Source organism: Ranitomeya imitator, chromosome 6, assembly GCF_032444005.1.
Source record: "Ranitomeya imitator isolate aRanImi1 chromosome 6, aRanImi1.pri, whole genome shotgun sequence".
Lineage (NCBI taxonomy): Eukaryota > Metazoa > Chordata > Amphibia > Anura > Dendrobatidae > Ranitomeya > Ranitomeya imitator.
The window spans coordinates 76227747-76299835 of record NC_091287.1 but is presented as its reverse complement, the minus strand read 5'-3'; the positions used below and the strand labels follow the sequence as shown (position 1 = coordinate 76299835).

The following is a 72089-nucleotide window of genomic DNA, read 5'->3' as shown; positions in this document are numbered from 1 at the left end:
AACATGGCAGATGTGACAACCTACATGGTGAGCTGCAGCATGTGCTACATGTTCACAGATCGACCAGAAGAAGAATCCAATTTCACCTGTCAGAAGTGTAGACTAGTGGCCCTTTTAGAAGAAAAGGTGCGGGGTCTGGAAGAAAGAATAGCAACTTTGAAACTCATCAAAGAGAATGAAGACTTTCTAGACAGAACAGAAGCATCTCTACTGGTCACAGAAGGTGCAAAAAGTGTCAGAGAACCTCCAAAAGCAGATGAGTGGAAGCATGTGACCAAAAGAAGCAAGAAGACCATGGAGAAATCACCAACCACACAACTGAAGAACCGATATCAAATCTTTGTAGAGGATGAAGATGGCACACCTAAGGATGAAGCAATACCAGCAAGCAAAAAAGAAAAGGGCACACAGCAACAAGTGACAGCAAAAAGTACAGCCAAGAAGCAACGAAGAGTGGAGGTGGTGGGAGACTCACTACTGAGAGGCACAGAAGCAGCCATCTGCAGACCGGACATAACTGCAAGAGAAGTATGCTGTCTTCCAGGTGCGATGATCAAGGATGTGACCGATAGGATACCAAAGCTCTTCAGCTCCAAGGACGTCCACCCATTTCTTCTGATACATGTTGGCACCAATGACACGGCAAGGAAGGACCTACCGACAATCTGCAAGGACTTTGAAGAGTTGGGGAAGAAAGTAAAGGAACTGGATGCACAGGTAGTTTTTTCTTCTATCCTTCCAGTAGATGGGCATGGCACCAGGAGATGGAACAGGATCCTTGATGCAAACAACTGGTTAAGAAGATGGTGCAGACAACAAGGATTTGGATTCCTGGACCACGGTGTGAATTACTGGTATGATGGACTCCTCGCCAGAGACGGACTACACCTCAACAAACCTGGGAAACACACATTCGCCAGAAGACTCGCTACACTCATCAGGAGGGCGTTAAACTAGAAGAAGAGGGGACGGGAAGAAAAACATTAGACTCGAACAAAGACAACCCAGGAAAACATACTCAGAAGGGAGGTAAGAACATTTCTAAAACAATCCACAGTGAGGAGATTGGAACAAAACAAAATCCTCTAAACTGCATGCTCGCAAACGCCAGAAGCCTGACAAACAAGATGGAAGAACTAGAAGCAGAAATATCTACAGGTAACTTTGACATAGTGGGAATAACCGAGACATGGTTAGATGAAAGCTATGACTGGGCAGTTAACTTACAGGGTTACAGTCTGTTTAGAAAGGATCGTAAAAATCGGAGAGGAGGAGGGGTTTGTCTCTATGTAAAGTCTTGTCTAAAGTCCACTTTAAGGGAGGATATTAGCGAAGGGAATGAGGATGTCGAGTCCATATGGGTTGAAATTCATGGAGGGAAAAATGGTAACAAAATTCTCATTGGGGTCTGTTACAAACCCCCAAATATAACAGAAAGCATGGAAAGTCTACTTCTAAAGCAGATAGATGAAGCTGCAACCCATAATGAGGTCCTGGTTATGGGGGACTTTAACTACCCGGATATTAACTGGGAAACAGAAACCTGTGAAACCCATAAAGGCAACAGGTTTCTGCTAATAACCAAGAAAAATTATCTTTCACAATTGGTGCAGAATCCAACCAGAGGAGCAGCACTTTTAGACCTAATACTATCTAATAGACCTGACAGAATAACAAATCTGCAGGTGGTTGGGCATTTAGGAAATAGCGACCACAATATTGTGCAGTTTCACCTGTCTTTCACTAGGGGGACTTGTCAGGGAGTCACAAAAACATTGAACTTTAGGAAGGCAAAGTTTGAACAGCTTAGAGATGCCCTTAATCTGGTAGACTGGGACAATATCCTCAGAAATGAGAATACAGATAATAAATGGGAAATGTTTAAGAACATCCTAAATAGGCAGTGTAAGCGGTTTATACCTTGTGGGAATAAAAGGACTAGAAATAGAAAAAACCCAATGTGGCTAAACAAAGAAGTAAGACAGGCAATTAACAGTTAAAAGAAAGCATTTGCACTACTAAAGCAGGATGGCACCATTGAAGCTCTAAAAAACTATAGGGAGAAAAATACTTTATCTAAAAAACTAATTAAAGCTGCCAAAAAGGAAACAGAGAAGCACATTGCTAAGGAGAGTAAAACTAATCCCAAACTGTTCTTCAACTATATCAATAGTAAAAGAATAAAAACTGAAAATGTAGGCCCCTTAAAAAATAGTGAGGAAAGAATGGTTGTAGATGACGAGGAAAAAGCTAACATATTAAACACCTTCTTCTCCACGGTATTCACGGTGGAAAATGAAATGCTAGGTGAAATCCCAAGAAACAATGAAAACCCTATATTAAGGGTCACCAATCTAACCCAAGAAGAGGTGCGAAACCGGCTAAATAAGATTAAAATAGATAAATCTCCGGGTCCGGATGGCATACACCCACGAGTACTAAGAGAACTAAGTAATGTAATAGATAAACCATTATTTCTTATTTTTAGTGACTCTATAGCGACAGGGTCTGTTCCGCAGGACTGGCGCATAGCAAATGTGGTGCCAATATTCAAAAAGGGCTCTAAAAGTGAACCTGGAAATTATAGGCCAGTAAGTCTAACCTCTATTGTTGGTAAAATATTTGAAGGGTTTCTGAGGGATGTTATTCTGGATTATCTCAATGAGAATAACTGTTTAACTCCATATCAGCATGGGTTTATGAGAAATCGCTCCTGTCAAACCAATCTAATCAGTTTTTATGAAGAGGTAAGCTATAGACTGGACCACGGTGAGTCATTGGACGTGGTATATCTCGATTTTTCCAAAGCGTTTGATACCGTGCCGCACAAGAGGTTGGTACACAAAATGAGAATGCTTGGTCTGGGGGAAAATGTGTGCAAATGGGTTAGTAACTGGCTTAGTGATAGAAAGCAGAGGGTGGTTATAAATGGTATAGTCTCTAACTGGGTCGCTGTGACCAGTGGGGTACCGCAGGGGTCAGTATTGGGACCTGTTCTCTTCAACATATTCATTAATGATCTGGTAGAAGGTTTACACAGTAAAATATCGATATTTGCAGATGATACAAAACTATGTAAAGCAGTTAATACAAGAGAAGATAGTATTCTGCTACAGATGGATCTGGATAAGTTGGAAACTTGGGCTGAAAGGTGGCAGATGAGGTTTAACAATGATAAATGTAAGGTTATACACATGGAAAGAGGGAATCAATATCACCATTACACACTGAACGGGAAACCACTGGGTAAATCTGACAGGGAGAAGGACTTGGGGATCCTAGTTAATGATAAACTTACCTGGAGCAGCCAGTGCCAGGCAGCAGCTGCCAAGGCAAACAGGATCATGGGGTGCATTAAAAGAGGTCTGGATACACATGATGAGAGCATTATACTGCCTCTGTACAAATCCCTAGTTAGATCGCACATGGAGTACTGTGTCCAGTTTTGGGCACCGGTGCTCAGGAAGGATATAATGGAACTAGAGAGAGTACAAAGGAGGGCAACAAAATTAATAAAGGGGATGGGAGAACTACAATACCCAGATAGATTAGCGAAATTAGGATTATTTAGTCTAGAAAAAAGACGACTGAGGGGCGATCTAATAACCATGTATAAGTATATAAGGGGACAATACAAATATCTCGCTGAGGATCTGTTTATACCAAGGAAGGTGACGGGCACAAGGGGGCATTCTTTGCGTCTGGAGGAGAGAAGGTTTTTCCACCAACATAGAAGAGGATTCTTTACTGTTAGGGCAGTGAGAATCTGGAATTGCTTGCCTGAGGAGGTGGTGATGGCGAACTCAGTCGAGGGGTTCAAGAGAGGCCTGGATGTCTTCCTGGAGCAGAACAATATTGTATCATACAATTATTAGGTTCTGTAGCAGGACGTAGATCTGGGTATTTATTATAATGGAATATAGGCTGAACTGGATGGACAAATGTCTTTTTTCGGCCTTACTAACTATGTTACTATGTTACTATGTTACTATTTCCAGACCACATATTACCACCATATAGTGACTGAATACTACAATACTGATCAGTAATTAAAAAAAACAAAACACAATACTATCACCATAACTGCCAGTATTCACAGGAGATCTGTACTTAGTATGCAGTGTCTGTGTAGAGGTAATACAGTGATCACTGGTGACATTGTACACAGGACCTATGTATATAGTATACAGTGTATAGTGTCAGTGTATAAGTAACACTGACTCACCAGTGACGTCTCTAGGTGAAGTCCTTCATCTTTCATCCAGCACAGACCGCCATCATTTCTTCCAGCCAGGACTCGTTTCTGCGGGAAATAACACAGTTATCTCGAGCTCCGCTTGCAGAACACATTACTTAATTTTTCACAACTTCTAAATTACACCACATGAAGAAAAAAAGGCGATATAGTGTCACTCTGCACAGTAACAGGACCGCCCCCCCATTTAAAACAGTACACTCAAAAAATAAAATAAATACATCACTGCAGTAATAATATCCCTTAATTAGCCCCTATGGTAATAATATTCCCCATCCTGGCCCCGTGTGTCTCATTCCTGGCTCCAGCCATATGTTCTCCCATCCTGCACTCATGAGTATCCATTCTACACCATATGATCTCCCCATCCTGCCCCATCTGTCTCCATCATATCCATCCTGCCCCATGATCCAATCCTGCCCCATGTCTTTCATTCTACCCCGTGTCTCCATTCTGTCCATGCCTCCAGTCCTGTCCCCAGTGTGTCCAGCATATTACCCCCAGTGTGTCCAGCATATTACCCCCAGTGTGTCCAGCATATTACCCCCAGTGTGTCCAGCAATCTGCCCCAGTATGTCCAGCATATTGCCCCCAGACAGTGTGTCCAGCAATCTGCCCCAGTGTGTCCAGCATATTACCCCCAGTGTCTCCAGCAATCTGCCCCAGTGTCTCCAGCAATCTGCCCCAGTGTCTCCAGCAATCTGCCCCAGTGTCTCCAGCAATCTGCCCCAGTGTCTCCAGCATTGCCCCCAGTGTGTCCTCCAGCAATCTGCCCTAGTGTCTCCAGCATTGCCCCCCAGTGTGTCCTCCAGCATTGCCCCCCAGTGTGTCCTCCAGCAATCTGCCCCACTGTCTCCAGCATTGCCCCACTGTCTCCAGCATTGCCCCACTGTCTCCAGCATTGCCCCACTGTCTCCAGCAATCTGTCCCAGTGTCTCCAGCAATCTGCCCCAGTGTCTCCAGCATTGCCCCCAGTGTGTCCTCCAGCAATCTGCCCCACTGTCTCCAGCATTGCCCCACTGTCTCCAACAATCTGCCCCAGTGTCTCCAGCATTGCCCCCAGTGTGTCCTCCAGCAATCTGCCCCAGTGTCTCCAGCATTGCCCCAGTGTGTCCTCCAGCAATCTGCCCCACTGTCTCCAGCAATCTGCCCCACTGTCTCCAGCAATCTGCCCCACTGTCTCCAGCATTGCCCTCAGTGTGTCCTCCAGCAATCTGCCCCACTGTCTCCAGCATTGCCCCAGTGTGTCCTCCAGCATTGCCCCACTGTCTCCAGCATTGCCCCACTGTCTCCAGCATTGTCCCACTGTCTCCAGCAATCTGCCCCACTGTCTCCAGCATTGCCCCACTGTCTCCAGCATTGCCCCACTGTCTCCAGCATTGCCCCACTGTCTCCAGCAATCTGCCCCACTGTCTCCAGCATTGCCCCACTGTCTCCAGCATTGCCCTACTGTCTCCAGCAATCTGCCCCACTGTCTTCAGCAATCTGCCCCACTGTCTCCAGCAATCTGCCCCACTGTGTCCAGCATTGCCCAGAGTGTGTCCTCCAGCAATCTGCCCCACTGTCTCCAGCATTGCCCCACTGTCTCCAGCATTGCCCCACTGTCTCCAGCAATCTGCCCCACTGTCTCCAGCAATCTGCCCCACTGTCTCCAGCAATCTGCCCCACTGTCTCCAGCATTGCCCCCAGTGTGTCCTCCAGCAATCTGCCCCACTGTCTCCAGCATTGCCCCACTGTCTGCAGCATTGCCCCACTGTCTCCAGCATTGCCCCACTGTCTCCAACAATCTGCCCCACTGTCTCCAGCATTGCCCCACTGTCTCCAGCATTGCCCCACTGTCTCCAGCAATCTGCCCCAGTGTCTCCAGCAATCTGCCCCAGTGTCTCCAGCATTGCCCCCAGTGTGTCCTCCAGCAATCTGCCACACTGTCTCCAGCATTGCCCCACTGTCTCCAGCATTGCTCCACTGTCTCCAACAATCTGCCCCACTGTCTCCAGCATTACCCCCAGTGTGTCCTCCAGCTATCTGCCCCACTGTCTCCAGCATTGCCCCAGTGTGTCCTCCAGCATTGCCCCCCAGTATGTCCTCCAGCATTGCCCCCCAGTGTGTCCACCGTTAACTGATTAAAAAAAAAACAGTCTCCTCACCAGCGGACTGCGCTCCAGGCGGTGAGCTCCCTTCAGCAGCGCACACTCGCCGGCGACTGACAATGACGTCAGACGCCGGCGACGTGTGCGCTGCGGCCGACTTCAGCTGCCAGCCTCCAATTGGCTGGCAGCTGTTGTTGTTAACTATTGACGCGCCCGCACGTCAATAGGAAAACGCCGCAGCGCCGGAAAGGGCCCGGTGAGCAGATGAGAAGGGGCCCAATGCGGGCCCCCTCTCTCTGCCCACCGGGTCCGGCGGGGCACACAAATGCTGGCGGGCATTCAGACAATTAGCGGAGGGTCAATCTGTGCGGTAGCCCAGGGCCCCCCCAGACCACTGGGCCCTGGGCTACCGCCCATATTGACCCTCTGATAATCCGCCCCTGACTAGTGATGAGCGAGTATACTAGTTGCTCGGGTTTTCCCGAGCACGCTCGGGTGGCCTCTGAGCATTTGTAACTGCTCGGAGATTAAGTTTTCATCACCTCCGCAGCATGATTTGCGGCTACTAGACAGCTTAAACACATATGGGGATTCCCTAGCAACCAGGCAACCCCCACATGTACTCAGGCTGGCTAATAGCTGTAAATCATTCAGCTGCGGCGATGAAAACTTAATCTCCAAACAATAACAAATACTCGGAGGTCACCCAAGCGTGCTCGGGAAAACCCGAACAACGAGTATGCTCGCTCATCACTACTGACAACCCCTATAAATTACTCCTTTCAAATCCATTGTCACGCCCCCATTGCACATCCAGCCTGATTTGCATACGACTTATATGCTACATTTCCCATGACTCTCACATCAGATATCTAACAAAAAGATAATTTATAGGGACAATGGCATATACAGCCATACAGCTAAAGCAAGTCAGACCATAAGTGTCACTTTTCAATACAAGCCATTTCTATTTGCCCTGCGATCGCCATGCAGCATCACTACATTCACATTAAAGGTGGTCTTCATCTTGGGTTGCTGTTGGTCTATCACTCATTTGATCGGGATCTGTGGAAGCGCATGTAGCGTGAAACAGCTGTCATCCCTGGACCATCATGTTCTCCCTGTCCATGTCCTAATAAAGACTTTTACAGCAATGGGTTTAGTGAGTGCAAACTACTTTTTTTCTTCTTTTTTGGATGTCATGCACTCTTTTGGTTATGCACCCCTAGTGCCCATGCAATTGAGTAGGAGGTAAAGGCACTGGTACAGCATTTTACAGCACGCAGATAGGTGATCGCGTAGGCAGCAGTGCGGGTATACCTTTTTCTTCTCAGTGGACAAAATAAATGTGTAGGTTCTCAATGGGAAGAGGGAACCTCTGGTGGCTGTTTATACCCCATAAAAACAAAGGATCAGGCATGTTAAAATTCAACATGTTTGGTCCTTCTTGAGAGTGGCAAAAATCCGATAAGTACATGACAGTTGGCAGAGTCCCACCAAAAGCAGGGGGTCTGGCCAACTTTGCTTTGATCTTATGTAAGCCAATATTCTATGTATCATTTATTTGATTATATAGCACCTCATTATTATACATCTTTATCTAGGAAATTGAGTGACGTCAATATTTTATTAGCAACTATACCAATGTGTAAAGAGTTTTTCTGTTCCCAAATTTATGTATTTTAATATATTTAGTATTTTCTTGTCCTGTAATGTCTCTGCCAAGAGGCAAATATCCATGCCCGATATAACAATTAGTGCCTATATGATAATTAAGTACCTGTCCCTGACAAGATCAATATCAAATTCCAAACGCAGGAACAGGTTGGGTATGTGTAGGCCTGTCTGCTAATGGGTATGATAAACTAGCAAAGCCAGAATCACGAGAACTGACAGTCAAGTTACTGGGGAATGCGTCCATTACGATAATCCACATAACAATGATACTGTATCACCTCCAGGTTACATAACGGCTGCACATAATGGCTCAATATTATCCTGATAAATAAAATCTAAAAACATTGGAAATTACAGAGGGTTGTAAAGAAAAAATCAAAACACTGAATACAAAGAAAGTATTGGAGCGTTTCCCTGTTTCGCCAAATGAAATTGTATACGGTGATAGTTTTATTCCTGGCAGCGCGGATTTCCTGCCTCGGCTGGTGCTACTTTGTGAGAGGGGATCTCAGGTCAAGGAGTTCTGTACAGGGTGTCTCGCTGTCACTGCTCGAAGAACCACGTACATCTCTGACACACGTAAATAAGTCAAATCATTTTCTGTTCTGCAGCACAAAAGAATGTTCAGATGATCAAATCTCTATTGGCAGAGCGTACCAGCCGCTCTCGCTCCGCACGCAGTGTACCGGACGCCTCGGGGAGAAAGGCTGCTCTGTGACATAAGAAATGCTGTTTTCACAATCACGGGTTTTGTAGTTTATTTATGTTCTTGAATAGTCGTGAAATCCTTACAGCGCAATATATAGCAATGTTTAGAAATATATTATATTATTTTCAATGACCTATGATGGGTTTCCACATATATCTGCATTACCAGGTTTTCTTTCCCTTTGTGCCACACACTCATAAGCTACGGACACATGAGCATAGAATCTCTCATGGGAGAGAATCAGATCAATTAGGTTAATGACACTCCAATTAAGCACCGATGCGAGTGTCAGGTTAGTGTGATCCGGATGCGAGAATCAAAGCACACTGTCAGAAGAAGATGAAGAACAACATTTCTCCTTCTCCGTTCTGCGAGTCCGCAAAAATCGGACTGCACTTAGATGTCATCCGCGTGCAGTCCAATGATTTCCATGCACCCATAGACTTTAATGGGTGTGTGCCATCTGATTTGCGCTGCAAATCACACCACGTTGTGATTTTTTTTCTTATGCTGAATTGGTATGGAAAAAAAAACTCTGATCAGAGCTGAATTGTTATGAGAAAAAAAAACTCTGATCAGCACTGCCCCATAGAATAATTACATTTGTCCGAGTGCTATCTGATAAAACATCGAATAGCATTCGTCTGATGTATACGCTCATGTGAGCCCTTAGCAACATATATTTATGGTAACAAAGATGTTGAACCCACATGATGCCCTGGGGCGCAGTGACTACGACCACTCTGTAACAATTGTGAGGGTGGGAGTTTAACCATCTGTGATGCAACTATTAACAGCAATCTTGGTACGGACAGGAATTCCTTTTGCTCCCTTATGGGGTCAACTTGGGACATCGAGGCTGTCCTGAGAAAATATCAGTTAGGCCATATATGAGACATGCCTTTTCCTTTGCATGTTATGTTTGCAACTAGTAACGTTTTGTAAATCGATTTTGCAGTGAATTATAATGAGGAAATCGCAGGCTGGCATTCTAGTCTATAGGTCCATTGCAAAAAATCAGACTACACTAGGATAACATCACACAGACTTTTTTTTCTCCATATCCAAGACAATCAAATCACACTCTGATCAGAGACTGATCACAGTGTTATTATGACATAATCTGACCGGTTTTCTCTGTTAAAGGACGCTTGTCTTCATTAAATTAATTAGTAAGAAAAAAAGTACACTGAAAAAATATGATTATTTTCTTACATATGCCAAATGTATCTAAAAATGTGTCCAAAATAATACTTTAAGATTATATGTCTTGGTAAAATACATTAGCAGATTTTTGTAAAACTTATTTACAGCACAGTGAAAAGCGTAGTCTACGCTATATGGTACCATATAGGCTGCCGTCACACTATCAGTATTTGGTCAGTATTTTACATCAGTATTTGTAAGCCAAAACCAGGAGTGGGTGATAAATGCAGAAGTGGTGCATATGTTTCTATTATACTTTTCCTCTAATTGTTCTACTCCTGGTTTTAGCTTACAAATACTGATGTAAAATACTGACCAAATACTGCTAGTGTGACGGCAGCCATATACAGTTATGTGGGATTGGGGCTATACATCAGCAGTGTATGTCAGGAGACTTTCCTATACTAATGGATGTACACCATAAATATTGTATGACGGGCTTGTTCTTTCCCTCCACCATGCAGACCCGGACGGGGAGATGTCTGTGGGGTCTTGCCCCTGTGACGGGACCACTTAATCACCTAGCTCTCACCTCCCGAGCCAAGTTTGTTTTCTCCGAACGCTGCAATGTTTCTGTGTAAGGCTGCAGTCACACTATTTGTATTTGGTCAGTATTTTACCTCAGTATTTGTAAGCCAAAACCAGGAGTGGGTGATAAATACTGAAGTGGTTGTGACGTGTTTATATTATACTTTTCTCTGATTGTTCCTCACCTGGTTTTGACTTACAAATCCTGAGGTAAAATACTGACCAAATGATGAATGTGTTAATGGGGTGTAAAGCTTGGATAGATGTAATGAATGATGGAGCCCGTTTCTGATCCACGGGCAGCATAAATCGCCTTACAGGTTCCTTTTAAATCCTTTTTTTCTGAGTAAACCAGAATGTCTCTTCCTTGGGCCCCTTTATTCCATGTGGCTTCCGCTGCTTACAACTATACTCCAGAAAGCGTTCAAGCGGCTGACAATTCCTCTTCATGTTCAGGTATTTGAGTTGTCACTAATAATCCCAATTTTACAGCATTGATCCATTCCACCGATATCCTTGTTCCTGTGAATACTTCACTATGTCAAATATGCTTAAATCTACAGACATGCAGACTGGTGGCAGCTGGAGGAGTAGAATATGAATTTGCACCTTTTCCATACTGGGAGAAGTGTGAACAATAAAGCATTGATGTTTTTTTTTATTCATGAAGTGTAATGTAATCTGATGTGTCTCCAGCTTTCCTTCCTGAGGAAGAAGGCTGGGTGTGACATGTAGGTGGTAAGTGGAACACTAGAGTTGATTAGGTCACATTAGCATTTAATGATCTCTCTTGGCTCCTTGCACAATTGATTATATTGTTCTCTTTCTGATGCTAAGGAAAGCTGCAAACCTGAAGCAGGCAGTCCTATCTAGGCGGCAGGAGGATTCTACCTTGCCCAATTACTTTCACACATCGTATTATTTTAGTTGATGGGAAAAGTGTTTTTTTAGATGTTTTAATAGGTGGGAAAACAATATAAAAAGCCATAAACAGTTAGTGCACATTAAAAAATAACAATCACGAATGCAAAACAGCCGTCAATCAGCTATCTGTAATGTAAGTGAGTTGGCAGCTGTTTAAACAGGACAATTACACCTCTGTGTGCACAGGATGATCATTAATAAGATCATTCTGTGTGCAGTTCTCGGCAGCACATCTGTTTACACAGGATGATGTGCTGCCGAGAATGATAATCTTGTTTGCCCACTTAAAAGGACCTTTCACCATATCAAAGGTGGGCGTAACAAACAGGCATCCCTCACATGTGTTCAGGCTGTCTAGCAGCCGCAGAGATTCGACCATAATATGCAAGCACACCCAAAATACTCGGATAACACCCAAGCATACTCCGAAAATACAGTATGCTCATCACTAATTGCCTTTTTGAAAAACGGACCCTCTAAGATTTTGGAGAAATGGCTGAACCACTGGTTCCACAGCCAAATCAATATAACACCAAGCTGTTAGTGTCTCTGGAATGAAGACTAGAGGGGTCTGACTACTGTACAGTATGCCATACCACACCATAATCCTAGGAGTAGTACTGGCGTGATGTTACTTTTTGAAGGCATCTTCGTAGCATTGCCCGTGTGTTCTCCAGACCACTTTCCAGCTATCACTGTGTCCAAGAGAAGAGTGCTACTCATCACTGAATAGGATAGACCTCCAGTGCAGCCGTCTTACTCTGCATCATAATAGCCTTTGAGAGAGCTGGAATGAGGTCAATGGAACACCTACAGCTGAAAATCTGGCTTGTAGCCTGATGTCAGGCAGATGCCTTGTGATGGTTTGTTTAGACAATTCTTGAGGACCTTAAGCTTTGTATGTGGCCTCCAAATTCACTTGCAGTACAGAATGGATCAATCTTGGAACCAGTGGCATGACCATCTCTCTATAGAGTTCCAGAAGTGTTCTTTCAACACACACATGATGTTTGTGCTATTGTTAGCAACCTGCGTGTCCTAAATGTGCTACAATTGCCTGCAGCATCTCCGGACTTGTCTCCCATCAATCGTGACAGCGACATCGAGGAACATCGCAGAGTGAGCTCCCTCTCTGCTTCCATCAACGCAATCGCATGGTGATCCCCGGCTGGAAGATGACCGTGGGGTCTTTCAGGGTCCTGCAGGGAAGGTGATCTGTTAGCGGCTGGTAAGAGCAGGAGCTGACATGCCTCCTCCCCTGGCTATCTGATGCTGCTCTTATGGCCTGCAGAAGCAATGCAGAGTATCAGATGAGTAATCTGTCACTATACAGTGATGTCCCATCCTAGGACAATGTATAAAAAAGTAAGAAAAAAGTTATCAAAAAGTGTACAAATATTTTTTAAAAATCCCCAAATGAAAAAAAAAATGAAAGATTATTAATCCAATAAATAATGAATTTATTTATTTATGTAAAAAAACACATATTTGGTATCGGCGTGTCTGGAATGGCCCAACCTATAAAACTGTTCCACTAGTTAACCCCTACAGTGAACACCATAAACAGGTTGCCATAAAGCTCAGTCAACGGAAAAACACGTCATAGCTCTCAGAATAAAGAGATGCAAAAATATTTTTTTTTCAATAAAATAGTTTTTACTGTGTAAAAGCGCTAAAACATAAAAAAAATTATATAAATGTGGTATTGCTGTAATGGTACTGACTCGAAGAATAAAACTGCTTTATCATTTTTACCACATGTGGAATTGTATAAAAGAAAACAGAAAAAAAATGTCCTGAATTGCTGGTTTTCACTCATTCTGCCTCCCAAAAAACTGAATAGAAAGTGATAAAAATGTGCTTGAAAATTATACCAATAAAATGTCAACTTGTCCCACAAAAAAGAAGCTGTCACACGACCCTGTGGGACAAAAAATTGCCAAATTATAACCGTCTAAATATGGTGATGCAAAAACTAGTTTTTGCTTTAAAAAGCATCTTTTACTGTGACAACTGCCAAACATAAAAGCATGATATAAATCTGGTATTGCTATAATCGCAGCAATAAAGTCGCCTTAATCACTTATACTGCATGAGGACCAGCGTTAAAAATAAATAAATAAAACCAATTCTTCACCTGTGGTTGTTTTGTTCATTCTGCCTCTCAAAGATCATAGTAAGGCTATAAGTAAGGACACTATAGGACTGTGATCCGGCAGTGTCCGTCTTTTTAGGCAACCATAATTGTGCAGTCGACTACAGTTTTGGGTGCTTCTGAAAAGAAGGACACCACTGAACAGAGTCCATCTGTCACGTCACTCTGAGATTTAGATGGAAACCCCAAAGTATATGCTCAACGTAGAGTACAGGATAACTGTCATCCAAAATGTTATGTAAAATGTTCCCAATTAAAGCTTCAACTCAATAATAATTAATAATAATTTTATTTATATAGCGTCAACATATTTCGCAGCGCTTTACAAATTATAGACGGGATTTGTACAGAAAATAGACATTACAGCATAACAAAAATCACAGTTCAAAATAGATACCAATAGGAGTGAGGGCCCTGCTCGCAAGCTTGCAATCTATAGGAAAAACAAAAAGTCCTTATTCAGGTCCGTCATCTGTAAATGGAAATATAAGAGACTTCCACATTAGTACACAGACTCTGTGAAAGCTAAATGGCTCCCTGCTCCCCAAAATATATTAACCCATTACTTGCCAAATTAAAATTTTTACAAGTACGGATTTTTCAGAAAAGGGCGTCCCAATATTCAATTAAAAATGACAATGACATGATTTCCTATTCTGAAAACATTCATTTTACAAACATAAAACAAAAAATTGGACCTAATTATAAAAATGATAAAATCTTAGGTGCTAGAAGCTAAAGATTAGGACATTGGTAGATAATGGGTTAAGCAAATTCTGCGCTCCCAAATGCAAATGCCCCCTCCCTTCTGAGCCCAAGTATGTCTCAACCACATTTAGGCTATGTGCACACGTTGTGGATTAGGCTTAGGAATTTCTGGTGCGGATTCTGCTTCTCTTGGCAGAAAACGCACCTGCGGATTTGTCGCATTTTTTATGCAGTTCCGCAGCGTTTTTTGTGCGTTTTTGCTGTGGTTTTCTTGCAGATTTGCTGGGTTTTTTTACCCCTGTGGTTTTCTTTAATGGAATAGGTACAAAAACGCTGCAGATTCACAAAGAAGAAGTGACATGCTACTTCTTTTAAACCGCAGCGTTTCCGCAGCCGATTTTCCGCAAAGTGTGCACAGCATTTTTTTTTCTCATTGATTTACATTGTACTGTAAATCAATTGCGGATCTGCAGCATTTCTGCACCTCAAAAAACGCTGCGGATCTGCAGAGAATCCGCAACGTGTGCACATACCATTAAGGTACCGTCACACTAGACGATATCGCTAGCGATCCGTGACGTTGCAGCGTCCTCGCTAGCGATATCGTCCAGTGTGACAGGCAGCAGCGATCAGGCCCCTGCTGTGCTGTCGCTGGTCGGGGAAGAAAGTCCAGAACTTTATTTGGTCGCTGGACTCCCCGCAGACATCGCTGAATCGGCGTGTGTGACACCGATTCAGCGATGTCTTCACTGGTAACCAGGGTAAACATCGGGTAACTAAGCGCAGGGCCGCGCTTAGTAACCCGATGTTTACCCTGGTTACCATCCTAAAAGTAAAAAAAAACAAACACTACATACTTACCTACCGCTGTCTGTCCTCCAGCGCTGTGCTCTGCACTCCTCCTGTACTGGTTGTGAGCGTCGGTCAGCCGGAAAGCAGAGCGGTGACGTCACCGCTCTGCTTTCCGGCCGCTGTGCTCACACAGACAGTACAGGAGGAGTGCAGAGCACAGCGCTGGAGGACAGACAGCGGTAGGTAAGTATGTAGTGTTTGTTTTTTTTTTACTTTTAGGATGGTAACCAGGGTAAACATCGGGTTACTAAGCGCGGCCGTGCGCTTAGTTACCCGATGTTTACCCTGGTTACCGGCCTCGTTTGTCGCTGGAGAGCTGTCTGTGTGACAGCTCTCCAGCGACCAAACAGCGACGCTGCAGCGATCCGGATCGTTGTCGGTATCGCTGCAGCGTCGCTAAGTGTGACGGTACCTTTAGAGACCAAATGTTTTGCATTTCTGCAGTGATGAGAGCCCGCCTAATTTATGAGTGGGTGTCTCCAGAAGCATGGGCTGGATTCAATGTACTGGTCACTTCAACATACTGATCACTAAAATGTCAGTTTGCAATTTTCACTCAGCATAATTCACTTTTGTTTGTTTCTGGAAAATACCCATGGAGTGAAAAGCATCACTATACCTGCAGATAAATTACCCAAAGGGGTATAATTTCTAGAATGGGGTCACTTCATGGGGGATTCTACTTTTCTAGCACTTAGGGGCTCTGTATATGAAGTCCGCAAGGACTAGGAAAATCTGTGCTCCAAGAGGCAAATAGTGCTTCGTCCCTCCCTCGTCGTCTGGCTAAGCAGTAGTGTACAGCCACGTATGGGGTATTTCCACATTCAGCAGAAATTGAGGGACAATTTTTTGTGCCATTTTTACCCATTTCCCAGTATGAAAATGTAAAGTCTGGAGCTAACACACAATCTCAGTGATACAAAGGTAAATTATTTTTTCTTCTCTGCCCAATGGTATAAAATTCTGTGACACATCTGTGATGTCAATATGATCAATGCACCCCTAGATGAATTCAATGAGAGGTGTAGTTTGTAAAATGGAGTCACTTATGGGGGGTTCAGCTATTCTGGCACTTCAGGGGCTCTGCCAATGTGACATGGCACGCTCAACCCAGGGCAGTGAAATTTGTACTGTAATATAGCACTCTTTCCCTTCTGAGCTCTGCTCTGTGCTTTAAAAGTAGTTTTTGACCACATATGGGGTATTGATGTACTCAGGAGAAATTGCACAACAAAATTTGTGGTCTATTTTCTCCTGTCACCCTTGCAAAAATGCAAAATTTGGCGCTAAAAAAACATTTTTTGTGGGAAAAAATGTGATTTTTTTTTTCTTATTTTCAAGTCTCAACGTTATAAACTTCTGTGAAGAACCTGGAGTTTCAAGGTGCTCACCACACACCTAGATCAGTTCCCTGAGGGGTCTAGTTTCCAAAATTGTGTCACTTGTGGGGGATTTCCACTGTTTAGGCACATCAGGGGCTTTCCAAACGTGACATGGCATCCACTAATTATTCCAGCAAATTTTCCATTCAAAAAGTCAAAAAGTCTTCCCTTCCAAGCTTTAACGTGCACTCAAACAGTAGTTTTCCTCCACATATTGGGTATCGGCATACTCAGGAGAAGTTACTCAATAAATTGCATTATGCAATTTTTAGTGTTACCCTTGTGAAAGTAAAAAAAAAAATCAGGTCTAAAGGAATATTTTTGTGAAAAAAGTTAAATGTTTATTTTTTCCTTCCCCATTCCATTAATTTCTGTGAAACATCTGAAGGGTTAATAAACTTCTTGAATGTGGTTTTGAGCACCTTGAGGGGTGCAGTTTTTAGAATAGTGTCAATTTTGAGTATTTTCTGTCATATAGGTCCCTCAAAGTCACTTCAAATGTGATATGGCACCTAAAAAAATAGTTTTGTAAATTTTCGCCAAATTTCCGATTTTTTTCACAAATAAACAGAAGTCATATCAAATACATTTTGCCACTATCATGAAGTACAATATGCCACAAAAAAACAATCTGATAATGAGTGGGATCCATTGAAGCATTCCAGAATTATTACCTTATAAAGTGACAGTGGTCAGAACGGAACAAATTGGCCTGGTCAGGAAGGTGAAAACAGGCTTTGGGGTGAAGGGGTTAAAATCCTGTTAAAACAGTAGTCAGTACACAGCTGCCATAAATTACAGTGATTCTGGTTAACACCATACAAAGCTTCACTGTTCTCAGAGGATTTTTCTGCAATTATTTTAGTTGCACTTTGCAGAAAAAGCAATGGTCCATAAACAGCTTTCAACTCAGCAAAGGAATCTCGTTGAAAGTTCATAGCCAGGAGACAGGCACAAGCAATATCCAAGGCAATAGATATATTATGGAACACTATGAAGACGGCCTTAAGAAGTGGTTTAAAGAGGTTGTGCGCTACTTTATCATTGATGACCAATCCATAGCATAGGTCATCAATGTCTGATCAGTCAGGGACTGATACCCAATACCCCCAACAATCAGCTGGTGTCGGCGGCCGCTGACCGGAAATGCTCAATTGTGGAGCTCCTCCGTCTTCTGATCGTGGCCGTGGCTGGGTACTGCACATCTGCCTTCTATTCAAATCAATAGGAAACAGAAGTGCAATATCCTGCAGCAGCCACTATCAGAGGACGGAGGAGCTCGGCAATAGAGCACGTGGCCGGCAACACCTAGAACAGCTAATCAGTGGGGGTGCCTGGAATTGGACCCCGACCGATCAGATATTGATGACCTATCCTTAGGATAAATGACAAAGCACTGGACAACCTCTTTAAAGGGACTCTGTCACCTGAATTTGGAGGGAACAATTTTCAGCCATAGGGGCGGGGTTTTCGGGTGTTTGATTCACCCTTTCCTTACCCGCTGGCTGCATGCTGGCTGCAATATTTGATTGAAGTTCATTCTCTGTCCTCCGTAGTACATGCCTGCACAAGGAAATCTTGCCTTGCGCAGGCGTGTACTATGGAGGACAGAGAATGAACTTCAATCCAATATTGCAGCCAGCATGCAGCCAGCGGGTAAGGAAAGGGTGAATCAAACACCCGAAAACCCCGCCCCTATGGCTGAAAATTGTTCCCTCCAAATTCAGGTGACAGAGTCCCTTTAAATTGAACACAGTTAATTACCTAGGAATGGATGTCCCTCGAAAATTGATGAAAAGGCAAGAAGAAAATGGGTCCAGGAGGTTGCCAGGAGATGTACCGTAACATTAAAGGAGCTGCAGGAATTTCTGGTATGTACTGGTTTTGATTTGCATGTGGAAGCCTTCTCTTACAAAGTCTGCCAAAAGCATGTGGAAAAATGTGTTATGGTCTGATGAGACCAATGTTGAACTTTTTGGCCATAATTACAAAAGGTATATTTGGTGCAAAGCCTACACTGCGCATCAAAAAATTAACATATCCTCAGTGAAGCATACTGGGGGCAGCATTATGCTTTGGGGCTGTTTTTTGGCAGCTGGAATTAGAGCTTTAGACAAGGTGCAGGAAATTACAGTTAGGTCCAAATATATTTGGACAGAGACAACATTTTTCTAATTTTGTTTATAGACATTACCACAATGAATTTTAAACAAAACAATTCAGATGTAGTTGAAGTACAGACTTTCAGCTTTCATTTGATGGTATCCACATTAAAATTGGATGAAGGGTTTAGGAGTTTCAGCTCCTTAACATGTGCCACCCCTGTTTTTAAAGGGACCAAAAGTAATTGGACAGATTCAATAATTTTAAATAAAATTTTCATTTTTAGTACTTGGTTGAAAACCCTTTGTTGGCAATGACTGCCTGAAGTCTTGAACTCATGGACATCACCAGACGCTGTGTTTCCTCCTTTTTGATGCTCTGCCAGGCCTTCACTGTGGTGGTATTCAGTTGCTGTTTGTTTGTGGGCCTTTCTGTCTGAAGTTTAGTCTTTAACAAGTGAAATGCATGCTCAATTGGGTTGAGATCAAATGACTGACTTGGCCATTCCAGAATATTCCACTTCTTTGCTTTAATAAACTCCTGGGTTGCTTTGGCTTTATGTTTTGGGTCATTGTCCATCTGTAGTATGAAATGACGACCAATCAGTTTGGCTGCATTTGGCTGGATCTGAGCACACAGTATGTCTCCGAATACCTCAGAATTAATTTGGCTGCTCCTGTCCTGTGTCACATCATCAATAAACACTAGTGACCCAGTGCCACTGGCAGCCATGCATGCCCAAGCCATCACACTGCCTCCGCCGTGTTTTACAGATGATGTGGTATGCTTTGGATCATGGGCTGTACCACGCCTTCGCCATACTTTTCTCTTTCCATCATTCTGGTAGAGGTTGATCTTGGTTTCATCTGTCCAAAGAATGTTATTCCAGAACTGTGCTGGCTTTTTTAGATGTTTTTTAGCAGAGTCCAGTCTAGCCTTTTTCTTCTTGATGCTTATGAGTGGCTTGCACCGTGCAGTGAACCCTCTGTATTTACTTTCATGCAGTCTTCTCTTTACGGTAGATTTGGATATTGATACGCCGACCTCCTGGAGAGTGTTGTTCACTTGGTTGGCTGTTGTGAAGGGGTTTCTCTTCACCATGGAGATTATTCTGCAATCATCCACCACTGTTGTCTTCCGTGGGCGCCCAGGGCTTTTTGCATTGATGAGTTCACCAGTGCTTTCTTTCTTTCTCAGGATGTACCAAATTGTAGATTTTGCCACTCCTAATATTGTAGCAATTTCTCGGATGGGTTTTTTTCTGTTTTCACAGCTTAAGGATGGCTTGTTTCACCTATACGGAGAGCTCCTTTGACCTCATGTTTACTTCACAGCAAAACCTTCCAAATGCAAGCACCACAACTCAAATCAACTCCAGGCCTTTTATCTGCTAAATTGAGAATGACATAACGAAGGGATTGCCCACACCTGTCCATGAAATAGCCTTGGAGTCAATTGTCCAATTACTTTTGGTCCCTTTAAAAAACAGGGTGGCACATGTTAAGGAGCTGAAACTCCTAAACCCTCCATCCAATTTTAATGTGGATACCCTTAAATGAAAGCTAAAAGTCTCAACTTCAGCTGCATCTGAATTGCTTTGTCTAAAATTCATTGTGGTAATTTCTATAACCAAAATTAGAAAAATGTTGTCTCTGTCCAAATATATATGGACCTAACTGTATGAGTAGTTTCAAAAATCTGTCAATTTTGCAAGAAAACCTTCAGGCCTGTGCTATGAAGATGAAGAGGAATTTCACCTTTCAGCATGATAACAACACTAAGCATACCTCCAAATCATTAAAAGAATGGCTTGAGCAAAAAACGTATGTTTTGGAATGGCCCAGCATGACCCCAGACCTGGTTCTAATTGAAAATCTTTGGGTGACCTTAATAGGGAGCTGCACACAGGAGATGCTCTCACAATCTGACAAATTTTTGAGTGCTATTGCAAGGAAAAGTGGGCAAAGATTGCCAATACTGGATGTGCAATGATGATGGACGGCCACTCAAAAAGATGAGATGTAAGGTACAGCAACAAAGTATTACTTTAAGGGTGTGCATAATTCTGCAATCACATTATCGAAAATATTTTAATCAATGAATTGAGCGACATTAAAGAAGGAAAAAGTTCTGAAATTCTTCTTCTTGGTATGATTTTTGGACATGACAAAAACCTTGTAACAATGTAACAGATGTTTAAACTTTATATATACTGTGTGTGTATATATATATATATATATATATATATATATATATATATATATACACATACACCCGTGTGTGTATATTTATATACAGTATATAGTTATGTGGATATTTTAGATCTATATATCAATATATATTTGTATGTGTACATATATTCTGTATATATCTCACATATAAAGCACCATAGAATAAATGGCGATATAATAATAAATAATAATAATACAGCACTATGCAAAAGTTTTAGGCAGATGTGGAAAAATGCTGCAAAGTAAAAATGCTTTAAACAATTCAGGGGATAATGGTTTATTTTTTCATCAATTAACAAAATGCAAAGTGAATGAACAAAAGAAGAAAATAACCTGAACCAAATACATTTTTGGTGCGACCACCCTTTGCCTTCTAAACAGCAGCAAATCTTTTAGGGTATGTGCACACGTAGAAAGCTCCTCCGCGGATTTTTCCGCAGCGGATTTGATAAATCCGCAGTGCAAAACCGCTGCGGTTTTTCCTGCGAATTTATCGCAGTTTCTATTGCGGATTCCGCTGCGGTTTTACATCTGCAGTTTTCTATTGGAGCAGATGTAAAAACGCCTGCGGATTCCGCACAAAGAATTGACATGCTGCGGAAAATAAAACGTTGCTTTTTCACAGCATGTGCACTGCAGATTTCGTTTCCCATAGGTTTACATTGTACTGTAAACTCATGGGAAACTGCTGCGGAAACGCAGCTGCGGAAACGCAGCAAAATCCGCATCGTGTGCACATACCCTTAGGTACACTTGAACAAAGCCAGTCATTCTGTATGATTATAGTCAGGTCTGAGTAACCAATTCTACCAAACAGGTGACAATAATCATCCTTTTCATATTGAGGTTGAAACACGGCCATTAACTGAAACACAAACATCTGTGTAGGAGGCTTAAAACTGAGGTGAGGTTGTAGAAGACAGTTTCATGTCACAGGTCACACAACCTGGCAAGACTGAGAGCAGCAACGAAACATTTTCAACCTACGTAGAGTGTGTGATGGTGCTGACTTTAACCCTACTGCATTGACATTTACACTGATCTAACTTTTGGTAAAGAGAATAGAACCAAAACATGAACTGTCTCATGGTGTTTGATGCATTTTTTCCTTTTCCTCCTGTTTTATTTTTCTATCTTCAATGATGATTTTTCTTGTATCCCAACAAGGCTCCTCAGACTCCTCGGGGTGATCTTATTGGGTCTGCAAGCTATTAACTATCGCTTTGCCCATAGAGCACTTGTCTAGGCTGCTGATTATAGAGCTGGATTACTACAGACTAGGGTTGAGCGAAACGGATCGTTCATTTTCAAAAGTCGCCGACTTTTGGCAAAGTCGGGTTTCATGAAACCCGACCCGATCCCTGTGTGGGGTCGGCCATGCGGTACGCGACTTTCGCGCCAAAGTCGCGTTTCGTATGACGCGCTTGGCGCCATTTTTTTCAGCCAATGAAGGGGCGTGGGCAGAGTGATGACATAGGTCTTAGGGGCGTGGACGCCTATCGCCATGTTGTCGCTTGTGCGCTGTAGCGATTTGCACTGTGTAACACCAGCTTTTCAGTTCAGGGACGGACGGAGGAGAGAGAGAGAGAGAGAGAGAGAGAGAGAGAGAGAGAGAAATCCCATTGCCTTTGCATTGGGTTTCGTGTTTCGGTCGATCCTCGACTTTTCGCCATAATCGGCCGATTTCACTCGACTCGACTTTTGAGATAGTCGGGTTTCGCGAAACCCGGCTCGACCCTAAAAAAGTCAAGGTCGCTCAACCCTACTACAGACCTAAAATGACATAATGAAAGTTTATCTGAAGAGCGTGCTTGAACATTGTTTCTCTGGGAGATTGAACAGTCTATAGAATATTTACTCGTCATCATCAGTATAGTCTTGTTGCCTGGTGCGGATCCATTTAATTAGTGGATAGATTTCTATGCTCCCATGTCATGTCATGGTAGGATTTCCATAAACTTTGTGAATAGCTGTGTGTTTATTTCGTGCACTTGTTCTGCAGCTGTTCCATGTTCCTCTTTACGGCCATGAATTGTGCAGAACAGCAGAGATTGTCAGGCAGCTGGGCCAAGTGCTGGCCGCTCAATAGCTACCACCATCCAGATGTTCATCACGCAGATGTCTTGCATCACTTGTTTTCTCTGGGGTTATCTAATAAAAAAAATAAAAATAATAAAAAAAGAGCTGTGATTGTCATTTTCTGGTAAAATATTCAGAATAATCCAAACTGCCTCTGTTATATCACATCTCACTAAAAAAAAGGTCAATGTCAGCTATAACAATGGAGTAGATAACACGTATAGATAAAAGTCAATTTATGAGATATTCATTATTGCAATTTTGTAAGCCCATTCGCACAAATTATTTGTGATGGAAAGTTTGGGAAGTAAATGCATAAAAATCTATCAGAAAAAAATGTAAAAATGTATATATGTTTCTGCCAGTCTGATTTACTTCCTTGGCCTCCATCACACCTCGTCCACCATATGTGAGATGATATTGTCTGGCTACGTCCTCTAATGGTCACCATGGATGTCCGCTCTAGTCTCCACAAGCCACAGCAAAACCTTTGAATGATAATATTCTGGTTTCTTGCAGTCACAAGTATCATGGATGCAGATATATTTATTAGTTTAAGCAAACCTGTCCATTCACACAAAACCTGTAGAAAAGCATAGCCTCACTTCCCTTATTCTCAACAAGAAATTAAGTTTGATATTAGTCTATATGCTATGCTATTATATCTAGGGACTAGATTTTGCTCATAATTTGCTATCCAGTCTCCATGAGTGAACTTCTCCCCTTCGTCAATATTCTGCCAGCACTATAGGAGCTGCAACTTCCTTTTGCTCACTTCCCAATTTGCATTATGCCTGCCATTCTTCAATGAATCATCTTATATTGGTGCATTTCTTTTATACTGTTTGCTTCTGTTGGGAGTGAGATTTGGATTATATGATGTTACTGAATGCTGTATTAGCTAGATGAAACTTTGTTGTCCTATTAAATTTTAGTTTTGATCTATGTACTAGTCCAAACGTTCTGTAACTTGCCATCTCCTATTCTTGAGTGAATGGTTCATGTTCATCAAGATTCCGCCAGTACAATAGGAGTTGGAACTTCCTTTGCTTCACTTCCCAGTTTGACTTGTACCTGCCATTCTTCAGTGGATCACCTTATGGTGCTGTATTGCTTTATTCTGTTTGGAAGGGATATTTGATGATACCCTCTGCATTATATGTGTTACTGTTTATTATATAAGCTTGATGAACCTTTGTTCTATATTACATTTTGGCTTTTTTCCAAAAAATGTAATGTTTGATCGCAGTGTTCCGGGGGTTAATGTGCCAGGAGCAGTCCATGCCGGATGTCAGCTGACACTCGGCTGTGCTTCCCCCCCCCCCCGTTTGCACGGCTGATTGCGTTAGACATACTATCCCGTCGGTGGTCATACGGGCCCATACCACCTCAATGGGATAGTACGTCTAATGTCCGAAAAGGGTTAAATCTGCAAGTCACAAATAAGCAACATGTGTATGAGACTTCAGGATTCTCATTCACTTTACTGGCATCAGGAGACCCTTCAGATTTTGTGAGAAATCTGCTCGGAACAAAAAAATGTGAGAAATCTGCAATGTGTGCACAGGCCCTTAGATATTTTTCAAGGCCTGCCCCAAACTGAGCAAGTCTGGCGGTACATGAAATCCCTGCAAAGTCCGGAGACAGAATATATCTAATGTACCAGGACGTGCATGTTAGAATGTTTTTCATTTAAAGGTTTAATTATTTGAATATTTTTGTATTATATTATGAGTTTAACAGACGGCAAAATTAATCCTGAAAATGACACCAAATATATTTGAATGATGCACATAGCATGATAAATTTAGCAAATAATTGGGCAGTTTTACTTTTGTATTATCTAATTGCTGGCATGGACATAGAAGGTTCACTTACAGTTTTTTTTTGCTTTAAAAGTGGATCGCCCCCACGTTAGGGCAGTGGGGGAGCCGGGTCCCTTCGGTTCTCGTCGGGGATGTCATGGTGGCTGACCCGGTCCGCGGCCCTAGGGGAACGTCCGTTGTAAAATGGGGGAAAGGTCTTTAAAGGGATAATGTTCGTGACGCCACCTGTGGTATTCGGTCAGGGTGACCGGCGCTGCTTAGGGGTCCACTGGGGTGATGTTATGGCAGCTAGATGGTATACCTTCCCACAGGTGAAGTATGTCCCCAGGGCTTCCCAGAGTGTAGATGGTGGATGATATAAGGCGCAGGGAATAACGAGGACACAAGGTTGCAGTCTCTTTACCTTTACTGAAGGCTTCAGCATCCACAGTCCAGGGTAGGGACCACAGGGTAGGCAGAGTCCGGCCGGTCTGAAGGCAATTCCAGAGTCCCCTTATCCAGGTGGAATTCAATAGCCTTCCTCTAGCGCCTGAGTGTTGTAGTCCCTCCCTGGTGAGCAACTCGGTAAGGTCCTCACAACTATTGTAGGTGTTAAGTCTCTTCATCTCTGTCCCCCTGATGTATAGGATAGGACAAAATCCGTATGACTGGTGGCCTGAGGCTTTTTATAGGGACCCTAGAGACACTCCGGCCCCCACAAGTTGCCACCGTGCCTCCTGGGTATATGGCCGGGCAGCCAACGGAAGAATCAACTGTCCTGCCAGTCTCTGAAGTAAAGCATAGATATCCTTACTCCCTCGGTGTTCTGGCTACCGGTTAGTGCGCTTCAGAAGGAGGCAGCCTATTTCTAGCTGGTCTCCCCCCTGATGTTCCTCTCCTTTTGCTATGACTTCGTTTCTCACTCACTGCAACACAATTCCTTTCAATGTCTCTTTCTTTGGATGCTGCCGCACGTGGGGCAGGCGCAGCTCTGTGAACCCTCGTTCTCCCACAGACCTCCGTCTGCTCTCCTCTCCTCGTTCTGACTTTCTGTCCAGACTACCAGTTTTACCTAATTGTGAGGAGTGCCCTAATAGATAGAAGCATGGCTCCCCCTGGCGGCCTGGAGTGTGAAGTGTGTTTTGTGGTTGTGAAACCTGGACAGAAGATCTCCTTCATTGCCCACAGACGTAACATCACTCCCCCAGGTGGAAGAATAACATTACTGCAACGACTAGGACTCTGGGGCGCTGCAAAAGTACATTACAATTGTGCATGTAAATGTAAAAACTGCTTCCTTTCCTGTCTCTACATGTATGTATTCTGTTGGACACATAAGTACTGTAGCTAAAATAAAAAAACAAGAATTATGATGATGTCTCTTTTACAGTCATATTTTTATTATTTGCATGGCAACATATAACTCTGTATAATATACTACAGATGTCAAAGATTGTAAGGGGAAATATATCAGACTGATTAAATCTTCCAAAGAGAACGGTTTCTTAGCTCGGCGCGTGGCTTTGTTCTCTTCTATTTCATGTTACCTAAAGGACTTTGATCTTACACTTTGCTGGAAGACGATAGTTGTCCTAGGGTTAATAGGTAACTATAGAAGCTCCTAGTAACAAGTGGTGTCGTGTGCCAAGCTGCTTGGGCAAAGTGGACACCCGTGATTAAAGGACTCTCAGGTGAAAGGCTGCTTCATCTACGTAACAAAGTCACACCGCATTTCTCATAATGTTCACTTGTAGTTTTATAACTATGACCTAAGCATTGGCCAATTATGTCATTCATCTTAAAAAAAATTTTGTAAAATTGTTTTGTTCCAGTATTTGAAATGTCGATATTCTAGCACTTGATCCTGGTACAGGACTGAGCAATGGCAACTATTTATTAAGAAAAAAACAACTAAATGGCATCTATTTTTTTATAGGCATTTAATTGGATCTGTCTTTCCAAACACGTTTCATGCTGGATTATCATTGCACAGTGCAAGCCAAAACCAATTGTGAATTCCTGTGGTTTCATAGAAAGTACAGGTAAGGCACATAAAAACCACAAGCTTCACCTGCACTTTCTGCAATTCATCCCAACACACGGTAAGGCGACCTGCAGCCGTGCGTATTTCTTGTCATTCGAGAAAATCAGAAAAATTACGCAAATGATACTCTGATCTAACGCTGATCAGAGTTTGATCATAGTGTGATCCAATTCTTTTGGATAAGGAGAAGATGGACAAAAAAAACAACTCAATCTTCACCATTCTGTGAGGACGCGGAAATCAGACAGCAATCAGGTCTCATCCGAGTGCAGTCCGATGTTTGCAACGCACTCATTGACTTGCATGGCTGAGTGTGATCCGAATATCAAAACAAATTCGTACATGCATCTATTTTTCCTCATATTCTATAGACTAACAGGTCCAAAAGCGACCTGATGTTTTATCAGATCACACTCGGACCTAAATTACACTTGTCTGCACTTGCCCTGAACCATATTTCTGCAATATGAAATTCCATAAGTTTTAGAGATATATTATTATTATTATTATTATTATTATACATTTTTATAGCGCCATTTATTCCATGGCGCTTTACATGTGAATACGGGGCAAATATAGACAAATACATTAAACATGAGCAGATAACAAGGCACACGAGTACATAAGGAGGGAGGACCCTGCCCGCGAGGGCTCACAGTCTGCAGGGGGTGGGTGAGGATACACTAGGAGAGGGAAGAGCTGGCTGTGCGGCCTGGGAGCTTTCAAGGAAAGTTCCCACGATCTATGAACAGCCAGCAGAGGGCGCCTCACCGCAAATGAAGCTAAATATAGCTCATTGATCTATATTTAGACTCATTCCCCGGGGTTTTGCAGCGAGGAGTAGCATTGCATTAGCAAAGCTCCTGGCTGCAAAATGTTTTAACCCCTTCAGAAGGATTTACATCGTTGGACTTTACAGATCTGTGGAAGGTAAGTATATTGTTGGTTTATTATTTTTTTTTTGTCACAGAACGAGGGTCTTCACTGAGTGGATTGGGCGTTAAATAAAAAATTACAACAACCTTTGTTTTTATTTCATTAAAATAATTTTTAATAATGTGTGTGTGTATTTTTTTAACCCTTTCTTTCAATTGGATTAATAATGGATAGGTGTCATAATTGACGCCTCTCCATTATTAATTAGGCTTAATGTCACCTTACAATTGCAAGGTGGCATTAACCCTTCATTACCCCATATCCCACCGCTACACGGGAATGGGAAGAGAGTGGCCAAGTGCCAGAATAGGCGCATCTTCCAGATGTGCCTTTTCTGGGGTGGCTGGGGGCAGGTGTTTTTAGCCAGGGGGGGGCCAATAACCATGGACCCTCTCCAGGCTATTAATATCTGCCCTCAGTCACTGGCTTTACTACTCTGGCGGAGAAAATTGTGCGGGAGCCCACGCCAATTTTTTCCGCCATTTAACCCTTAAATATAATAGCTAGAACACCCAAATTTTGCATATACACACTACTAACATTAGTAGTGTGGAATATGCAAAAAAAAAGGTGATATGAGATGGTTTACTGTATGTAAACCAGGTCTCATATCATGTCGGGTTTGTGAAGGAGAAAGCAAAAGCCGGTAATTGAATTACCAGCTTTAAAGCTATCTAGCGCTGCACTAAATATAAATATATATATATAGGTGTCTCCCTGACATATATATATGTATATATACCTATTCTATGTGTATATATCTACTCTAATCTAACCTGTCACTGTGATTTTACTGTACTCTGCGCTGAATTACCGGCTTTTCAAAGGAGACCCGTGCGTAAAAATCGGACAGCAATACGGATGTCATACGGATGTTGCGATAAAAAAATCGCATGACACTCGCATGACACTCGCATGGCACTCGCATGGCACTCGCAGACGTTACATCCGTTTTTTCGGTCCGTAAATCGGACCGTTTTTTTCTCACACAAGTGGAAAGTGGCCCTTAGGCTGCCGTCACACTAGCAGTATTTGGTCAGTATTTTACATCAGTATTTGTAAGCCAAAACCAGGAGTGGAACAAATAGAGGAAAAGTATAATAGAAACACGTCACCACTTCTGCATTTATCACCCACTCCTGGTTTTGGCTTACAAATACTGATGTAAAATACTGACAAAATACTGCTAGTGTGACGGCAGCCTTAGGCTAGGTTCCCATTGCGTTAATGGGACCGCGCTAACGGACAGCGTTGCATGGCGAAATTAACGCCGTGCAATGCGTCCGTTAGCGAAACCATTCACAGCAATGGGGACACGCATCACTAGCGCGTGCCATTTTTGGCACGCGCTAGCGATGTGCCGGTGTTTTGTGGCGCGCCGCGGACGCTGCTTGCAGCGTCCGAGGCGCGCCCGAGGTCCGTTCCCCGCTCTCGCAGATCAAAGATCTGCGAGAGCGGGGACGTTTAACGCGACCCCTTTTAAAACATTGCGTTAGCGCAATCCGCTAGCGCTAGGCGCTAAACGGATTGCACTAACGCAATCTGAACCTAGCCTTACGGTTTCTGCTTTGCGTATCATAAATTGTGAGTTTTAATCCTGGCAGAACCTAATTAACTACAAAAGGACAAGAAAACACAAAGTCCTGTGTAATACGGATATCCCACTAAGCAGAGAGCAGCAGGGCCTTCAAGGTCTGATCGGATGGTTACCTATCAGCTTCTTGACTGGTTCCTCCTCCCTGTGTGCTGCTGTAAGTCTGCCCCTGAGTAGGTCACTGTAAGACTATGTGCACACGTTGCGGATTAGGCTTAGGAATTTCTGGTGCGGATTCTGACTCTCCTGGCAGAAAACGCACCTGCGGATTTGTCACGTTTTTTGTGCGGTTCCGCAGCGTTTTTTGTGTGTTTTTGCTGCGGTTTTCTTGCGGATTTGCTGCGTTTTTTATCCCTGTGGTTTTCTATAATGGAATGGGTACAAAAACGCTGCAGATTCACAAAAAAGCGGGGGGCTGTAGTAACGAAGTTGAAACGAAAGCCCCCCATGACTGCGTTGCCAAGGGGAGTGGGGAGCATTGTTTAAAATTAATCAGGGCAGTGGGGATTGGTTCAAGGGGGAGGAGGAAAGGGGTGGTTTTAGGTTGTGGGGTGGGTTTGTAAGGAAAAGTGCGGGAAGGGTCATTACCTGTCACCTCAGCGACGAGAAAAGACGTGCGAGGATGTCATCAGTCGAATCCATCATGGCGCATCTGCGGGAGATGGCGCGGTCTAGACGGGGCGGCTGGCTGGAGGACCAGCTGGCGATGCTGCTTGGCGGTCCGGGAAGCCAGGGTACCAGATCCAGGAGGACCCGTCCCCCGGAGCATCTGTCCACTGAGGCAGGTACACGCAGCAGATGCCGGCCACTGAGCCCCTCCCAGGACCCTGCAGAGGGTGCAGGCCGCAGTGCACCAACCCATCCCGGCCCGCCCTCCGGCAGGAATCCACTGGCTGGCGCTGCTGGCGTCAGTCGGAGGTCTGGAGCAGCGGCGGTGCAGGCCCGATCAGAGGCGCGGGCCACACCGGAAGTGGATGTGGATCCGGGTCAAGGGCCAGGCATGGCGGCGGTGAGGAGGAGTACTACCCGGCGTGGAGCAGCACGGGCTGTGGCGACGGCGAGGAGGCGGAGCCTCCAGGGAGCAGCGGCGGCGGAGCAGGGAAGCAGCGATGGCAACAGCAGTTCAGCGGCGGGTAACCCGGGGTCGGACTCACCGCGGGTGCCTGGCAGGGCCGGCGACGCTAGAGGCAGGGCAGCAGGCAGGCGGATCCCAGCCCCTCAGCCTGGCTCAGTTCGTAGGGGTCACAGTGGAACAGAGGCTGGGGCTCGCGGCAGGGCCCAGCAGGAAGATAGGCGTGGAGAAGGACTGGCAGCCGGCAGGTCCAGGTCGCCCAGCAGGTTAGGTGAGAGGTCCGTTTCTTCGGCTCCAGACCCCCCTGGTGACGAGGAGGCCAGGGGCGCAGGCCACGAGCAACACAGCGGCGCAGAGGACTCAGGATCCGGGAGTGACCCACGCGAATTCGGAGATTGCCACGATTCAGATCGCACAGCTGGCGGGGACACAGCACCTGCGCAGCTTCGTGAGTATGCGTCTAATCCTTATGCGGTGCGGGATAGTGGAGTTCGGTCTGGGGATCTAGGGGATAGCTGGAATGGGGGGGTCGATTTGGCAGGGAGTGGAGGGGCCAGCACTGTGGGGGTCCCAGGTGTAAGGGAGCTTTTGGCGGGTATGTCACAGATTTTGCGGAGACTGGATGGGGGGGCCTTGATAGTGCGCGGTCGTCTCCGGTAGGAGCATGGTTGCCGGTGTCTGGTCAGGGTGCAGGAGGGGCCGTTGGGTCCAACAGAGCGAGCGGTATGGACCAAGTATCAGCGGCGGGGGTGTCGGTGTCGGTCCAAACGGAAAAGGACAAAGGTGATACGATTAAATTGGATGATAGAGCAAAGGGGGAGGTTTATGTGTGTTTTGAAGGGCCTTTAGGGGCTCATTTGAAAAAAGAAATAAAGGAAAAAATTTGGAAGGATGAACACGTGGAGATTTTCTCCCTCCTTCCTTTGGAGAAATTTAATTTAGCTAAGGGGAAGAAGGAGGATAGTAAAAAGGAGGAGGAGGAGAAGAGGCGTTGGCGACTAATACCGCAGACATTTGTGAATTGGCAGCAGGCATTCGCCATTTTGGCGAGTGTTATTGGGGAAAAGTTTCCGGAGAACTGTTCGGGACTTTTTTGTTACTTAGATGCCATTGGGGAAGCATATAGGGCGTACGGGGGCCAGGCGTGGCTTCGGTACGATGAACAGTTTCGGCAAAGGAAGGCGGTCAGGCCCGAGATAAAATGTGATCAAAAGGACATAGGGTTGTGGTTGAAAGTTATAGCTCCAACGTAGTTTGGGCAGTCCTTTCATGGGGGGAGGGAGTAGTGGTCAGCAGTTGGGACAGGGAGGGGTCACATGGGGCTAAGGACAAAACAGGGACGTGTTGGCAGTTTAATGACGGCCAGTGCAAGTACGGCAATACATGTAAGTTCAAGCATGTCTGTTCTCATTGCAGCGGGGCCTCCGCATGGAGCGGCCAAATGTTTCAAAAAGGCAAGGGGTAAACCAGCAATGGGAGGCGGTCAAGGGGGTGACACCAGTGAAGGTTCAAAAGATGGCCCCCTATCTAAATAGGTACCCAGATCAGGAAAAGGCGAGGTTGCTTTGGGAAGGTTTTTCGGATTCCTCATCCTACTCATGCTATCCCATTTTCAAAAAAGAAGTTGAGGTCGGCTAATTTACAGGCAGAGGTAGCTACGGCAAAATTGGCGAAAGAGGTTGAGTTGGGGTGAATGGCGGGCCCGTTTAGTTGTTTACCTGTGGAGGAAGTGGTTGTTTCGCCTTTGGGGGTGGTTCCGAAGAAGGAGCCTAATAAGTTTTGTTTGATTTAACACCTGCCATATCCAAAGGGTCAGTCAGTTAATGACGGCATCACTGAAGAGCTTTGCTCCGTGATATATACTTCTTTTGATGCTGTGGTACAATGGGTGCGTAGGTATGGCGCAGGTGCGGTAATGGCTAAGACAGATGTTGAATCGGCTTTTCGATTGCTTCCGGTTCACCCCAATAGTATCCCGCTGTTGGGATGTTTCTGGATTGGGTTTTTTTATTTGGATAGGTGTTTGCCTATGGGCTGTTCGATTTCGTGCTCGCTGTTTGAGTCCTTTAGCACTTTTCTAGAGTGGGTTGTTCGAGATGTTTCACAGGTTCCGTCTGTAATCCACTACTTGGATGATTTTTTGCTTGTCGGCCCGCCGGATTCTTTGTTGTGTGGAAATTTGCTGGCTGCCATGGAATGGGTGGCGGGACATTTTGGTGTGCCGTTGGCGCAGGATAAGACGGAGGGCCCTTGCACGGTGTTGAGCTTTCTGGGTATTCTTATAGATTCAGAGTAGATGGAGTGTAGGCTGCCTGAGGATAAGTTGTCTTTACAGCAGGAGGTGTTGAGGTGCGAAAAGTTGCGCAAGGTTACATTGAAGGAGTTGCAATCGCTGTTGGGGCGTTTAAATTTTGCATGCCGTATCATGCCTATGGGTAGAATTTTTTGCCGGAGACTATCCAGAGCGACTGGTGGAGTGCGTTCAGCACATCATTTTATTCGTTTGAATAAAGAGCATAGGGAGGATTTGGTTATCTGGCATCATTTTGTGGAAAATTATAATGGCAGGGCTTTGATTCAACAGGAAGATTTGAATGATTTTGACTGCAACATTTTTACGGACGCAGCGTGCAGTGTCGGCTACTGGGCCTATTGCGGAGGAAAATGGAGTGTTGGCGGGTGGCCTGATTGGTGGTGCGAAACCGGTTTAACAATAAATTTGGCGTTGCTTGAGCTGCTTCCAATTGTGGTTTCAGTGTTTATTTGGGGCAATACGTTCAAAGATAGGCGGGTACGTTTACATTGCGATAACTTGTGTGGTGGCAGTGATTAATAGTCTTTCTTCTTCCTCTCCCCGGTAATCAAATTGGTTCGGGAGTTGGTACTGCGTTGCCTGGAATTGAATGCATGGATTTCGGCGGTACATGTTCCTGGCGTACAAAACTCTATAGTGGATGCTTTGTCTCGTTTGCAGTGGGAGCGTTTCCGGGAGTTGGCACCAGACGGGAAGGATGCAGGAACACCATGCCCTTCTCATTTGTGGCGGATTGTTGCGGACGAGGCGGTCGGTTGATACAGGCCTCGGTGTCGGGATGGACGTGGTCGGGTTATGAATCGTCGTGGCATATGTGGGAACGGTGGTTGGAACAGTTGGGTACGGTAGAATCAGATGGTGATAAGGTCATGTCGGTTTTGCTTTTGATAGGGTCGGCGGAGGAATGGGGTTGGTCGGTGTCAAAGTTGAACAAATTTATAGCTGGTTTGGCTTTTGGTTTCAAGCTTCAAGGTTCCATGGATGTTACAAAGGATTTCTTGATTCGGCAGGCATTAAGAGGTTTTCGGAAGGGTTCTTCGACTTGCGATATGCGTAGGCCCATATCCTTTGGGACACTGGAGCGTTTGGGGGAGGCGTTGGGGGGGATTTGTAGTTCTTACTTTGAGGCTGTTTTGTTTCGGTTGGCATTTTCATTGGCTTTTTTCGGGGCTTTGAGACTCGGAGAGCTGGTGTCCCTTAATAAGGTTAAGGCGGGGGGCTTGTTGGCGGAGGATATGGAATTTTGGGCTGGAGGGATCGTCTTTTGGATTAGGCGTTTGAAGACCGATCAGTTGGTAAAAGGAAAACGTGTGGTGTTAGGGAAGGTAGTTGGGGGTTTGATGTGCCCGCATCGGTGTTTGGAGGATTATTGGGGATTGTGGCCTGGTAGGTCTGGCCCACTTTTACGGCACTGACAAGGTGAGTTTTTGTCGCGGTTTCAGTTCACGGCGGTGTTAAAAAAAAAAGTTTAACATTGTTAGGCCTTGATCCAATTTCCTTTGGGTCACACTCATTTAGAATTGGGCCGGCATCTGAGGCTGCTGGTTTGGGTTTGGGGCCGGAGGTTATTCGGCGTATTGGCAGGTGAACGTCTAATTGGTATTTGTCTTGTGTTCGGCGTTGATGGGGGTTACCAGGATGTGGGGGCGGGGACCTTGTTTGGTTGGTATTAATTGTTGTTATATTTTACAGGTCGGACCTCCCTGTTGGCCTGGATATTTGGACACTCTTTTGTTCATTGGGGTATGATTCGTGCCGATGATAGGCAAGATGGTTGGCAACTGGGTTTTAAGAGAGATTCGGTGGTGGTTCGATGGCTGGGATTTCGGGGCATGTTGTGGTGCAGGATATTATCTGAGCCTTCCCGCGCTGCTCGTTGGGATCGTTCCCTGGACATTGTTGTGGTGCATTTGGGCGGGAACAACTTGGGGTCTAAGCCGGTGAGGGAGTTGATTCGGGATACCCGTTTTGACTTTTTGAGATTGTGGGTATCCTTTCCAGGGATGGTGACAGTCTGGTCTGACATTGCGCCGAGCAAAATGTGGAGGGCGGCACGTTCCCATAAGTGGATCAATAGGGCCAGGGTGAAGCTGAACAGGGCCGTGGCAAGTTTTGTCTCCTGGAACGGGGGTGTGGCGGTTCGGCATTTTGAATTGGAGGCTGGCTTGGGAAATTTTAAATGAACACCATCATTCCTCCAAAATGATATTGGTTTGGATTTGTGGACTCTAGCCATACAGGAAGGAATGGAGAGAGCAGTGGCGGTGGTGGGGCACTCGCGAGCCTGAGGTGATCAGGGCTGCTCGTGGTTGGCGGGGGGTGGGGTAAAGAAGGTTTTCGTTTAAAAGTTGGTGTGGGCTTTTGCCTATTGGGTGCCAGATTTATTAGCTCCAAGAACCCTCCCCTCAAGTTTTTTATACTATTGTATAAATGGTGTTATTTATGTTTGTTTTGTTAATCAAAATGGCCGCTGTGGCCAATTGATCCAAAGAAATAGTCGTCATGTTTTAATTCGAATGGTAGGAAGACTAATTTTGGGGAATGTGGTCTGGGGTAGGAACTTTACTGCATCACTAAGGACCAAACTTGGCGATACGCAGTCAAGAAGTGACATGCTACTTCTTTTAAACCGCAGCGCATTTTTCGCAAAGTGTGCTCAGCATTTTTTTTTTTCTCATTGATTTACATTGTACTGTAAATAAATTGCGGATCTGCAGCATTTCTGCACTGCAAAAAACGCTGCAGATCCGCAGAGAATCCGCAACGTGTGCACATACCCTTAAGGATCGTGAACACGGCCATAAAAATTTGATGGATAGCACTCATCCCCATGTTATTGAATTTTCCTCTGAGCAAAAAAATTGCTAACATGCACGATTTATCTCCAATAATCAGAATGCATTCAGCCATTGAAATCTATGGGCTTGATTTTCATGGATAAACTGAAGAAGATGGAAACCTTTTTTTTGTTATTCTCTGTATCCACTCCATATCACACTCTGATCAGAGTGTGGTTAGCATAATCAGAATGATTTTCTCGGATGAGAGACAAACGGTTGTGTGATCCTAGCCTTAGAGTAGGTTCACACAATCAAATTGTTCACATTCGAGAAAAATGATCTGATTATCCTGATCAAACTTTGATCAGAGTGGTAACAGCTTTTCTTGGACATGGAGAGAAAACAAAAAATACATTTTCTACCCCATCTCCATTCTGTCAGTTCATGAAAATCGGACTGCACTTGGATGCCATCTGAATGCACTCCTATTTTTTTTTTTCATGAACCCCAGACTATCTGTGAAAACCACAGAGAGAACTCGTACGAGTTGTGTGCACAAGTCCTTATACAGTTCAGTCTCTGGGAATACACAGATATCACTTCAATACTTTATAACAATGGACAGTATTAATTGTAAAAAAAAAATAATGAAAATGACAGTCCAATAGTTCACATCACCTACTTTCATCTGCTTCGCAGGGTGCAATGTTCATAGGTGAAACACACCTGCGCTATAACATACACAGTCATAAAGAAAATATTATTCAAGCTACAACGAGGCCACATTTCTGTCCGCTCGTCATTTGTCCTTCTCCTTTTCCTCCTGTTTGCATTGGCAGGGAATGGTTTAGTCAGTGCCATACTGTACATTTATACAATTACATCTTTTTTCCACTTTTTCTTTCATATGCTGCATCTGTGTACATGAAAGTATCAAAATTCGAACTGTATTATCAGGGTATGTGTCCACGTTCAGGATTGCATCAGGATTTGGTCAGGATTTTATGTAGGCAAAATCCTGACCAAATCTGCACCTGAGGACACTGGCAGGTCACATGCACTGTCCTTGCGTTGTTTCTGCAATGTAAGGACATGCTGCGTTCTTAAAAGACGCGCCGTATGTGCGTTTTTGCGGGTATGCCGCATGCGTCTTTTAATGCATAGTGGAGACGGGATTTCATGAAATCCCCTCCACTATGCTGTAACATCTGGACGCTGCGTTTTTGACGCTGCGGCTCAACGCAACGTCAAAAACGCAGCGTTTCCTGAACGTGGAAACATACCCTAAGAGTCGGGGTCCAAGAAGCAAAGTCAAAATACAAGTCAACTATATAGCCCAAAGGGGAGAGCGCCGTGGTCTGAATGTGTTAAAAAAAAAGCCTCAAAACTGCTTAAAAAATAATTTTAGTCATTAAAAAACTGTCTAAGGCCGGTTTCACACGTCAGTGTCTCCGGTACGTGAGGTGACAGTTTCCTCACGTACCGGAGACACTGACACACGTAGACACATAAAAATCACTGCATCTGTTCAGATGTCAGTGATTTTTTGCGGACCGTGTCTCCGTGTGCCAAACACGGAGACATGTCAGTGTTCGTGGGAGCGCACGGATTACACGAACCCATTAAAGTCAATACCCATAGGGGTGGAGCCGCATATTCATTACTGTAATTGGCGGCCCCACGTGACCGCATACAGGAGAAGCTGCGGCCAGAACAGGAAGCAGCGACAGCCGAGGGAGCTTGGTGAGTATTTACAGAACAGGGGGGGGGGGGGCACATAGATCTTTATTTTAAACACTATTATTCATATTTTCTCTGTAGCAAACGCTGCTGCAGGGAAGATATGAATCGCGGATTCAGCACGATGCAGGGGACAGCGCTAAACTTTAGCGCTGTCTCCTGCACGGTGCGTGTGGTACCCAGTGGGCACATGGGCGGCACACGTGTGCCACACTGATGTGCCACGTGAGCACACGGACACACGGACATGGATAACTCCAGTACCGATTTTATACGGTACTGGAATTATCTGGACGTGTGAAACCGGCCTAAGGCCACATTCACACGTTCAGTATTTGGTGAGTATTTTACCTCAGTATTTGTAAGCCAAAACCAGGAGTGGAACAATCAGAGGCAAAGTATAGTAGAAACACGTTACCACTTCTGTATTTATCACCCACTCCTGGTTTTGGCTTACAGACACTGAGGTAACATACTGACCAAATACTGACCAAATACTGAATGTGTGAACGTGGCCTAATTCCGATGTCCCTTCATATGTGCATTTTATTTAATATACCACTGGCTTTGGCCGGTTTCAAACGTCAGTGGCTCCGGTACGTGAGGTGACAGTATCCTCACGTACCGGAGCCACTGACACACGTAGACGCATTAAAATCAATGCATCTGTGCAGATGTCATTGATTTTTTGCGGACCGTGTCTCCGTGTGCCAAACACGGAGACATGTCAGTGTTCGTGGGAGCGCACATATTAGACGGACCCATTAAAGTCAATGGGTCTGTGTAAAACATGTACCGCACACGGACGTTGTCCATGTGCAGTCCGTGTGCCGTGCAGGAGACAGCGCTCCAGTAAGCGCTGTCCCCCCCACATGGTGCTGAAGCCGCGATTCATATCTTATGTGCAGCAGCGTTTGCTGTAAAGAAGATATGAATAATCCATTTTTTTGGTGGTTTTTCGTGTATAAAATAAAGGTCCATGTCCCCACCCCCTGTGCGCCCCCCCGCTGTTCTGAAAATACTCACCCAGCTCCCTCGTTGGCTGTCGCTGCTTCCTGTCCTGGCCGCACCTTCTACTGTATGCGGTCACGTGGGGCCGCCGATTACAGTCATGAATATGCGGCTCCACCTCCCATAGGGGTGGAGCCGCATATTCATTACTGTAAATGAGCGGCCCCACGTGACCGCATACAGTAGAAGGTGCGGCCAGGACAGGAAGCAGCGACAGCCAACGAGGGAGCTGGGTGAGTATTTTAAGAACAGCGGGGGGGGGGGGACGCACAGGGGGCGGGAGGGCGGGGTGAAGATAGATCTTTATTTTAACCCCTTCCCGACATGTGACACAGCGTATGCGTCATGAAAGTCGGTGCCAATCCGACCTGTGACGCATATGCTGTGTCACAGAAAGATCGCGTCCCTGCAGATCGGGTGAAAGGGTTAACTCCCATTTCACCCGATCTGCAGGAACAGGGGGAGTGGTAGTTTAGCCCAGGGGGGTGGCTTCACCCCCTCGTGGCTACGATCGCTCTGATTGGCTGTTGAAAGTGAAACTGCCAATCAGAGCGATTTGTAATATTTCACCTAAAAAAATGGTGAAATATTACAATCCAGCCATGGCCGATGCTGCAATATCATCGGCCATGGCTGGAAATACTAATGTGCCCCCACCCCACCCCACCGATCGCCCCCCCAGCCCCCCGATCTGTGGCCCGCTCCCCTCCGTCCTGTGCTCCGCTCCCCCGTCCTCCTGTCCGCTCCCCCCGTGCTCCAATCACACCCCCCCGCACTCCGATCCCCCCCCGTGCTCCGATCCACCCCCCTGCACACCGATCCACCCCCCCTGCACACCGATCCACCCGCCCGCACACCGATCACTCTCCCCCATGCTCCGATCCCTCCCCCCCCGTGCTCCGACGCCCCCCCGTGCCCTGATCTCCCCCCCCTGTGCCCTGATCTCCCCCCCTTATACTTACCGATCCTGGCGGGGTCCGTCCGTCTTCTTCCCCGGGCGCCGCCATGTTCCAAAATGGCGGGCGCATGCGCAGTGCGCCCGCCGAATCTGCCGGCCGGCAGATTCGTTCCAATGTGAATTTTGATCACTGTGATATAATCTATCACAGTGGTCAAAATAAAAAAACAGTAAATGATCCCCCCCATTTGTCCCCCATAGATAGGGACAATAATAAAATAAAGAATTTTTTTTTTTTTTCACTAAGGTTGGAGTTAGAACTAGGGTTAGGGTTAGGGGTAGGGTTAGGGTTAGGGGCAGGGTTAGGGGTAGGGTTAGGGGTAGGGTTAGGGGTAGGGGTAGGGGTAGGGTTAGGGGTAGGGTTAGGGTTAGGGTTAGGGTTTCGGTATGTGCACACGTATTCTGGTCCTCTGTGGATTTTTCCGCAGCGGATTTGATAAATCCGCAGTGCTAAACCGCTGCGGATTTATGGCAGATTTACCGCGGTTTTTCTGCGCATTTCACTGCGGTTTTACAACTGCGATTTTCTATTGGAGCAGTTGTAAAACCGCTGTGGAATCCGCAGAAAGAAGTGACATGCTGCGGAATGTAAACCGCTGCGTTTCCGTGCAGTTTTTCCGCAGCATGTGTACAGCGATTTTTGTTTCCCATAGGTTTACATTGAAATGTAAACTCATGGGAAACTGCTGCGGATCCGCAGCGTTTTCCGAAGCGTGTGCACATACCTTTAGAATTAGGCTATGTGCACACGGTGCAGATTTGGCTGCGGATCCGCAGCGGATTGGCTGCTGCGGATCCGCAGCAGTGTTCCATCAGGTTTACAGTACCATGTAAACCTATGGAAAACCAAATCCGCTGTGCCCATGGTGCGGAAAATACCGCACGGAAACGCTGCGTTGTATTTTCCGCAGCATGTCAATTCTTTGTGCGGATTCCGCAGCGTTTTACACCTATTCCTCAATAGGAATCCGCAGGTGAAATCCGCAGTAAATCCGCAGGTAAAACGCAGTGCCTTTTACCCGCGGATTTTTCAAAAATGGTGCGGAAAAATCTCACACGAATCCGCAACGTGGGTACATAGCCTTAGGGTTAGGGTTGGGTTGGAATTAGGGTTGTGGTTAGGGTTAGGGGTGTGTTGGGGTTAGGGTTGTGGTTAGGGGTGTGTTGCGGTTAGGGTTGTGGTTAGGGTTACGGCTACAGTTGGGATAAGGGTTAGGGGTGTGTTGGCGTTAGAATTGAGGGGTTTCCACTGTTTAGGCACATCAGGGGGTCTCCAAACGCAACATGGCGCCACCATTGATTCCAGCCAATCTTTTATTCAAAAAGTCAAATGGTGCTCCTTCCCTTCCGAGCCCCGACGTGTGCCCAAACAGTGGTTTACCCCCACATATGGGGTATCAGTGTACTCAGGACAAACTGGGCAACAATTACTGGGGTCCAATTTCTCCTGTTACCCTTGAGAAAATAAAAAATTGCTTGCTAAAACATCATTTTTGAGGAAAGAAAAATGATTTTTTATTTTCACGGCTCTGCGTTGTAAACGTCTGTGAAGCACTTGGGGGTTCAAAGTGCTCACCACATATCTAGATAAGTTCCTTGGGGGGTCTAGTTTCCAAAATGGGGTCACTTGTGGGGGGTTTCTACTGTTTAGGCACACCAGGGGCTCTGCAAACGCAACGTGACGCCCGCAGACCATTCCATCAAAGTCTGCATTTCAAAACGTCACTACTTGACTTCCGAGCCCCGACATGTGCCCAAACAGTGGTTTACCCCCACATATGGGGTATCAGCGTACTCAGGACAAACTGGGCAACAATTACTGGGGTCCAATTTCTCCTGTTACCCTTGAGAAAATAATAAATTGCTTGCTAAAACATCATTTTTGAGGAAAGAAAAATGATTTTTTATTTTCACGGCTCTGCGTTGTAAACGTCTGTGAAGCACTTGGGGGTTCAAAGTGCTCACCACATATCTAGATAAGTTCCTTGGGGGGTCTAGTTTCCAAAATGGGGTCACTTGTGGGGGGTTTCTACTGTTTAGGCACACCAGGGGCTCTGCAAACGCAACGTGACGCCCGCAGACCATTCCATCAAAGTCTGCATTTCAAAAGTCACTACTTCCCTTCTGAGCCCCGACGTGTGCCCAAACAGTGGTTTACCCCCACATATGGGGTATCAGCGTACTCAGGAGAAACTGGACAACAACTTTTGGGGTCCAATTTCTCCTGTAACCCTTAAGAAAATAAAAAATTCTGGGCTAAAAAATTATTTTTGAGGAAAGAAAACGTATTTATTATTTTCACTGCTCTGTGTTATAAACTTCTGTGAAGCACTTGGGGGTTCAAAGTGCTCACCTCACATCTAGATAAGTTCCTTTCGGGGTCTAGTTTCTAAAATGGGGTCACTTGTGGGGGGTTTCTACTGTTTAGCCACATCAGGGGCTCTGCAAACGCAACGTAACGCCCGCAGAGCATTCCATCAAAGTCTGCATTTCAAAATGTCACTACTTGACTTCCGAGCCCCGACATGTGCCCAAACTGTGGTTTACCCCCACATATGGGGTATCAGCGTACTCAGGAGAAACTGTACAACAACTTTTGGGGTCAAATTTCTCCTGTTACCCTTGGGAAAATAATAAATTGCAGGCTAAAAAATCATTTTAGAGAAAATAAAATTTTTATTTTATTTTCATGGCTCTGCGTTATAAACTTCTGTGAAGCACTTGATGGTTCAAAGTCCTCACCACACATCTAGATTAGTTCCTTTGGGGGTCTAGTTTCCAAAATGGGGTCATATGTGGGGGATCTCCAATGTTTAGGCACACAGGGGCTCTCCAAACGTGACATGGTGTCCGCTAATGATTGGAGCTAATTTTCCATTTAAAAAGCCAATTGGCGTGCCTTCCCTTCCGAGCCCTGCCGTGCGCCCAAACAGTGGTTTACCCCCACATATGGGGTATCAGCGTACTCAGAACAAACTGGACAACAACATTTGCGGTCCAATTTCTCCTATTACCCTTGGCAAAATAGGAAATTCCAGGCTAAAAATCATTTTTGAGGAAAGAAAAATTATTTTTTATTTTCATGGCTCTGCATTATAAACTTCTGTGAAGCACCTGGGGGTTTAAAGTGCTCAATATGCATCTAGATAAGTTCCTTGGGGGGTCTAGTTTCCAAAATGGGGTCACTTGTGGGGGAGCTCCAATGCATAGGCACACAGGGGCTCTCTAAACGCGACATGGTGTCCGCTAACAATTGGAGCTAATTTTCCATTCAAAAAGTCAAATGGCGCGCCTTCCCTTCCGAGCCCTGCCGTGTGCCCAAACAGTGGTTTACCCCCACATATGAGGTATCGGCGTACTCGGGAGAAATTGCCCAACAAATTTTAGGATTCATTTTATCATATTGCCCATGTGAAAATGAAAAACTGAGGCAAAAAGAATTTTTTTGTGAAAAAAAAAAGTACTTTTTCATTTTTACAGATCAATTTGTGAAGCACCTGAGGGTTTAAAGTGCTCAATATGCATCTAGATAAGTTCCTTGGGGGGTCTAGTTTCCAAAATGGGGTCATTTGTGGGGGAGCTCCAATGTTTAGGCACACGGGGGCTCTCCAAACACGACATGGTGTCCGCTAACGATGGAGATAATTTTTCATTCAAAAAGTCAAATGGCGCCCCTTCCCTTCCGAACCTTACCATGTGCCCAAACAGTGGTTTACCCCCACATGTGAGGTATCGGTGTACTCATGAGAAATTGCCCAACAAATTTTAGGATCCATTTTATCCTGTTGCCCATGTGAAAATGAAAAAAATTGAGGCTAAAAGAATTTTTTTGTGAAAAAAAAGTACTTTTTCATTTTTACGGATCAATTTGTGAAGCCCCCGGGGGTTCAAAGTTCTCACTATGCATCTAGATAAGTTCCTTGGGGCGTCTAGTTTCCAAAATGGGGTCACGTGTGGGGGAGCTCCAATTTTTAGGCACACGGGGGCTCTCCAAACGTGACATGGTGTCCGCTAAAGAGTGGAGCCAATTTTTCATTCAAAAAGTCAAATGGCGCTCCTTCCCTTCCAAGCCCTGCCGTGCGCCCAAACAGTGGTTTACCCCCACATATGAGGTATCAGCGTACTCAGGACAAATTGGACAACAACTTTCGTGGTTCAGTTTCTCCTTGTACCATTGGGAAAATAAAAAAAATGTTGCTAAAAGATAATTTTTGTGACTAAAAAGTTAAATGTTCATTTTTTCCTTCCATGTTGCTTCTGCTGCTGTGAAGCACCTGAAGGGTTAAAAAACTTCTTGAATGTGGTTTTGAGCACCTTGAGGGGTGCATTTTTTAGAATGGTGTCACTTTTGGGTATTTTCAGCCATATAGACCCCTCAAACTGACTTCAAATGTGAGGTGGTCCCTAAAAAAAATGGTTTTGTAAATTTCGTTGTAAAAATGAGAAATCGCTGGTCAAATTTTAACTCTTATAACTTCCTAGCAAAAAAAAATTTTGTTTCCAAAATTGTGCTGGTGTAAAGTAGACATGTGGGAAATGTTATTTATTAACTATTTTGTGTCACATAACTCTCTGGTTTAACAGAATAAAAATTCAAAATGTGAAAATTGCGAAATTTTCAAAATTTTCGCCAAATTTCCGTTTTTATCACAAATAAACGCAGAATTTATTGACCTAAATTTACCACTAACATGAAGCCCAATATGTCACGAAAAAACAGTCTCAGAACCGCTAGGATCCGTTGAAGCGTTCCTGAGTTATTACCTCATAAAGGGACACTGGTCAGAATTGCAAAAAACGGCCAGGTCATTAAGGTCAAAATAGGCTGGGTCATGAAGGGGTTAAACACGATTATTCATATCTTCTCTATAGCAAACGCTGCTGCAGGGAAGATATGAATCGCGGCTTCAGCACCAGATGCTGGTGCGTGTGGTACCCAGCACGGTGCGTGTGGTACCCAGTGGGCACACGGGCGGCACACGTGTGCCGCATGTGTGCCACACTGATGTGCCACAGAAACGCAGGGGCACACGGACACGGATAATTCCAGTACCAATTTTTTCCCGTATCGGAATTATTTGGACGTGTGGGACTGCCCTTATCTAGTATCTACTGCTACCAACATTTTTAAGAATTCATGTTCCGGAATGTCTTCTGGCAGATTTTGTCTGTCACCAGCCCCTGTGTATGGCTGACAAGTGTGGTCTGACATATAGGATCACATAGGACGAAGGCAGAGAATGGAATTTGCTTCTAGTAAAGGAATTCCTGCGATTACAAACGTCTTGACGTGGCGGCACAAACCTGAACTGTTAATGTGCCGATACAGTCATGGCTACATGGGCCGTACAAGTTCTCACTCCAGACTTTGGAGAAGTGTCAGCTGGAGATTTTGTACATGTCATTCCAACTCCAACATTTTGCATGAAAAAAAAGGCAGAAAATGTAGGCATTAAGAAAACCACAGTCCGCCATAAGTGGAAGGAAGCAAGGAATGTGTATCTCGTGGCTGCAATGCTTTACATTGCTGGGCAATCCCACCGATAATTGTGGGTTTGCTCTTTAACCAGTTCCCTATTATATAATGCAGATGCTGGAGCTCCGTGCCTCAGAGTGGCCATAGTCTATGTATTGTACAGGGGTTTCTGCAGCTTCTCAGCTGCCATTTCTCCGTCCAGCTGTTGGACACATACAGGGCAGCCATTTTCTAAAATATCTATGTCAATTCCACAAGACAGTATGAACCAAGCACATAGCAATGTAGGGGATATAGCTCCTATAAACATCACACCTCTAGGCTATGTTCACAAGTGGCATTTTTTTTTTCTGCAGAAAAAAGCAGGTTTTGCTTATTTTTTCTTGTGTTTATTTTGCGGCAATTTTTGTGCTATTTTTGCTGCGTTTTTGTCATGCTATATTTGTCTCTTTTGCATGCTGGTAAAGTTTACTGACAGAAAAATCATTCTACTTCATAAGGATTTGACACAAAAAAACGCAGCTAAACCTGATTCCTGTGTTTTTTTTGCACACCCATTACTTTTCAAAGAGTAAAAAATGCTGAAAAAAGCTCTATTCTGGAAAAACCAAGCAAAGCACCAATACTGAGGACAAAAAAAACAAAACAAAAAACAAGCTGTGTGCATGAGATTTCTGAAATCTCAGACTTTGCTGGTACTGTAAACACTGCTGAAAATTTGCATGAAAAAGGCATTGAAAAAGCTGCAAAAACGCCTAGTGTGAACTTAGCCTAAGGGTATGTGCACATGCCCAGTATTTGCAGCAGGTTTTTCTGAAGCAAAAACCAGAGTGTTGGCAGCAAGAATGCCGCATACAATACTGGTGTCTTTCCTGCGATTTTCTTGCATTATTTTCCCAGTCATTTGAATGGGTCAAAAATGCTATAAGAAGGCTGAAAGGACTGATGTGGTCCACAAGGAAAATGAAGCAGCGTGTTTGAGATTTCAGAAACCGTATTCACTGTTCTAGCACTGTAAAACGCTTTCAGAGGCAAAAACGCAGCATGTGAATAAGTCCTTACAGAGTTGTCCACTACTTAGACAACCATGTTTGGCCCCAATAAAATGAAAATGCTTCTACTCCTCTCCTGTGCGGCTCTGTTCCAGCAGTTTCGGCACTTGCGTGCGGTGATTATGTCACATGAGCCCAATCACCGCTGGTGTCACTGCCTCTTCCTTCAGACATATTAGTAATTAAGAGGAAGTGAGAGCTGCGGCTGATCACTCGCCTCTTCTTGATTACATATACGCCTGAAGGCGGGGACAGTGACGCCCGTGCTGATTGGGCGCCAGGCTCATATGTCATAACAACCGCCCATGAGCAACAGGAAAGACACCGCGCCGTCATAGGAGGGGAGTTTAAACTTTTTTATCAGGGCCAAACATGGAGAATGAGAAGGAGTTGTCCTAGTAGTGGACAACCCCTTTAATGATTTAACCATTGCCTCCATTCTCCAGAAACTGAAGTTCAATCAAATATGTTAGTTATGCTGCTCAGTGCACCCTTGGTGTGGCCAAGACTCTGGTGCCGGCTTGCACTGCAGACAGTGCTTATTTTCGGAAAGTCCACACTGCCAATCACTATTTATATATTTTATTATTAATGATGCTTTGCTTTATATAGCGCCATCATATTCCGCAGCGCTTTACAAACATTATCATCGCTGTCCCCATTGGGGCTCACAATGTGAATTCCCTATCAGTATGTCTTTGGAGGGTGGGAGGAAACTTGAGAAACCGGACAAAACCCACGCAAACACAGGGAGAACATACAAACTCCTTACAGATGTTATGATACAGAAAACAGTGGGCAGAAGGGCCAGTTAGCCTCTTGGCCGCACCAATGGTGCACTGAGCACCCTAATTAGCATATTTGATTTAATTTCAGTTTCTGCAGAAAAGAGGCAATGATTAGAAAATTTTCACACATATTTTTGAATACAGATTGTGATGTTAAAGAAAAAGTATACTGGCAAAATCCACAGAAACATGATCTAAACAGGAGGTCATTTTCTTATGACCATTTTCTACATTCCCTATGACGCATTCCGCTATGAAAGTTGCAAACAGAATAACAATACTTGACTGTATTTATTTCTGTTGCTTATGTAGCACCAACATATTCCACAGTGTGAGCGCACACATATCTCCATGAAGATGTTATTCTTGTGTTCATGGTTTAATTTGGTCTCCGGACCCGAGCCCCCTGAAGGCAGCAGTGTTTGACATTCACTTATTGTTCTCTATTTCAAGCCTAATTAATTTCAAAATATAAAAGCATAGTATTTTTAAATATAATTTTACAATTCCCCTCACTTGACCAGAAATGTGACAGCTAAGATCTGAAACCCTTGTATGGGAAACAAAAAAATTATTTTCTAAACTTCCCCTAAATGTAAAATAAATGTGCTGTTTAATTCGATGTTACATTGCATTTGCCATTGAATAAAACATTACTGTGGTCCAGAGGTCACAATGGAGGGCAGAGGACAATGAGTGGGCTGAATGTTAAAGTCAAGTTGTAAATGTTATTATTTTTTTTTTTCCTTGAAAACTAAGGGAATTTTGAAAAAATATTTATAAGACTAGACAAGTCTTCACAAAATGTGATACTACATGCCACATTATGGGTCCACCAGAGCAAGAGGTCCTTTTCATGAGTAGCTCCAAACTCTTGTTTTTAGAACTATCTTTCTCTCTTCTTTATATGCCTGAGTGGGCACAAATTAATTGTGACCAGATCACTAGCCACTGGGTCCCAAGTGCATTGTGTGTCATTGAGATGCAGCACGTTCTACTTGACGTGTATCCTGGACATGAAGTGCAGAAGCCTTGTTGCCCCAAGCACAATGAAGTCATTCTGCCTGAATGTGCCATCCATGCAGATGGACAGACTACAGCCCTGTTGGTTATTGAGGTAGATGCCATGAGAACGCTGAGCCCCATGATTAGCTGCAGTGGTCAAATGCTATAGATGTGGCATCATCGCTGAAGCCATGTCTATAAGGAAGAGCGGGAGGGCAGCGAGGTGACAGCTCTGGAGCTAAAGTATAGAAGGGGCCGGAGCCGTTCCTGCAGGCAGAGGCCCACGTGACGGTGATTGGCCCAGGAGAAGATGATCAAGTTTGAATAAGGGCTATGGGATTGGATCAAGAAGGGATGGGGCAGAAAAAGGGGTGTATAAAAGAAAAAGTGCAGGAAAAGGGACCATTCTTGTGAGGATATCAATAAGAAGAATACCACCCCACACTTTTTTTTCAGGGAATTGGGGGATTTATTATGGAGATATATTGTATGGCTCGGGCTTGTGTTGAAAGTCAAAATCTTTACTGTGAGTCACAGTGGCTGGGGGAATGAGGGGGTCCTTGGGATTGGTGGAATTTATTATGGGTGGAATTTACAGAGATGGTTCCCTTCAGTATGGAATTACTGACCGGCTGATCTGGAACTTAGTGGGGCTCTGGGCAGGGTTGTACCCTGGGAGCCCCTGGTGGTGTTCTTTTACCACTGATGGGTGGTGTTGAGCCCTTGAGCTTGGGGGCTACGACTGGGGGTAAAATAATTCTATTGAAAAATACTGTGCTCTACATGTGATGGATCTTGTAGCCCCCAGGATCTCCCCCATTTCTTTCATTGGTTACTGTTGTTTGCTAATAAATGGCCATTGTGGCCAATTATATCCAAAAAGAAAGTCAACTGTGTTTCATTATTGTAAGTTAAGTGGTATGGGAGACTGGCGGAAGGAAGAAAATTAATTCATATAGGGGATGGTTTCAGTGGAACGATTTGGGCCATATACTGTCATGTTGATTTTGTTATTTTCAACCCTATCAAGCCTTTGAGTCATTTTGCTTTGAAACCAGTAAGTCCCTGTAAGATCAGTAATTGAGCCCTGAGCAAGGCTGATACATCTGTGTATACTTTTATTAGGGGCACTTCACATTCCAACCTGCTAACATGAAGCTAGCCCAGCAATGAAGAATGAAACGAGCTTAACTCCTGAAAAAATCTTGTACATTTTTGCACATAATGAAAAACGTCCGGATCACGTCTGCCTTTTACGTTAATTATAATACAAGGACACAAGCTTACTGCTCTGATACATAGAAATGCTGTGTAAATTGTACCTTTGTGAATTCGGCAAAGATCGGAGCTGGCAAGCATCCACTTAAGCGCCCTTGTTGCAGATTAATAATAGGTCCAGTGCAGCTTAACATTCTTTGGCTTATTTTCTATTGAAGAGCATAATTTTAGCCTTGAGGAATAGCTGCTGACTCGTCATTATATCTTACTATTTATTTCACAGCAGGAAACTGCTAATGTCTTAAAGAGAAGATCTTCTTTACTAATGAATAGTGTTTATTTGCTCTTAAATGGGCAATAAAATACATATTGGCGTGTTTATAGTGGGCAAAGAGTTGGCCGTTCATGGATCATTCCACTTACTTAAATTATTTCTCATTTCCGTAATATGCATTCTATTTCAGATGGACAATGAATAATCCTATCGAGCAGCCTAGAAGTTGCATCATTGGGTATAATATACATGAAAAACAAAATTCTGATTGCATACTTACGCTACATAAAATATGCCAGTTTATAGCCAGTGAAAGTAATGGCTGGGAACAATCTGTGTGAGGGCTCATGCCCACATCTGTGCAAATTGGTCCGATCTTGGACCGTAGTGAACGGACTGTTCTTGGGTCTACAGGGCCAGACTAGTCATCTGGCTAATGCCATAAGGGCCTGTCTGGTTGTGGACTGCCTTGTGTTAAAAACGTAGCAGACAATCTGTGATCTCAAGACACCCATACTGTGAAGAGCTGTGACAGAGCACAAAGTCGCTGACTCCGTCAATTATCCCAGCAGGCCACCGGTATCATTGGAAATATTGGTCTTGTAGTAAATCTTGCTTCCCTCCATCCAGGGTAATATTAGTAATATATCCCATCTGGTGCTTGGGGACAGTGACAGCATGGGCCTGTGTGATTTCAAATGCCAGGACTGAATTTCAGTCCCAGTCCTTACCTGTGGGTCTCCCAACCTGAGGGGCCACTGCCAGTCTCTGCATTAGTGATCCGTCCTCGGACTGATTTGTACAGACGTATGTATGAGCCCTTGGAGTAGGTTCACATATTGCATATTTGCTGCAAATTTTATTATGGAAAATTCTGCAACTATTCATCTAAAACAAGCCCATTCAGACTAATAGATCCAGAGTTTAGCGTAGATAAAGTCTATGTGACATCCATATGTTTTAATAATCCATATGCACAAGGATTCCTCTTGAAGTCAGTTCTATAAAATGGCAATGATGCAGAATTTAGCATATCGGCAGTAGATTGGGTTCTTGTTATAGTCGAGGCAACTAAAGACAGTTTTGCCAATTATCCATCTCCAAATGCAAATAAAATCTATCTGTTTGGTTAAATAAAAGGAGACTGGTGGAATGTAAGTGAACATAGTTGATCTCTGACACTTAAAGATAAACTGACAGCTTCACTAGCCCCCTAAATTGCCACTATATGTGAATAATAACCTTTCCTGCATTCTATCAAGTCCCCTTTATGTGGCTTAGCGAATGCTGAAATAATATAAAATCTATTTTGAAGGTATGCAAATTACTGGTTGACTAGTCAACAGGGAAGGGGTGTTGATTACCCAGTATGAATCCTCCCGTCAGTCATGTAACCACACCCCTGTAGGTGTGAGCAACATGGCTTGCAAAAACGACATCACTGTCGGCACTTTGCAAATATCGCGCATGCGCACAATGTTCTCCCTTTTTGGGAATGTGCAATGAAGCAGGGCAGGTGTGTGTCTTCAGATTCATTAAGGCACTGCACATGCTCAGTAAGGCAGCAGTGATGCCGGAGTCGAAGAGCCGCGAAGTTGCTGCACATTTACAAGCTGAAAACAGTAATGTAGAGCTAGTTGGCATAAATGGTTTGTGTGTTTGATTGAATGCATATGGGGCAGGCAGACCGACCTGACATTTTTCGGCTGTAACTGTGAACCTCCTGCACAACTACCACAAGCCATCTGGCTCCCTGGGCATGTGGAGTGTGGCGATGAAGACGAGGAGCATAAACCCAGCTTCAATGACAGGGAGAACATCGCACACAAGCAAAGGTGGTTTGCAAAGGATCGCTGGTCATGTCACTCCTCTAAAGCTTGCTGCTCACACTCAGAGGTGTGCTTATATAATTAGGCTGTCTGCCCATGATGAGTTTTTAGTGATTTTCTACTGTGCATTTTCGCTGCATCAAAAACACAGAGTCTTACAGTTCCAGCAAAGTGGATAGGATTTTTAGAAATCTCCTGCCACTGTGCTTTTTCTACTCAGTGTAAACTGACCTGTGGTCCATGTTTCAAATCTGGATGTGATTTAAAAATCACAAAAATATTTTATTAAATAAGATAACATCACGTTCAAAGTAAATACAAAACATATAAGGACAAAAGGAATTCAAAATGAAGGGCTCAAACAATGAAAAGATCTGAGGCAAACACAGACTGTATATGGACCGGGAGGTCTCATTCTTAGAGATCCAGTGTCACAATAGTACATATCATCATAGTCCCAAATATGTGAGCATAGTTCAGCATGAGGGCAAAGTGCCTCTAGTTTAACATCTCATTTTAAGAGGGGACATTTTAAATTTAATAAAAAAGTGATATAGTGCAATAGGAGAGATCCATACCCATGTAAGTCCCTGTGAGCCGTCAGACCTCTCAGCCCCAACGCGCGTTTCGCGTGGGCTTCCTCAGCTCTAATTGTCCCACTCCTGATTTTGGTTTACAAACACTGAGGCACAATATGACCAAAAACTGAACGTGTGAATGTGGCCTAAAGATTAATTTTATATGAATTCATCAATCGGCTAAGCTACATAAAGGGACTTGTTAGAATGCAGGGAAAGGTTGCTAGATATACATGATGGAGGTTTAGAGAGGCTCAGGTAGCTGTCAGGTCGCCTTTACAGCTGTATGGCAGCGAGAGCTCATTAGCCAACATTTACAATTTTTTCAGACCACCTAGGCATGCAGGCTTCAGCACCACTGCATATACTGGATCATCCTAAACCTATAAGGTACCTTCACACTGAACAACTTTCCAACGAGAACAACAGCGATCCGTGACGTTGCAGCGTCTTGGATAGCGATCTCGTTGTGTTTGACACGCAGCAGCGATCAGGATCCCGCTGTGACATCGCTGGTCGTCGCTGAAAGTCCGGAACTTTATTTGGTCGTCAGGTCGGCGTGATTCGTCATGTTTGACAGCACAAGCAACGATGCCTGCAATGGTTTTCAATGGAGCGAACAACCAGCGAAAACGATAAGTACGTCACTGGATCGCTCCTGCATCGCTCAGCTGTTGCCGGTGTTTGACGTCTCCTAGCGACCTAAACAGCGACGTTGCAGCGATCGGCTCGTTGTTTATATCGCTGCAGCGTCGCTAAATGTGACGGTACCTATAGCAGAAAAATTGCACAAAAAGAATCACATTTAATTTAAAAGTAGCAAAAAAAAGTTTTAAAAAGTGATTTCAAATGTTTGAAATGCTCAGAAAACTCCGGCAGCATGTGGCAGATTCCCAGATCTGATATCCGCTGCTAAATAGCAGGTTGTTTGTTTTTTCCACATGTCAGCGGAAGCAGTGGCACTAATGGTTAAAAGTGTCTTGAGGAACACGGACGCCCAGACGTAGAGCGCTCGCCTTTGAATGTAGACACAGTTTTGTCTGTAAAGATTACAAGCCATGACCGATTATCACCGCCAGACGTCAAACTGGGTTAATCTCTTCTTTTCCTCAGTGATTCTGTAATGAGAAGGCTGCGCCTTTTTTCACCCCGATGTGGCACTCTGTCCTTACAATCTGCCTTATTTTTTTTCATAGTACATAATTCCTTTGTCTGCAGCGCAGATCTTGTCCTTTAGGTTTTCCACCTCTTTGATTGACATTTCCGTAGGATGCCTTGTTATGTAAAGCAATCCGTAACTTGCCGGGCAGGAGCCAGAAAATGTAGCACTTGTGACACACTGTTAATTATTGACAAGCTCTCTCTTTTCAGACCCTAAGTGCAGATCCACAGTGCATGCCTTAGCTGATCTTTCCACAAAGAGACATTTAAAAATACCGTATTAGGCTACGTTCAGATTAGCGTTTCCCGACGCTGCGTCGGGAAACGCAGCGGCGACGCACGCGTCATGCGCCCCTATGTTTTACATGGGGGACGCATGCGTTTTTCTTGTTGCGTTTTCCGACACGTGCGTCGTTTTTGACGCTAGCGTCGGACGCAAGAAAACGCAACAAGTTGCATTTTTCTTGCGTCCGATTTCATCAAAAAAACGACGCACGCGTCGCAAAACGCAGCGTTTTTGCGTGCGTCGTGCGTTGCGTCACCGACGCAGCGGCGCGCAACGCTAATCTGAACGTAGCCTTACATGCAATACAGGAGGCTCACATCTCACTGCAAACCATTTTGTGTAAAGTAACGCTAAATGTTTCCACTTGTTACGTTTTTTTTTTTCCTCAGTAGTATACATTTTAGAATTTTGGGGTGTGTTTATATCTTGAATATATCCTTCTGATCTGATATCACCAAGCTATGCTCACAAGTAGTGGCAGTGATCAGTTGTATTTCATGTGGGTTTTATATGCAGATTTCTAAACTAAAATTCACAGCATTTCTGCATGTAAAATCCGTGCATATTTCTCACACTTATTCATTGATGGTGTCCAAAAGAAAGAAAAATGAAAGCGCACTCACCGGTGGTGAACTTCAGCGATTTATTAACACATAGTTACGTGATGCAGGGAGGGTAGTGAACGCATACAGGACGACAGCTGTTTCGTGCTATGCAGCACTTCGACAGGTCCGAAGTTGCCGGACCTGTCGAAGTGCTGCATAGCACGAAACAGCTGTCGTCCTGTATGCGTTCACTACCCTCCCTGCATCACTTAACTATGTGTTAATAAATCGCTGAAGTTCACCACCGGTGAGTGCGCTTTCATTTTTCTTTCTTTTGGACACTTCTATATGAACTGTTTTTTCTTGGAAGCGGCACCCAGGTGGAATGCCCATGGCGATTGATGTTTTATTTTGACAAAAGGCATATACGGTACATTGCATATACCCCTGAGTCACAAGGGTCTAACTAATTACGGCAGTGCGGGTGTCATATCTCTTCAGTTTGGATTTATTCATTGATGGTTTTTTTATTTGTTGTGGAAACACGCCAAAAACACAACAAAACAATGTCAAACCATTGGTAAATCTCATGATTTAGGGCCCCATTGAAACAAATGGGTAAACTACACCAGAATGGCGAATTTCTACAAAAAGAAATTGCCATGACGTGGATTGAAAAATGATGCTAGATGTGCATTCAAAACCGACAATAAATGCCTATTTCCATGAAAAATCTGCACCACAAAAGTACTATCTGTGAATGAGATTAAAGGGGTCCAAAATGATAAGTCTGCAGTCACTCTGTGTGACTGCAGACTTATGAATCCCCCAGAGTAAGCATTCTGCTTTGTGAGGATTTGCCGATTTCTGAGCCGGGACCGGCGACTACGTATGCGTTATACATATTCCCAGGCATAGCCCGCAGGCTTCCATTGCTAGCTGTGCATGCACAACAAAAGGTCAGGTTGTCAGGCGGCAAGTGACTCTGCCACCTCTTGTTAAACTCCAGTAATTTATAAGAAAACTGTGGAAAAATGTAAATTATGGAGTAAGGCTATGTGCACGCGTTGCAGATTTTGCTACTGATCCGCAGCGGATTGGCCGCTGCAGATTCGCAGCAGCTTTTCCTGAGTTTACATTACCATGTAAACCCATGGAAAACAAAATCTGCAGTGCACATGCTGCGGAAAATACAGCGCGGAAACGTAGCGTTGTTTATTCCGCAGCATGTCAGTTCTTTGTGCGGATTCCGCAGCAGTTTACACCTGCTCCATGATAGGAATCCACAGGTGTAAAACCGCATATGGAATCCGTACAAAAACAGTAAAAAAACTAGGTCAATCCGCGGTAATTCTGCAGGTAATCCGCAGTGCGGTTTACCTGCGGATTTGCCAAAATCAGTCCGGAAAAATACGCACCACTTTCCGCAACGTGTGCACGTGGCCTAAATATGCTGTGCATTACTTTTTTTCCCCAAAAAAACTGTTATCCATTTTTTTTTTCACAGATACCACACGTACCCATTGCCATCCATTTACTGTACGTGTTTAACATTGCAAAGCATAAGGCCACGTGCACACGTTGCGGAAAGTGGTGCATTTTTTTCTCACTGATTTTGGTAAATCTGCAGGTAAACCGCACTGCGGATTACCTGCGGAATTACCGCGGATTTACCTCATTTTTTGGGGGTATTTTGTTCGGATTCCACCTGCGGTTTTACACCTGCGGATTCCTATTATGGAGCAGGTGTAAACCGCTGCAGAATCCGCACAAAGAATTGACATGCTGCGGAATGAATAACGCAGCGTTTCTGCACGTTTTTTTCTGCAGCATGTGCACTGCGGATTTTGTTTTCCATAGGTTTACATGGTACTGTAAAACTCAGGGAAAACTGCTTTGAACCCGCAGCGGCCAATCCTCATAAAAGCTGTGATGACACAGCATTTTATCTTAATTAACCAGACATCTATTTTCAGTAAGCCAGGAGGAATGGACTTATCCATATGTTGACTTTTAAATTTGTGTTTCTTTCTTCGGTTGGTCAAGAGTCTGAAATGTTGACTCTTCTTGTAGGTTAAATTGATATTTGTAAATTGATGAATGGTTGTTATTTACCTCTTATATCATCTAATATAGTTTATTGTACTGTTATCTTTACAAAACAGGGATGCAGGGTCACTGAACAATGATATTTGCTGATATGCTGATTACACATTATACCAAGCCATGCAGTTTGTTGACTTGCAATCATTGAAGGTCAAACTAAATAATCAATCACTGCGAGTTAATCTCATCACCCCTTCTCCTTGACCTATGAATAATGGCTTGAAGAACAGTTGTGAACTATAAAAAGGATATGACTCTGTAACCAAATATTTACAGACATCCAATAGATCCAGAGATCCAAAGAACCAGAGACTCTTTACCAAAACCACAGCCAGAAACACTGTACAAGATGTCAGCTTAGGGGACCACCTCCCCAGCTGGAAGAACACAGGTCTGCTCCATTGACCATGGCTGAACTCTCAGGGACGTCTTGAAGAATCCAAGTTGGGACGATCACATCACCTGGCCACATACCTCACTGTCTTGGTTTGTTTCATATGCTTGTCGTTACCTCCTCTCTGTGGGTGCCTGCCAAAAGTGGGGTGCTACTGGTGTGGGTAGTCGGCCCTGGAAGTGGCTCAAATCCTGGTGAGTCAGTGGAAGGTTGAGGACTGTTTGTTGCACCATCATGGATATTTGCTGGGACTGTTATATATGTTATTGCTTGCTGGTGATTCAATAAATTATTGCCACACTGTTTTACCATCACCCTATGTTGTCTGAGTAGTATTATGCCCACAGTAAAAGGAGAGCGGGCGTTCAGTGGGATGATCCCTGGTTCATGCGGTCTCAAGCCAGCGGACTATATGTATGCCACTGTCTTCACAAAGGCTTTATTGCAAGGCCATGAACAAAATATAAGGAGGATCATCCAGTCATCCACAAACCTTTGAAGGCAACAACTGGTGGGCCTCATTCAAATATTTTGAAAATGTAGTTGACGTAGTAGTACACTCAAAAAGGCTTTTCACAAAGTGCAAAGCCAGGAGAAAATGATAAGTACGGTATTACAGTAACCTTCTTCAGGTGTCCACTTCATCTGCCTTCACCTGCTTCAAGGAGCCCAATTCCCAAGTGACTGGGCTGTAAGTGACCCAGCTTCAGGTAGTGTCGGAGCCCCCGACATGTAGAAATGGTCTAGAAGGGGGTTGTGGATAGTCTCCAAGTTGCCGACAGGATTTAAAACAAATCCCAGTGTAGTAAAATTATTGGTTTAGTTTGATGCGTTTCGAAGTACAAGTCTACTTCTTCAGGAAAATCACATGCGGCACGTCAAATTCAGTTTTTTTCTATATGTGACCCATATATGCAGCCCAGTTTGAGACCCCTGGTTTAGAAGTATAGAAGGTCAATGTGATTCAAGGGAGTTAACCATTGTATGGACTCACCTGTTAGAAAACTTCAACCACCACTCTTTTTACCTGTCACTGGTAATCATTACCTTTGTAAACCCAACTGCAATCGTACTATGTCTTGTACATAATGTTACATAAATATATGCTTGTAAACAGACGGAATAGTGTTTTGTGCAGAATAATTATCTAGATGACAGGACTGGGTTTCTACATTGATTTGGTTAGTTTTCATTCTCTTTAATGGACTTTTAGCATTGACTTCCGTTTGCATATAACACAGTGCTAACAACTGAAATGTTTCACAATCACTATGAAAAAAACGACAAAAGAGATAAAAATAGAGCTCTTGAAACTTAAAAAAAGAACTGAGAAATAAAATGGAAAGAAAATTATGTTTCGAGTAATGAAGAATGTAGAGATGTTTCACAAAACAGAAAGAGATAAAGTCAGTGTATACAGACGAAAAAAAGAACCTAAAAGCCACAGCAGGCAATAACGTATATTCATCTTTGAAAACCAACCATTATGTTACACAGTTTACTAATGGAAGCCATAACACTAGTGTGAACAAAGTCTAGTATAGAATGTGATAACCAAAATATCATAAAGTGAAATTCTATTCATTTACCGTATATACTCGAGTTTAAGCCGACCCGCGTATAAGCCGAGGCACCTAATTTTGCAACATAAAACTGGGTAAGCTTATTGACTCGTGTAAGCCGGGTATGCATTGTCCCCTCATTCCTGTCCTGCTATGTGTAGCTCCCCCGTTTTGTCCTGGTATGTGGCTCCCCCATTTTGTTGTGGTATATGTGGCTCCCCCTGTTGTATGCATGGCTCCACGTCCCGCATGGCCCCACTGTCCCGGATGGTTCCCACACCCCCCATCCTACTCAACCTCCTTGTGCATCCCTGCATCTCTGTCCAGGCACCGGCAGCTGTTCCTTGTTCCTGTGCTCAGAGGTCACGTGGTACCGGGAGTGGAGATGCGTCAATATTCATTACCTTAATGAGCGGTACCACCTGACCGCTGAGCGCAGGAACAAAAAGAGCTGCCTGTGCTGGTAAAGAGATGCAGGGACTGAGATGCAGCGTCGGAGGGTGAGTATTGATGTCGCACAAAAAATGTGCTGAAAATCTCGCATTATACACGAGTATATATGGTATTTTACTAATAAAAGATACATTTTATTTTTATTACTATTTTTCAAAAAATATTGTCACAGCAGTGAGAAAATTGGGCAATATTTGCCTAGGTCTCAATTCACATAAGACAAAGGTGGGCTGATGAACAAAAAATGTACAAACAAAATGCATCACCGATCACATTACAGGTTTTGGGCCAATTATGTTGTATACATTTAGCAGGGGTGGTCAATTAGTTTTCCCAATGGGCCCCATAAGAGACTGCGACTGTTGTGGAGAGCCAAACCAATAGCCTGAAATTAATTCTGATCAGTATTAATATTAATATATTAAATAATTAAGTAAAATACAATTCATTATTCTATATTAATATTAATTGTATCACTTAATATTGATAAACCCACAAAGAATTGCACATACATAAACCTACAAAGAATTGCGCACTCTAGAACTACATATACAAAAAGTTACATAAATTTTATTGGTAATAACATATAAAATTTGTAGACAATAATGATGGAAATGGTACCAAAAAATGAAAACACAACACCACAGACCAAAGGTAATCGTATCACAGAACCATATACTCCACTGCTACATTACTCAGTAACCCCGTGGATAGACAGTCTCTCTTGCCTTAACTGCATAGACATTCCCAATTGTCACATACAGGTCAGTAAAACAACAGCAAAATGGAAGATAACAATAAATAAGCTTGTATGACTTGCATTATCTCTGGTCCGATGGTGCCACAACCCCAACGCGCGTTTCGGCTGCGTGTGCCTTCTTCCGGGGGAGTGGCATCATCAGATCCAGGTTTACATTATATAGTGCTGCAGTCCAATAAGAAGTTAGAAAATTTGCCGCGTCATAGAGCCGCCACCTATTGCGGCGCATGCGCTGTCCACCGCCGAGGCGCCCGCATCATCACCGGCGTTATCGGACGGCACCACACACAGGAATGCCCATCAGGCGATCACGTTAGCGCCAGTCACTAAACCGTCAGTTTTGTGTGAAACGGTGCGGGCATTTTTTTTGTTTTGGATCATCCTCTGCTGATCAATCCGTTCATCTCTAATCCTAAAGAATTCATTACAAGCTGCTCGGGTCTATTTATGATTATTTTAATCCATCAGAAAATGTTATAAATGGAAGCCATGGCACTACTGTAAGCAAAGCCTAATATAGAAGTGGAGCGCCCCCAGTAGGGCAGTGGGGTACTCGGTACCGGATCCTTCGGTTCTCTGCGGGGATGTCACGGTGGCTGACCCGGTCCGTGGCCCTAGGGGTCGTCCGTTGATAAATGGGGGAAAGGTCTTTAAAGGGATAGTGTTCGTGACGCCACCTGTGGTATTCAGTCAGGGTGACCGACGCTGCTTAGGGGTCCGCTGGGGTGATGTTATGGCAGCTAGATGGTATACCTTCCCACGGGTGAAGTGTATACCCAGGGCTTCCCAGAGTGTAGATGGTGAATGGTGGATGTTGTAAGGCGCAGTGGAGAATGAGGACACAAGGTTGCAGTCTGTTTACCTTTACTGAAGGCTTCAGCGTCCACAGTCCAGAGCACCGGATCACGGAGCAGGCAGAGTCTGGCCAGTCTGAAGGCAACTCCAGAGTCCCCTAATCCAGGTGGAAATCAGTAGCCTTCCTCTAGCGCCTGAGTGTTGTAGTCCCTCCCTGCTGAGCTTCTCGGTGAGGTCCTCACAACTGATGTTGGTGTTCTCGATGTTATGTCTATTTCTCTCTCTCTGTCCCCCAGATGGTATGGAAAGGACAAACCCGTATGACTGATGGCCTGAGGCTTTTTACAGGGACCCTACGACGCCCCAACCCCCACAAGTTGCCACCGTGCCTCCTGGGTGTAAGGTCGGGCAGCTAACGTGGAATTAACTGTCCTGCCGGTCTCTGAAGCAAGGCTTGGAGATGATTGCTTCCTTGGTGTTCCGGCCACCGGCTTCTGCACCTCCGAGGGAGGCAGCCTATTGCAGGGCAGAACTTCCTCTGGATTCCTCTCCTTGTGCTATGACTTCATTTCTCACTCTCAGCAACGCAATTCCCTTTGTGTCCTTTCTTAGGATGCTGCTGCACGTGGGGCAGGCACAGCTCCATGAACCCTCGTTCTCCACAGACCTCAGTCTGCATCTGACTCCCTCTCACTCCAGCCAGCTTCTCTCTCTGACTTCCTATCCAGACTACTAGTTTTACCTAATTGTGAGGAGTGCGCTAATAGATAGAAGCATGGCTCCCCCTGGCGGCCTGAAGTGTGAAGTGTGTTGTGTGGTTTGTGATACCTGGTAAGTTGATCTCCTTTATTGCCATCAGACATAACATCACTCCCCTGGTGGAAGAATGACATTACTGCAACGACCAGGACCCTGGGGCGCTGCAGAAGTAATAACCAAAACATCACTCGGTAACATTCTATCAGGGTATATTCACACAGAGTATACACCAGTTGCAAAAATACAAGGCAGAGCTTTGAGTATTAGCTACTGATTTGCAGCTTGCTTTGCTCCAGGAATGTGTACAAATTACGATAGCCTCATTTAATGAGGATAATCCACTACCTCTACCCTTCCTAGTTTTCAGGTTGAATCTACCCAGAAACTATTCAGTGAGGCCGGCGTCACACTAGCGTATTGCATCCGATGCAAAATGCTAATGACCCTCGGCTCCTGCTCTGCTGCGAGCAGGAGCCGAGTGTCATGTGTCTGTGCTCCGAGCCACTTGCACAGAGCGGATCGGAGCACAGCTGCAGAGGAGGCGGATAAACTAATTTCTCCATCTCCTCCATTGCCGGGGTCAGCGTTTAGTGCACAGCACTCGGATGATATCCGAGCGATGTGCGCTGTCTCACTCGCACCCATAGGCTTATATGGGTGCGAGTGAGCCGAGAGTCGGCCGACAAAAGATCGGCTGCTGGGAGCTGCCCCGTAGTGTAACATTGGTCCAAGTGCAATGCGATTTTTTTTTTTATATCGCATTGCACTCGTCCGTTTAAGTCGCCAGTGTGACGCCGGCCTAAGTGGTCTGCAACTTACTAAACCGCATCAGAAAAAAAACATGGCTGTCGGAATGGCGATATGATTTACTCATTGAAACACAGCCACATTTTATAAACGTCATTATGCTTTTTTTTTTTTTTAAGAAAATGCATATTTTCTGCCCACAGGACCAAGATCGGAATGCAATGCACGGTGTATTTCTATGCAGCCGTCATGCTCGGGTCGTGAGAGCCACCGGACAGTCTGTGCTCTGCGTTCCGATCTCATTTAAATTTATATGGCCGTTTGATTGCGCCTTTAGGATAGGCCATCAATATCTGATCGGAGAGGGTGTGACAACCAGCACCCCGGCAATCAGCTGATCCCAGCGGTGGCTGCTGGAAGTGCCCGATTGCAGAGCTGCAGTACACAGCTGTTTTAGCGGTATAGTGGCCACATCCAGGTACTGCACATCCCCAACTATTGATTCACATAACAGATAGAAGTGCAGTACCCGGCCGCCACCACTGTACTGATGGCAAAGCTGTGCTGTATAGCGCAGCAACTGAGCACTCCTGGCCCCCAGCGGTATCGGGAACAATTAACTGTCGGGTGTCGCATCGCCAGATATTGATGATCTATCATGAGGATAGGCCATTAACGTAAAAGTCACAGACAACCTGTTTAATACTTAAAATAAAATATAGAAATCCTTAAAAATATCAAGGATTTTTTTTTAGACCTACTGGAGTTTAAACAATTGTATCTAGATTTTTTACTATATGCACCTGTGGTTTCCCTCGCAAGTCCCTGGCTGTATATGCTGCATCCTTTCCCACCAGTAGAGGTAGCAGTCCCAGTGTGAACAAGTTGGAGATCATTCCAAAGTAAGTGTTTTGTGCTCCCAATGAGAGTTGTGGTAAATGATCTGTTGGTGCTGACAATCTGGGGAGTACATCGCTGTCTAACTAGTTTAGAATGAGACATTTGTCATCTAGTCTCATAATAATAATTTTACGATGTCACTTATATAGTAATTTTGCACAAACATTATCAAAAATCCTCTGCAGCCCCATCACTTCTTAGACATAATTAAATATTTTTTGCAGTTTCCACACCCTCTTTCCCTGTTTGCCTCTCTCGCTCTCTGCAGGCTGCCCTCTGCCCCAGGCTGTTCATCTGCAAAGCTTTTGAAGCAAGATTCATCTTGTTGCTTGTGTCAATAGAGGCATTGTTTAAACTCTATCTTCTGTTCATCTTCTGCTCAGAATCCCCCAAAATTCTAGTTAGAAGCACAGCAGGATCCTGTCACACCTCTCTACTATAAACCATGCAGAACTTCCTGGCTATTTCCAGAAAGACTGTTATGTTGTTTGTCATTAGGGAGCAGAATAGTCAGACTGGCTTCAGAAAGAGCAGACACTCTTCAAGGGATTTCTGAAATTGAAAAAAATAAACTTTTTTTTTTTTTAAAGAAACAGCTTCACTGTCCATTAGGCTACGTTCAGACTAGCGTTGCGCGCCGCTGCGTCGGCGACGCAACGCACGACGCACACAAAAACGCGCCAAAACGCACGCAAAAACGCTGCGTTTTGCGACGCGTGCGTCGTTTTTTGCCGAAAATCGGACGCCAGAAAAATGCAACTTGTTGCGTTTTCTTGGTCCGACGCTAGCGGCAAAAAAGACGCAAGTGTTGCAAAACGCAACACACAAAAACGCATGCGTCCCCCATGTTAAACATAGGGGCGCATGACGCGTGCGTCGCCGCTGCGTCGCCCGACGCTAAGGCGACGCACACTAGCAGAACGCTAGTGTGAACGTAGCCTTAGCTGTGCTTGCTACTCAGCTCAACCTATAAGGTTATGTGCACACATAGCGTGAAAATTGTGCCGTGAAACTTGCCTAAAACCGTGTACCTAAAACAACAAGTGTTCACGTTAGTGAAAATTTCTCGCATGCAAAAACCTGAACTATTTTCTTCAATGTTTTAGATCAGATCTTCTCTATCTAAAAGCTCCCTACACATTAATGTCGGCAGATATCAATGGGTTAAGCCAACAATCTATTGATTGTTGGAATACTGACTGTTGGGGCAGATGTAGATCAGGGTCCAATTTCGGAGTGCTGAACGCATTCTTCTCCCAGAGATTAGCTTCCTTATGACGTGGCATAGAGAACACCGATGCGCTCATGTATATGAGACAGTGGTCTGAGATGGCTGAACGATCATCCGAAGCCTCATTTACCCGACAGCCATCTAATGTTAAGAGTAGTAAATAGCACTTAATGTTAAATATGTCAACTAGTGGGGATTGCAGTTTCACCATGAAATGTTGGGCACAACTCATAGTAACATAGTAACATAGTAACATAGTTAGTAAGGCCGAAAAAAGACATTTGTCCATCCAGTTCAGCCTATATTCCATCATAATAAATACCCAGATCTACGTCCTTCTACAGAACCTAATAATTGTATGATACAATATTGTTCTGCTCCAGGAAGACATCCAGGCCTCTCTTGAACCCCTCGACTGAGTTCGCCATCACCACCTCCTCAGGCAAGCAATTCCAGATTCTCACTGCCCTAACAGTAAAGAATCCTCTTCTATGTTGGTGGAAAAACCTTCTCTCCTCCAGACGCAAAGAATGCCCCCTTGTGCCCGTCACCTTCCTTGGTATAAACAGATCCTCAGCGAGATATTTGTATTGTCCCCTTATATACTTATACATGGTTATTAGATCGCCCCTCAGTCGTCTTTTTTCTAGACTAAATAATCCTAATTTCGCTAATCTATCTGGGTATTGTAGTTCTCCCATCCCCTTTATTAATTTTGTTGCCCTCCTTTGTACTCTCTCTAGTTCCATTATATCCTTCCTGAGCACCGGTGCCCAAAACTGGACACAGTACTCCATGTGCGGTCTAACTAGGGATTTGTACAGAGGCAGTATAATGCTCTCATCATGTGTATCCAGACCTCTTTTAATGCACCCCATGATCCTGTTTGCCTTGGCAGCTGCTGCCTGGCACTGGCTGCTCCAGGTAAGTTTATCATTAACTAGGATCCCCAAGTCCTTCTCCCTGTCAGATTTACCCAGTGGTTTCCCGTTCAGTGTGTAATGGTGATATTGATTCCCTCTTCCCATGTGTATAACCTTACATTTATCATTGTTAAACCTCATCTGCCACCTTTCAGCCCAAGTTTCCAACTTATCCAGATCCATCTGTAGCAGAATACTATCTTCTCTTGTATTAACTGCTTTACATAGTTTTGTATCATCTGCAAATATCGATATTTTACTGTGTAAACCTTCTACCAGATCATTAATGAATATGTTGAAGAGAACAGGTCCCAATACTGACCCCTGCGGTACCCCACTGGTCACAGCGACCCAGTTAGAGACTATACCATTTATAACCACCCTCTGCTTTCTATCACTAAGCCAGTTACTAACCCATTTACACACATTTTCCCCCAGGCCAAGCATTCTCATTTTGTGTACCAACCTCTTGTGTGGCACGGTATCAAACGCTTTGGAAAAATCGAGATATACCACGTCCAATGACTCACCGTGGTCCAGCCTATAGCTTACCTCTTCATAAAAACTGATTAGATTGGTTTGACAGGAGCGATTTCTCATAAACCCATGCTGATATGGAGTTAAACAGTTATTCTCATTGAGATAATCCAGAATAACATCCCTCAGAAACCCTTCAAATATTTTACCAACAATAGAGGTTAGACTTACTGGCCTATAATTTCCAGGTTCACTTTTAGAGCCCTTTTTGATGAAAGCATCAGAGGTCAATGGACAGACATGACACGGCTGCAAACCTTTTGATCTGGAAAGATTAATCTTCTGCCTGGACTCCTGTGTCTCCAAAAATGTGAATATGATGTGAAGAGATCCTCAATGGATCAATATGATGACTATAACCCCTAGATAGTAAAAAGTGAATAGGCTGTAGTCCTCACGTACATATTGTTTTATCATATAAAGCAAATCATTAATCCAATCTTTACTAACAAGTGGTTAAAGTCTTCGTATTGATCCAGCAACGCCGCCTCTGGTCGCACCATTGTTGATTTCTCCACTTTACATTCGCATCAGTGTTTGGTCAGTGTGCCAGTTTTTATCATCACATTATCATTTTTTATTTATAAACAGAGTTATCTCAAGCTTTTCCTATCAAACATGAAAATCAGACAGCACATGGTGTGCATTCCATTTTTATTAGGGACTTACAAACTTGCATCGATGAGTTTGATCCATGACACAGATCAAATAAGACATGTCTTTGTATTTTCGTGTAGACTACACTGCCTTCAAAAATACACGGACAAATGAACTGCCCCATAGACTCTAACAGGTAAGAGTTATGTCTGTGAAATACGCTGATAGAACTAGGAGTTGAAAATTGTCATGTGAATGAGCCCTTACAAGCAGATTTGAGTTTGGTGCTGAAATGAGTGGCAGATTGCACTAATTGCTTCACTGTACACTTACATACCGCATGACATCACAATTAGAGCATTGGAATATAATTTATCTTTTCATGGCAATTATTCTGCTGGTTTACAAATGTTTACTATCCAAGTCACCCATTTTCTCATGATACATAACTTTTTTACTATTTACAACTTAGAGGTGTGTCAATGGGGGTGAAATACTCCCCCTCCCTAGCAAATTTGGTTATATCTTTTTCAGAAATGGAATTTCTATATTCTATATATAATCTTTTTTTGTCCCATTTGGTCTGGTAGATACATTGACGATCTCCTCCTCATTTTTGGGACTGTGGATCTCCCATACCTGCCTTTATGGACTACATTAACAATAATATTTATAACCTTAAATTTACTTCTACTTTCCATACTACACATATTTCACTCCTGGATTTATAATTGACGGATATACGGGTATACCAGGCAGCATTATATCAACTGCCACCCATATTAAACCAATCACAGGCAATAGAATTTTGCATGCAATTAGCACTCATCCCCAACATCTATCTATCTATCTATCTATCTATCTATCTATCTATCTATCTATCTATCTATCTATCTATCTATCTATCTATCTATCCCTGTAGGGAAGTTCACAAGAACTAAAAAGAACTGTACTAACCAACAGAGCCTAAGGAAACTGGAGAGTCATGATCTAGACTTACAAAAGGAAATACCGTAACTGGATTTCAGACAGAGCTACAAATGTCGTTGAAAGGAAAAACAAATTATATTATTACAGTGCATGAGACGCTTGGAGATCCACTCCCACAGACCTATACTATTTTTGACGCACACACTACCTATGTTGCATACATTCTATTTGGGCACATGATGCCATCCTGACTTAAGATGGGTATATTTGAGATACTGTGAATATTATTCTTTCATACATTTTGTTTATCCATCGCTTTTTTCAATTAGTGCCGCCAGCCGCTTCATTTCTGGGTTAACTGTCACTGCTCTGCCCTCATCCTTACCTTTTATTATTATTATTATTATTATTATTATTATTATTATTATTATTATTTTTATTATTACCTTTTGCCCATTTTCTATGCATTTTAACAGTTTGTGTTATTTTAAGATACAATTTCTGGTTTTATTTTGTAGCATTGACTCGGTGTTCTCCTTATGTGCATATTCTATAGAGTTGCTACCATACTTACTTAGTGGGTTTAATGTGCATATTTATGCATAAAATATTAAAATATTTGATTGGAGATTTCTTTTTCATATTTGCAGATGATACAAAACTATGTAAAGCAGTTAATACAAGAGAAGATAGTATTCTGCTACAGATGGATCTGGATAAGTTGGAAACTTGGGCTGAAAGGTGGCAGATGAGGTTTAACAATGATAAATGTAAGGTTATACACATGGGAAGAAAGAATCAATATCACCATTACACACTGAATGGGAAACCACTGGGTAAATCTGACAGGGAGAAGGACTTGGGGATCCTAGTTAATGATAAACTTACCTGGAGCAGCCAGTGCCAGGCAGCAGCTGCCAAGGCAAACAGGATCATGGGGTGCATTAAAAGAGGTCTGGATACACATGATGAGAGCATTATACTGCCTCTGTACAAATCCCTAGTTAGACCGCACATGGAGTACTGTGTCCAGTTTTGGGCACCGGTGCTCAGGAAGGATATAATGGAACTAGAGAGAGTACAAAGGAGAGCAACAAAATTAATAAAGGGGATGGGAGAACTACAATACCCAGATAGATTAGCGAAATTAGGATTATTTAGTCTAGAAAAAAGACGACTGAGGGGCGATCTAATAACCATGTATAAGTATATAAGGGGACAATACAAATATCTCGCTGAGGATCTGTTTATACCAAGGAAGGTGACGGGCACAAGGGGGCATTCTTTGCGTCTGGAGGAGAGAAGGTTTTTCCACCAACATAGAAGAGGATTCTTTACTGTTAGGGCAGTGAGAATCTGGAATTGCTTGCCTGAGGAGGTGGTGATGGCGAACTCAGTCGAGGGGTTCAAGAGAGGCCTGGATGTCTTCCTGGAGCAGAACAATATTGTATCATACAATTATTAGGTTCTGTAGAAGGACGTAGATCTGGGGATTTATTATGATGGAATATAGGCTGAACTGGATGGACAAATGTCTTTTTTCGGCCTTACTAACTATGTTACTAACTATGTTTTGATATTAATGGTTTTTTTTTAAATATGATCGAGTGACCTCAGGACTCAGTCACACCATATATAAATAGGATGAGTGCTATCTGATTTTTTTTTTATAAGACAGCACACTGACCAATGTCATTCAATGGGACAGTGCTGATGACCGATTTTGTTCACTGATAGAATCGGTCTGTGAAAAATCGCAGCTTGCTGCGATTTCAGTCCGAAGTCGGATGGGTGCAAGAAAGAATTTGGATGCCATATGGAGCCTCGGTAATGTTCGAATTTTACTGACACTGTAACATAGCAAACTGTTTAAGGTCCTGTAAATGATTAATATCTGCTTAGAAAAACCCCCAGATTGTATATGAATGATAAGTGAGAAAAAAAAGTGTCACACTTTTCTGGATGAAAATCAGACTGATAAGCTCATGTCACTTTAGCCTTAAGGCCCCTTCACATTAAGCGACGCTGCAGCGATACCGACAACGATCCGGATCGCTGCTGCGTCGCTGTTGGTCGCTGGAGAGCTGTCACACAGACAGCTATCCAGCGACCAACGATGCCGGTAACCAGGGTAAACATCGGGTTACTAAGCGCAGAGCCGCGCTTAGTAACCCGATGTTTACCCTGGTTACCAGCGTAAAAGTAAAAAAAAACAAACACTACATACTTACCTACCGCTGTCTGTCCTCGGCGCTCTGCTTCTCTGGTCTGGCTGTGAGCACAGCGGCCGGAAAGCAGAGCGGTGACGTCACCGCTCTGCTTTCCGGCTGACCGACGCTCACAGCCAGTACAGGAGGAGTGCAGAGAAGCACAGCGCCGGGGACAGACAGCGGTAGGTAAGTATGTAGTGTTTGTTTTTTTTTACTTTTACGCTGGTAACCAGGGTAAACATCGGGTTACTAAGCGCGGCCCTGCGCTTAGTTACCCGATGTTTACCCTGGTTACCAGTGAAGACATCGCTGGATCGGTGTCACACACGCCGATCCAGCGATGTCCACGGGAGATCCAGCGACGAAATAAAGTTCTGGACTTTGTTCAGCGACCAACGATCTCCCAGCAGGGGCCTGATCGTTGGTCGCTGTCACACAGAACGATTTCCTTAACGATATCGTTGCTACGTCACAAAAAGCAACGATATCGTTAACGATATCGTTATGTGTGAAGGTACACTTAGGTTACGCTCACACTAGCATTTAAAAATCTGTCCCATTTTCATCCTGAAAAACAGGGACGGCTTTTTTCTCACTTGTCATCCGTATATAATCCGTTTTTTCACTCAGCAGCCATTAATCTTTTACAGGACCATTTACAGTTTCCTATGCTACAGAATTTATTTTTTATTTTATTATTTATTATTTTATATTTTTATCTGTAAAAATCGGATGTTATACTGATGGTCGTCCATGCGGTATCCAATTTTTTTTCTTTCACACCCATCAGATTTCCGAGTGAAATCTCAGCATGCTGCAATTTTTTTCTCACACTAAGGGCCCCTTTCCACTTGTGTGAGAAAAAAACGGTCCGATTTACGGACCGAAAAAACTGATGTAACGTCTGCGAGTGCCCTGCGAGTGCCATGCGAGTGCCATGCTAGTGTCATGCGATTTTTTTATCGCAACATCCGTATGACATCCGTATTGCTGTCCGATTTTTACGCACGGGTCTCCTTTGAAAAGCCGGTAATTCAGCGCAGAGTACAGTAAAATCACAGTGACAGGTTAGATTAGAGTAGATATATACACATAGAATAGGTATATATACATATATATATGTCAGGGAGACACCTATATATATATATATTTATATTTAATGCAGCGCTAGATAGCTTTAAAGCTGGTAATTCAATTACCGGCTTTTGCTTTCTCCTTCACAAACCCGACATGATATGAGACCTGGTTTACATACAGTAAACCATCTCATATCACCATTTTTTTTTGCATATTCCACACTACTAATGTTAGTAGTGTGTATATGCAAAATTTGGGCGTTCTAGCTATTATATTTAAGGGTTAAATGGCGGAAAAAATTGGCGTGGGCTCCCGCACAATTTTCTCCGCCAGAGTAGTAAAGCCAGTGACTGAGGGCAGATATTAATAGCCTGGAGAGGGTCCATGGTTATTGGCCCCCCCCTGGCTAAAAACACCTGCCCCCAGCCACCCCAGAAAAGGCACATCTGGAAGATGCGCCTATTCTGGCACTTGGCCACTCTCTTCCCATTCCCGTGTAGCGGTGGGATATGGGGTAATGAAGGGTTAATGGCACCTTGCAATTGTAAGGTGACATTAAGCCTAATTAATAATGGAGAGGCGTCAATTATGACACCTATCCATTATTAATCCAATTGAAAGAAAGGGTTAAAAAATACACACACATTATTAAAAATTATTTTAATGAAATAAAAACAAAGGTTGTTGTAATTTTTTATTTAACGCCAAATCCACTCAGTGAAGACCCTCGTTCTGTGACAAAAAAAAAATAATAAACCAACAATATACTTACCTTCCACAGATCTGTAAAGTCCAACGATGTAAATCCTTCTGAAGGGGTTAAAACATTTTGCAGCCAGGAGCGTTGCTAATGCAATGCTACTCCTCGCTGCAAAACCCCTGGGAATGAGTCTAAATATAGATCAATGAGCTATATTTAGCTTCATTTGCGGTGAGGCGCCCTCTGCTGGCTGTTCATAGATCGTGGGAAATTTCCTAGAAAGCTCCCAGGCTTTCTAGGCAAGTTCCCACGATCTATAAACAGCCAGCAGAGGGCGCCTCACCGCAAATGAAGCTAAATATAGCTCATTGATCTATATTTAGACTCATTCCCAGGGGTTTTGCAGCGAGGAGCAGCCTGCATTAGCAAACCTCATTGCTGCAAAATGTTTTAACCCCTTCAGAAGGATTTACATCGTTGGACGTTACAGATCTGCGGAGGGTAAGTATATTGTTGGTTTATTATGTTTTTTCTTTCACAGAACGAGGGTCTTCAGTGACTGGATTGGGCGTAGAATAAAATACTGCAACAACCATTGTTTTTATTTCATTAAAATAATTTTAAATAATGTGTTTGTGTTTTATTTAACCCTTTCATTCAATTGGATTAATAATGGATAGGTGTCATAATTGACGCCTCTCCATTATTAATTAGGCTTAATGTCACCTTACAATTGCAAGGTGCCATTAACCCTTCATTACCCCATATCCCACCGCTACACGGGAATGGGAAGAGAGTGGCCAAGTGCCAGAATAGGCGCATCTTCCAGATGTGCCTTTTCTGGGGTGGCTGGGGGCAGATATTTTTAGCCAGGGGGGGCCAATAACCATGGACCCTCTCCAGGCTATTAATATCTGCCCTCAGTCACTGGCTTTACTACTCTGGCGGAGAAAATTGTGCAGGAGCCCACGCCAATTTTTTCCGCCATTTAACCCTTAAATATAATAGCTAGAACGCCCAAATTTTGCATATACACACTACTAACATTAGTAGTGTAGAATATGCAAAAAAAATGGTGATATGAGATGGTTTACTGTATGTAAACCAGGTCTCATATCATGTCGGGTTTGTGAAGGAGAAAGCAAAAGCCGGTAATTGAATTACCAGCTTTAAAGCTATCTCACGCTGCATTAAATATAAATATATATATAGGTGTCTCCCTGACATATATATATGTATATATACCTATTCTATGTGTATATATCTACTCTCATCTAACCTGTCAGTGTGATTTTACTGTACTCTGCGCTGAATTGCCGGCTTTTCTAAGGACATGGGTGCGTAAAAATCGGACAGCACTCGCATGGTGCGAGTGCTGTGCGTTTTTTTTCTCGCACCCATTGACTTGCATTGGCGAGTCTCGTCCGAGAATCTCAGCAATACGCAGCATGCTGCGATTTTTTTCTCAGCCGACACAGATTTTTCTCAGTCCGATTTCGGCTGGGAAAAAAATCGCAAATGGAGTGTCACATATTGATTAACATTGGTCCGAGTGCAATCCGATTTTTTATCGGATTGCACTCGTCCGTTTTCCTCACAAATGGAAAGGGGCCCTAATACAGCTGAGAAAAAATATGCAGATACTGCCTCATAGCATAACATTGGTCCGAGAGCAATACCTTTTCTTTCTCGCATTTTATTCGTCCGGTTTATACGCTAGTGTGAACGAACCCTTAGGGTATGTTGCACACAACGTCTTAGATAACAGCGTACCCACATAGTTTTTGAAGCAGAAAATGCTTCAGGAAAATGACAGTAGTGTTTTTTCTGAAGCATGTTCGCTATCTTTTTTGTGGTGTCTTTTTTTTTTTTTTTTTAATTTGTATCTAAAAAAGTCCACTTGGAAGCCACCCGAAGAATGGTCAGGTCGTTCCTTTTAGGCACTTCACAGCTTTAGGAAATTTTGAACAATTAAAAGTTAAAAAGATGGAGCATATGCACAAATCATTTTGACTTTGGTATGCATATGTTGATTATTGAGCA

The 72089-nt window shown here is 43.9% G+C and overlaps 1 long non-coding RNA gene across 1 annotated transcript; it reads left to right on the top strand.

The window, feature by feature from the left end:
• The first annotated feature begins 26328 nt into the window (after window positions 1–26328).
• Window positions 26329–56115, top strand: LOC138643576 (uncharacterized). Its single transcript, XR_011314193.1, has 3 exons — window positions 26329–26395; window positions 26641–26746; window positions 55531–56115. It is a non-coding gene; the product is annotated as an uncharacterized lncRNA (long non-coding RNA).
• Window positions 56116–72089: the final 15974 nt, after the last annotated feature.